The sequence below is a fragment of the Leucopleurus acutus genome (genome assembly GCF_964270905.1).
Source record: "Leucopleurus acutus genome assembly, chromosome: 3".
Classification (NCBI taxonomy): Eukaryota; Metazoa; Chordata; class Mammalia; order Artiodactyla; family Delphinidae; genus Leucopleurus; species Leucopleurus acutus.
This window is the reverse complement of record NC_139145.1, coordinates 63,120,307-63,192,395: the sequence shown is the minus strand read 5'-3', so window position 1 is coordinate 63,192,395 and position 72,089 is coordinate 63,120,307. Positions and strand designations below refer to the sequence as shown.

Below are 72,089 nucleotides of genomic sequence, written 5' to 3'. Positions count from 1 at the left end.
TTTTTCAGGTTTTGGTCAGGATTATGCTATCCTCATAAAGTGCGTTAGGAAGCTTTCCATTTTTCTCTATACTTTGTAAGAGTTTCATCAGCCTGAGAATTTTCAGTGTTCCGTCACGCCTCCATGGAAAGCAGGGGATTTTTCTTGTTCATTTCCACAAACCCAGTGACAACAGTGCCTGGGACACAGCAATTAGATTATTTGCTGTCCTTTCTGCTCTACCTAGACAGGGGTGCGTGGCATTGTTCTGGGTTCCTGTCGTAACTTAAAGGGAAACTTTCACAATGTCTGGAGCCCTTGAGGTCCTGCAAATGAAGGAGGGTATGTCCTCAAATTCCTTGCAGCAGGAACCCACTTAGGTGGCACCAACCTTGACTTCCAAATGGAACGGTACGTTTACACAAGAAAAAGTAATGGTATCTACATAATAAATCTGAAGAGAACCGGGAGAAGCTTCTGCCGGCAGCTCATGCCGTTGTTGCCTTTGAAAATCCTGCTGGTGTCGTGTCATATCCTCCAGGACTACTGGCCTGTGGGCTGTGCTGAAGTTTGTTGCAGTCAGCGCGGCCACTCCTATTGCTGGACACTTCACTCCTGGAAACTTCACTAACCAGATCCAAGCAGCCTTCTGGGACCTGCAACTTCCGGTGGTTCCTGATCCCAGGGCCTGCCCCGCATCTCTCTGGGTAAGGCACGCTCTCCTCTGTGCCGTGTGGACGTTGCCGTCTCACACATGCGCAAGGGCGCTCACTCAGTGCATCCGATGTTCTTGATGCCGGCCGGGGAAGTTCTGCGCCTGCGCGGCGCCATCTCCCGTGAGCACCCGCGGAAAGTCACACCTGATCTACGTCTACGGAGACACTGAAGAGATGGCAGAGGGAGAGCCGGCTACAGCTGAAAAGGTTGAGAGCACGGAGGAACTTCTGGGTGAACGGACTGCTCCAGCTCCCGAATTTACGGCCCCTCAACCGGAGGTGGCAGGCTGGGCTGCAGGCACAGGGGCTCTCTGCCCTCTTCGGCGACTCACCGCTGAAGACGAGTCAGCCCGCTTCCCAGGACGGCATTGCAGCCAGTGGGTAGGGACATCCGCCAAGTCACCTTAAGCTGTTCTTCCGCAGACTGTGAAACACAAAATGCAAATCAGGTTGACGGAAAACAACCGTTTCTTTTTTTAAAAAAAAGCATTGCTGAACGAATTAAGTTCTTATGAGAACTTGTCCATAAAATCTGGTACTGATGACTTTCGGAGGTTAACTCTGGCATTTTCTGTTTTTTTTTTTTTTTTTTTTATCTTTTTAGTGCTCTATTAGGTTTTCCACTTCTTGATTTTTTTTTTTTTATTGTGCATTTTCCTAGAAGATGATCCCAGATTTTTGCTAACAAAGTAATGATATTGTGCATTTTGCCCACATTTTCTCTTTGGTGAAACTTGTAGGAAAGTTTGTATAGTTGATTATTTTCAGAGAATCAAGTTATGCTTTTATTTATCAATACTGTGTATGATTTTTCTTATTCTAATTTAGCATTTTTGCTAAGTTATAAATGATTATTGCCTTTATTAATTCCTTCTTACCTGATTTAGATTATTTTATTGTTCCTCTGCTAGCTCCTTAAGTCACATGTTTGCTTCATTTTTTAAACAGATAGTAGCTCCAGTTATTGAGTACACTATCACATGTATTATCTCACTGAATCCTCATAACACCCCATAAGGCCGCATAAGAAGTCTTTAGTATAGTGGTGATGAGTGCAGACTCGAGCTGCAGTTGCTGCCATTTGTAACTTGTGCATGTGACTTCTTGGTGCTCCTATTTCTTCACCTGTAAAATGGGATAATCATATAATCTACATTATAGGCCTGTTAGGGGAGATAAATAAATTCATACACATAAAGCCCCTAGAACCGTGTCTGGCACACAGTTTGCACCATGGAAGTAGTTGATATTATTATTTAAAGGTGAGGAATTGAAGCTTTATGAAGTTAAGTAACTTGCCCGGGATCACATAGTTATTACTAGATAAGAAGCCAGTCTTTTGAACACAGCAGCCCTGTGTAGACTTTGGGGTATGGTTTGCTTGTTCTCATTAATTTCTTAATACTCTATAATTTCAGTTTTGTTTTCTTCATGAAGTTTCTTTTGGTTTCTTCCTCTGAATGAAACCTTTTTGTTTCTTCCTATCCACGTGATCTTCATCCTTGGAACTCAGAAATTTCACCAGAATTTGTGTAGTTGTGGCTATTCTTTTTGCTCCTGACCAGCAAGTAGCCCATTTGATCTTAAGATCATAATCTTTCTTCCAGTTAAAATCTTTTCTATTAGTTTTTTGATCACCAATCTTCATTTTTGTCCTCCTATAATTCCTATTGTACATATTTTGAAATGTCTTAAACTTAGTTTTCTTGCCTTTGTTTTTCCCTTAAATTTCTTACCATTGTTTTTACTCCTGATTTCTGGGGGAACTTTTGGATTGGGTCCTTTAATTCCCAATTCAATTATTTGCAGAATCCAATCTGTTGTTTAAACGCCTCTATTGAGGGTTTTTTCCCCATCAATGAATATTTTAACTTAAAATTTTCAATGTGCATTCCAAATAGTATGTAATAAGCTCATGAAGCCCATCATGCACCATTTTTATAAAAATGATTAATTAAGAATTCCACCAAAGCTTTCATTTCCATTAAAGTTCTTTGACCCTGGATACAGCCATCCAGCTTCTCTTTCTCCAAAATCTGACACCCACTGTCAGACCCTAAACCAACTTATTTGGTTCAGGCTCACTCTCCCCCATACCTTACTTCAGCATCTTTCCATCTTCTTTTTTGATCTTTAGTAAAGTTTTAATTTTAGAACAGTTTAAGCTTTACAGCAAAGTTGTGAATATAGTACAGAAAGTTCTCATATAACCCACATCTAGTTTCCCCAGCTATTAACATCTTACATTTGTTACTTATGTACATGGTACATTTGTTACAATTGATGAACCAATATTGATACATTATTATTAACTGAAGTCCTTACCTTATTCAGATTTTCTTAGTTTTTCCTTTATGTCCTTGTGCTGTTCCAGGATCCCATCCAGGACACCACATTACGTTTAGTCGTTATGTCTCTTCAGGCTCTCCTTGGCTGTGACAATTTCTCAGACTTTCCTTGTTTTTGATGACCTTGACAGTTTTGAAGAATACTGGTCAAGCATTTTGTAGAGAATGTCCCTCAGTTGAGATTTGCCTGATGGTTTTCTCACGATTAAACTGAGGTTGTGTGTTTTGGGAGGAAGACCACAGAAGTCAAGTGTTGTTTTTGTCACATCATATCAAAGGTACATACATCAACATGACTTATGCCTACTTATGTTGACCTTGATCATCTGGCTGAGGTAGCATTTGTCAGGTTTCTTACTGTTGGTTATTTTTTTCTCCTTTTTCCATACTGTACTCTGTAGAAGGAAGTCACCATACGTAGCCCACACATAAGGGGCAGGGAGCTGTGTTCCATTTTCTTGAGGGCTGAGTATCTACATAAATTATTTGGGATTCTTTTGCATGGGAGATTTGTCTCATTTATTTGTGTCAGTATGGACTCATGAATATTTATTTTACACTTTGGGTTACAATCCAGTACTGCCTCATTTATTTGGTTGCTCAAATTGCTCCAGCTTTAGCCACTTGGAGATGTTTGAATTGTCTTCTGTGTCCCTTTTGACCCTGTCACTGTGGGTTTTTTCGTTTTCTGAGCACTGTATTACTTTCTGGTACTGTAAGATATTTCAGGCTCATCTTGTCTATTTGCTTCCCCAGTCCTAGCATCAGCCATTTCTCCAAAGAGTGCAGATTCCTTTTATTGGGGAATGGTATTAGAAAGCAAGATGGAAGCTAGCTTTGTTCATTGCTGCTGGGGTTTTGTTTTTTTTTCTTTTCAGTTGTGCAGTTGTATTTTTTATCTTCAAGAATTGTTACATATTATTTGTTTTCCTAACAGCCTGCTCTTGCTTTATTGATACAATGTAAGAATAAGAATTGTTAAAAATATATACACAGGAAGTGGGGGAGGGAGAAGCTCTTTTATTAAGCGCTTTTCATTCAGTATTATTTACTCTGAATGTTCTATTTAAACCGCTGAGTATTTTTATATATTTGGTAATTTTTTGCTCTGCTGATGCATATGGACAGTTGTTCAGAAAGATAATCAGGACAGGCAGCTGAGATGGGTTCCAACAGAGACTATGTAAGCCAGTGTAATTTCTTTCAGTCCTTAACAAACATAGAAGACAAATTTAGATGTATAATTTTTCTTTAGCAGCTTACAGATTGAATAGTTTGTTCAGGACAGGGATGGTGCTGTAAGCAGTGCTAAGCTGCTTGGGTGGAATTTCATATTAGCTCAAGAGCAAGGTCTCCTTCTTGTCTTGGAAGTTGGACGTCAGCTACCACAGAGCCTCCCTCTAGGTGACATCTTGGCCATCACAGAGTCTTCCTCCACCCAGAGGACAAGCCCTGTCCTCAGCAGCCTCAAGGATGCAGATTTTAAGCAAGGTTACTGGATTCCACTCCCCTTGGTCTCTAGCACCTGCTCTAGGTACTTTAGGTAAAAGACTCAAAACGAAAAAGTATTGAACTTTGTCTCTGCTCACTCCTTTTTTTTAAACATCTTTATTGAAGTATAATTGCTGTACAATAGTGTGTTAGTTTCTGCTTTTATAACAAAGTGAATCAGCTATACATATACATATATGTATACATATATACATATACCCCCATATCTCCTCCCTCTTGCGTCTCCCTCCCACCCTCCCTATCCCACCTCTAGGTGGTCACAAAGCACTGAGCTGATCTCCCTGTGCTGTGTGGCTGCTTCCTACCAGCTATCTGTTTTACATTTGGTAGTGTGTATATGTCCGTGCCACTCTCTCACTTCATCCCAGCTTACCCTTCCCCGCCCCCCCCAGTGTCCTCAAGTCCATTCTCTACGTCTGTGTCTTTATTCCTGTCCTGCCCCTAGGTTCGTCAGAACCTTTTTTTTAGATTCCATATATATGTGTTAGCATACGGTATTTGTTTTTCTCTTTCTGACTTACTTCACTCTGTATGACAGACTCTAGGTCCATCCACCTCACTACAAATAACTCAATTTCGTTTCTTTTCTTTCTATGGTGGAGTAATATTGCATTGTATATACGTGCCACATCTTCTTTATCTATTCATCTGTCGATGGACACTTAGGTTGCTTCCATGTCCTGGCTATTGTAAATAGAGATGCAATGAACATTGCGGTACATGACTTTTTTTTTTTTTTTTTTTTTTTTGGTGGTACGCGGGCCTCTCACTGCTGCGGCCTCTCCCGTTGCGGAGCACAGGCTCTGGACGTGCAGGCCCAGCGGCCATGGCTCACGGGCCCAGCCGCTCCGCGGCATGTGGGACCCTCCCGGACCGGGGCACGAACCCGCGTCCCCCGCATCGGCAGGCGGGCCCCCAACCACTGCGCCACCAGGGAAGCCCGACTCTTTTGAATTATGGTTTTCTCAGGGTATATGCCCAGTAGGCTGATTGCTGGGTCGTATGGTAGTTCTATGTTTAGTTTTTTAAGGAACCTCCATACTGTTCTCCATAGTGGCTGTATCAATTTACATTCCCACCAACAGTCTGCTCGCTCCTTTTATAGTAACCTGCTCTATCTCTAGCTCCCTGAGGGGGTACAATGGCAATCCTTTCAGTTACCCCAGGTGAACATCCTCTCATGGTGGGATGTCTGACCAGCCCTCCCTTACTCCACTCCTACCTGGGCCATTCCAACTGAAACCTCATAAAATAACAAGGTTGGCATGTTAGTTATTTACTGCTGCGTAACAAATTACTCCAAAACTTAGCAGCTTAAAACAACACACATTTATTATCTCGCAGTTTCCGTCTGTCAGGAATCTGGGCATGGCTTAGCTGGGTCCCCTACTTCAAGGTCTCTCACAAGGTTGCAATCAGATGTCAACAAAGGCTGTGTGGTCTCATCCAAAGGCTCAGTTGGGGGAAGGATCTGCTTTCAAACCCACATGGTTTGGGCAGGAATCAGTTCCTCTGTTTGGACTGAGGACTTTGATTCCTCTCTTGTTGGAGGCTGTTGTCAGTTCCTTGTCACGTGGGTCTCTCCGGTATAGCAGCTGGCTTCACCGAAGTGACCAATAGAGAGCATCCGCTAAAAAAACAAAAGATCTTTTATAACCTAATCACAGAAATGACACCCTATCACTAGGTCCAGCTCTCACTCAAGGGGAAAGGATTATACAAGAACACAAATACCAGGAGATGGGGATCACTGGGGTCATCTTAGAAGTTGGCCTACCACATGTAAGGATGGACCCTACTCCAGTCTCCAGCTGGGATACATAATTTTTTATCTGGTATGGTTGGGTTGTTTCTGTGGGACTCTGGGAAAGAATGCACATTAAAAAAGTGGGCTTAAAACATTTATCTAAGTCCTGGTTATGATGAACTTTATTTTTTATATGCTGAGTTTGAAATATAGAAAGAGCTTCAGGTGAAATTTTTCATTCTGTTGTTCACTTAACAATAATTCTTTTACCATTTTCTGTGAGCCAGCTTTTAATTTAGATATTCTGTGTACATTATCTCACTTTAAACCTCACACCAATTGTTTGTGGAAGGCATTACCACCTGGAATTTTGGGGTGAGAAAGTTGAGGTATAGAGAATTGAGGTAACTTTCCAATGTCTGGGCATCCCAATACCCTAAGCAGCTCCCTCCCAGCCCCAGGATTGGCTGACTCATCCAGCTGCAGTCTCCATCTCAAAGGGGACAGGGCTCTGTGTATCAGCACTTGAGGATTGTGGTAGAATCCACTTCCTATGCACCCCCTCAGATCTGTTAACTCTATGTAATTGGCCCCATATGCAAACGATTGGCCTCTGTCTCAGTTTCCACCTCTGTATCCTGCTCCCTTGGATGGAATGCATCAAAATGACTGTCTCCTTATACATCTCCTTATACAAAATGACTGGTTCCTGACTCGGTCTCCTTATAATCATGGCAAGCCCTGCTCCTCCTCCACGGCTAGTGACAGGTCCCAGAAACCCAGCCCAGCTTAGAGGGCAGGTTTCTCACTACCCACCCCACAACCCACTGGATTACTTAGACCTCTAGTATCACTAAGCTAGTGAGAGGCAGAGCCAGGATTCAACCCATGCTCTTTGTAGTATCTCATTCTGTCTCTCAGGTTGACCATTAAAGTAAACGGTTCAAACTCAATCACTGTTTGTATTGTTCTTTCCGTAGTCTAGATAGTATTAACTTGATTAAAGAGGTAAAATGGAGTAGAGGAACTTAATGAAGATACAGTGACCACAGTCACAATTACAAGTGAAGGTCAGGGGAGGGGTAGCAGGCACCATGAACTAAGAGCAATGGTGGGGAGAAGCATGAGGCCACAGGCACCGTGCACATCCCAGGGGTTTATTTCACGGCTCCTTTTGGTGGAAAACAAGGCACCATCTCTGGCTACATCTCTACTGTTTCCAGAATGCCTGGGACACCAAGCATGGGAGCCAGCAGAGGCCTCACCACAAAACCATGTGCTTTAGTGTCTGCCTAAAAGAATGAAAGACTAGTGTGTTTTCCAAGTTGATTTCAGAGAAAAAGATAAGCAAAGCAAAGAAAGTCACCTGTTTATGACACTGCATAAGAGGCAGACTGGAGATGCTGTGCAGTACCTCTAAAAGTTCTCAGTAAGGGCAGGGGATCTCCAATAGCCAGTGTTCACTTCAGTCATCCTGATGGGGTTTCAGTTTGGCTCAAAGAGTGCAGAAATTGCTGAATAGAGTATCATCTTAGTTAACAATGGTTACACGATTTTATGAAGTTTTGCTACTAATGGTCCTTTTAGATAAGATATCTGTTTTATTCATTCCAACTTGTCCGTATTATCCTTCTAAGGAAGCATTGGGGGTCTGAGGTAGGGTCAGGGTCAGTATCAGAGTGTGGGTAGGGTCTTTTTGTAGGCTTGTCCCACTGGGAATGTTTGATTCAGTTGCACACTCCCTTTTTGCGGAAGCTTGCTCCCTCCTCTTGTGGCCCCAGGGACAGCACACGCTCGTAACTTTCTTCTGCCTCGTGCACTACCTCTCAGTGTCCTTTGCTGGCTCCTGGCTCCGTCCAGCCTCTCTGTACTAGATTGCCCCAGCACTCGGTTCTGGGCTCTCGGCGCTTTTCTACATGACTTAGATGCTCTCCTTCATTCCTGGCTTTACCCCATCCACATGCTGGTTTCTCTCAGTTGGATCTCCAGCACTGGCAGTTTCAGTGAGCTCTATACTTGTGTTACAAGTGTACTATATTTAAATATGTCTAGATTGCATTTCCCTCTGAATAATCATATCACCATTTCCCATAATCCCTTGGCCATAGCAATGTGACTGGAAAGAACTTTTGTACCCTTCAGTTACATTAGAATTCTGTATATAGGGAGAAGATTCTCCCTGCCCCCACCCCATCTCTGCTGTCTGGGCTGTGAGGCTTGCTCCCCAGGGCAGGAGAAGAATGGACCAGGATGAATGAAAGTTGGAAGCCCACCTCTTCTGGTACCAAGGGCTTGTTGGGAAAAGAAGGTGGGGCAGAAGAGGCAGACAATGAGAGTTTTTGTTCAGGCTACTTTGGAGGCTAAGAGAGGAGATTGTCTCCCATCTGGGCCTGATGCCAGCTTGGGTGATGGGAGGCAGATGGTGGACAAACATATCAGAGTACAATCAGTGGTATGGCATGGTCCGGCAGAGACAGGGCTGGGTGGTCACTCTCTAAAGGTATCCTCAGTTCCCATGTGATGAGGATGGGACTCAGAAATGCCCACATGTTCCGAAAGTGTCCGTGGACCGTGACTGGGTAGAGAGCTAGTAAACGTTCATAGGGCCACAGTGTGGTTTGGGTCAGGGGCTGGGTGGAGAATATGGCAGGCACCCAGAGGGCTGTACAGGGCCAGCTGACAAGAGGCTGAATCATCCAGGGGGTCCCAGAGCCTGAACCGAGCTCTCACCAGCCATAGGCTGCCTGTTTCAGCAGTGAACACCAGCAGGGCAAGCAGTGACCAGGGCCATGCAAACAAGGTGCACTGCTGCAGAAGCCAGAGGTGGTAGAGGACACCAAAAGGAACAAAGACTCCTGCCAGGCACTGCTGGGAGTGCACCATGGGCGCCCACCATCTTGGGGGAGAGAGGGGTGATGGGATGGAAAGCCGAGAGATTGAACCTGTTTAAATTCTTCCCTCAGTTGAAGAATAGCAGACTGGGCTGACTCTAGTTCTCTTCCTCCACCTGCCCCCATCCCTCAGTGGGTCAGGAATCTCGAGGAAGATGTACGAGGCTATGATCTCTTCACACTTCTGAGCTCTACTTAATAGAATAAAAAATGTCCTCAACTCATATGTCTGACTGTTTGACACCTAACATGCATCTTAGGCTAACTTTGCCAAAATTGAATTCTTGACCCCTCTCCTAAAAATAACCTAGCCCACTCCCCGATTTCCCTCCCTCAGTCAGTGACAGCACCGTACCCCATGGGTTTAAGGATCAGCATTGATTTCTCCTTTCCCCTCGCCTCTCACATCCAATCCATCAGTAAGTCCTGCCAGCTCTTCATCCACGCATATCCTAAACCCACTTCCTTTTTTCCTCCACCATAACTGTTATCCCTACAAAGATGCTTTCAATATCTTCCCCCCCTGTTCTCACTCCTGAGGCTGCTTCCTGCCCATACGGTGCATTATGTGTGATAGAAAAATATATGCCTTTCTCCAGGTGAACGTAGGCCCCTGCTGGACACAGGGCTTGGTGAGTTGTGCAAAAGCTGATTTCAAGCCCACTCACCTACTCTGCGTGCCTTCCTCGCGTAGGATCCAACCTACATAAACAGAACCAGCACCCCTCCTCACTCCTAAGCTTCTCCCTATGGTCCGTTACCCACCAGCTGCCAGAGGGATCTTTTAAAAACACGAATCAGATATCACTGCCCTGGAAGACCCTCACTGTCTTCCCCAAACCCTTAGCACAGAGTTTCAGCTCCCCCCACCACCTGCTACCCCGTGACCCACGGTGTCCTGCATGCTGGGACCCCTGCTTCCTCCTTCAGCCTCATCACGCTCACTGGTGGCCGCTCTCTCTCTTTCCCTCCTGCACAGTGCCGGTCCACTCTTTGTGCTCCTGCTGTCCCCTCATGCTGGGAAATGCAGGCTGGCTCCTTGTCATCCAGGTTCAAGCTCAAATGTCACCTCCTCAGGAAGGATTTTTCTAAACGCCCCTATTCATACCGCCCTCCTCCCACACCCTTTATCATATTACCTGTTTTGTTTTCTTGAAAGCATTTACCAACCTCTAAAATCATCTTTTTAATGAAAACATTTCCTCTCTCTCTCTCAAGAATAAAAGTTCCAAAAGCAGGGAAAGCATTTCTGGCTGGTCTGTCTTCAGAGTCTTGAACAATGAATAGCACATATTTGTTGAATGAACACTTGAATTAAAGAATGAATGGTGAAGATGCATGTGGTGCTATTGTAGGTGTTTCATAAAAGGACTGCACTGCTGACTGGCAAAGTCAAGTCTTTAGTGTTTCTCTGAGAGACAGTGATGTGGCCCTCGACACACACAGAGGGAAGAATAGCACAAGAAACCAGTGAGCAGTTTGCTGGACAGTGAACCATACACTCATGTTATAAGTTTTTCAATAAATGACATGGCAAGTTGATACCAGTGCCATTGGCGAATCTTAACAAAAGTCATGCTTATGTAAAGTTCTATCAGTATTTCAAAAGTTCAGAAATAATTATTGTGATGTACTCTACTTGGCATATAAAACCGTTGATAGAAACTATTGATGTCTAGATTACCATATGAGTTAAGGCAAAGATTTCTTACCTAAAGAAAAACTTATTTTAACAAATAATTCACGTAGTATATTCTATGTTGCCAATTTCATGAGGGTGAGAGTGAGATCTCCCCACCCCTTCCTTTTTATAATGTCTAAATTATATAATATGGTAAAAGATGCCCTTCAGTTCTGTGTTTATGATATTAAGGAATCTTTTGGGGTGTTGTTTTTCATTACTCAATTTAAAACTAGAAAAGAGCAAGTTTGAAAGTGTCTGGGTACTTTTACCATATGCAAAATATGCAAAACATATTCTCCTGATGACCATCTTATTTTCTGACTCTGAAACTTATTTTTTCACCTTTTGTCTTCATCCTGGTTGTGGTTTAAAAAGTCTGATCACAAAGAATGATAATAACACACACTAAACAATAATTCAAATAGAATAATCTTCACATCTATTCATCATCAAGTGCTCAAGTTTTCTAAAACGTTATTCATTGTGTTACTAAATCCAGGAACCGCCCATTTTCACACAGTTTATTCCACAGCCCTTGTAAATGAATATTACTACTTGTGACTGAGCCCTGTCGTAACCAGTTCATGGAACTACTACAATTAGGGCATTTATCAAGAGTCACCATCTTCTGTTACCTTATTTGTTCCTAACGTTCAATCCTCCAAAGATGGGCTTGTCGTCTGAGGCTCTGGCTTGAGGTTTCTCTTCTCACGGTTCCTTCTGTTCAATTTAGGAGAAGCAGTAGTGGCATAGCAGACTAGGTTTCATGGCATTTATTGAGATTACTGTAAGATACTAGTTACTAACTTACGCTCTGTTGAACAGTAGAAAAAACAATTGATTTTTACTTGAAACCCACTCTACTTTTCTTCTTCTTTCCTCTTTCTCCCCCTTATTGCCTGCTTTCCTCCCTCCCTCCCTCCCTCCCTCCCTCCCTCCCTATCTTCCTTCCTTCCTTCCTTCCTGTGTATACTGAGTTTCAACTATGCATTAAACCCAGTGTGAAGTAACTACACGTGAACACATTTATAAAAGACCTTATTCTGTGCCTGGAACACAGTAGATGTTCCATTGGCAAAAGAATAGAATCAAGTACATGGTTTCTACCTTTGATCCTGGCATGATCGAATCTTTTATTTGGAGTTACCTAGGCACAACTCAATTAGTTTAAATTGTCTTATCATATCACAGAATCTTTGGCAAATGATCCTTCATCTTTTGCTTAAATAAATGGATTTTGCCATGATGCAGTATGGTATGGAAAAAGACCTGTACTTCATTTAGAAAGTGTTGAATAATTCACAAGATAGAGTATATAAAGCACTGTGCAGTAGAAAATGTGTTGGAATGGAAATCAATAGATCTGATTTCAAGTCCAAATTTCGTCCCCAGTGTGCTGTATAACCTTGAGTCTACCACTCCCTGTGTGTGAACCCCACTTTCCCCATTTGAAAAATTAGAGGATGTATTACTCAGGATTCTTTTAATCAAAAGTGACAGAAATCTAGCTCAAGCTAATTCAGGCAAAAAAGAGAATTTTTCAAGTCAGACATCTTCAGGCATGGCTGAATCCGGGAATCAGACAGCATTGTTGGAACACTGTCCTTCTCTCTGCTCTGCTTATCTCTGTGTTGGCCTTACCTCTCCTCCTGCAGATGGACTTCCACGATGGGCTCAAAGGAAGGAGCCACTGTAACCTCACGTTTGCACCATCCCAACTTATTAACTCTAGAGGAAAGGACTCCTATTTCCCAAGATCTGCATACCAATCTGAGGAAATCTGAGAATGGTTTGCTTTGGTCACATGGCTATCCTTTGGCCCTATTTCTGTTGCTAAGGGGAGTAGGTACTATCCTTGTTTGCATACAGATCACATGTCTACCACTGAAATTGGTTTTGGGAGGGATCTTCTTGGTTGCCACCTGGTGTCCGTTTTCTGGCCACAGAAAAGAGCTGGAGAGACTTGGGATGGCACAAGCGTGCTCTCAGCCTTCCCAGGCAATCTGTTTCTCCAAGCCTCTGACACATGAGGAGACGCTGAACCAGAGAGACATTTCTCCTTTAAAGTAGAACTGTGGCCCATTGGCTTTGCTCATTTCTCTGCCCTGTCCTCGTGGATGGTAGTAAGTTTGTCTGCTTACTAGGAGGGTTTCTATTTCCCAAAGAGATGAGGTACTCGCCAAACGTGAAATGGCTAGACTGCGAGTAAGTCTGGGCTAAAACTCACACCTACCTTCTCCCATCCAGCGTCCTCTCCACACCACCGTGCTTTTTCTTTGCTCAGGCAGGTAATACTGATTTACCACTTGGTGCCTCAGGTCATGGGCTACCCTAGTTTGGAGGCAGTTGACAAGTTAATTCCTCCTGGGCCCAGCTTGAAGATCTTCTTATTAGTTTATATGATTTGCATTCCTAGAATACAGGCATTTTTGGAGCATTCTGGTTGACAAGCTCAATCAAATATCACTGCTTTTGGTGGTTGAGAGTCTGCCTGCCGACGCAGGGGAACGGGTTCGTGCCCCGGTCCAGGAAGATCCCACATGCCGCGGAGTGACTGGGCCCGTGAGCCGTGGCCGCTGAGCCTGCGCGTCCGGAGCCTGTGCTCCACAACGGGAGAGGCCACGTCAGTGATAGGCCCGCGTACCGCAAAAAAAAAAAAAAAAAAAATCACTGCTTTTGATTAAGAAGATGTATAGAATGAATGATTATATTGAATTACAGGACCTTTTGCAAGAAATGCAGTCAGTCATTTCCAGGCACACACAAAAGCAAGACATGGAATGTGCACTGAGGGGCTCAGAGGACAGCAGTTAACGTTTAGGAACCTCAATTTCCTCACCTATAAAACGGGAGAGTTACACTAAATGACTTCTAAGGAACTCCAGAAGTCTGTGAATATATGATTCAAGGCCTGTTGGAGTCTCTTTCAGACTTTAGACCCATGGGGCAGCGTTTATTTTAATAAGTAGAGCAGCTGTGTGCTGGAGATGCTTGGGGTGCAGGGGTTGTGAGTGTTTGGCCTACTTGACTCTCATCTCCAGGGCATTGGTAGTCAAAGTCCTGCGCCCAAACACAGAGGCCTGGCTTGTTGATTCCTGAAACGTCACTGCTGGCACTTCATTCATTTTATTTCTGGCTTTGATCTCTCCAAAAGGACCTATAACAACTTTGGAAGAGGCAGCTTATTTAAGCCATAATCAGAGGCTTTCCTGTGTGCTAGTTTTGAAAGTAAGAAGAGTGAGGGTTCCGGGCACGAGAAGAGGGGATTTAAGGTGATGAGGGGCATGCCATTAGGAGACCAGGGCACCGAAGCCACACTCTAACCATATGACAGCTTTGTAGGGGCTCAGTCTCATAAAGGACGCTTGTCTTCAGATTGTAAGTGTGGTCAACACAGAGCATACGTGTCACTCACACTTTGACCTCAGGAAAACACTTATGGTTAAGAAAAAAGTGCCGAGAGTGAACCCCTCTTCCTTCGCCAAGCCTTCTCTGAGCAATCTGCTCAACTGTGATGTGGTAAGAAGACAGGAAGAACCAAGTGAAGTTAACTGAGGTCACTGGCTGGCCCGAGGTCGCCAAGGCACTCCGTTGATAGTCAACACTTCATTTCACTTTTTTCTCATGCTGATAAGCGAGGCAACAATAGACTTTCTAAGGCTTAAATGACATATTGTAAATGTCAGCCTGCTGCTTGGGCTCCTCTTTCATTTTCTGTTCTATTGCAAAGGTGTCAAAAGCCAGTGAGATCTTGAATCCATTAAGCCTTCTACTGCTACCTGATGTTTAAAGTGATGTATAAGTACATGTAATTATGGTGCTCTTTTTTTAAAACACATTTTAAGATGTTCAAATGAAAGGTATTATTTAATACTTAATTTCTAAAACATATAAAATGTGTAATGATTATATGCTGTCCTTAGCCTAAAATGAGAAGTTCTGTCTGTAATTCTGTCTTAGTACTTCTGCTGTTTTTTCTTGGAGTAGGGGTGGGGGAGTGGTAGTGACAGGTTATACCAACCTATCTATATATAGGCTTGCTCTGTCTATCCATCCATCTATCCATCTTCTGTCTACTGGAACAGTTTTGTGAGATGACAAGACATTCATTTACTCATGCCCTTTACAATTATGCTTTGAGTACTTCCTATGTGCCAGGCGCTATTCTAAGTAGCGAGGATACAGCAGTGAATGAAACAGGCAGAAATCCCTGCCTGCCTAGAGCTTCCATTTTAGTGGGGGCAATCGATAAGCAGAACATATAGTGTATTACACAGTGGTTAGTACTAAGGAGAAAATAAAGTGGGTGACATTTGAGTAAAGCCTTGAAGGAGAAGAGGGAGTAAGCCCTGTGGATATCTATGGAAAGAGCATTCTAGATAGAGGGCAAAGTGAATAGCAAAGGCCCTGAGGCAAGAGTATACTGGGAGGGTTTGAGGAACAGAGTAGAGTGAGGGACAGACGAGGGAGGAGGTAGTAGATGAAGTCAAAGGGATGGGGTGGCAGACAGCGGACTGCAGGGAGGCTTCTTAGGTCCTTATAAGGACTGCCTTTTACTCTGAGTGGAAGGATGCCATTAGAGGGTTTCAAGCAGAGGAGTGACATGGTTGACTTGACATTCTCATAGGAGTCCTCTGGCTACCGCATTAAGAATACATCGTAGCAGCAAGAGCAGAGGCAGGGAGGCCATTAGGGGCCACCAAACACTCAGGAGAGATGGTGGTGGCTTGGATCAGGATTTTGGCAGTCAGGGTGAGGAGAGGTATTCAGATTCTGGACATGTTTTGAAGTTAGAGCTGAGATTTGCTGACATTTTACGGAAAGAAAGGAGAGAATTCTAAAGTTTTGGGCCTGAACGGAAAACATGGTGTTGCTATTTACTGAGATAGGAAAACAGCAAGAGAAGCAGGTTTTGAAGAAGAGGATCTAGAAGTCACTCTGGGCACAAATTTGAGATGACTGTCGGAAATCCAAGTCCAAGAGAGAACTGGATATAAAAGTCTGGGGTTCAAGAGAGAGGGGAGGACTGGAGATCTAGACATGGGAGTCAATAACATGTAGGTTGAGCTTAAAGTCAGGAGAAGCGGCGACGTCACCAAGAGAATCAGCATAAACAGAGAAAAAGGTGCTCCCAGAACTGAGCCAGGGCAGAGGTCGAGGAGCTGGGAGAGGGGGCAGCCAAGGAGAGGAGTGGCCATGTGAACGCAAGTTCACATGCCCCACACACAGTGAGGCCAGACAAACTGAAACGTTGGAGTTTGGAGCAGAGAAAGGCTTATCGTAAGGCCGTGCAAGGAGAGGAGGTGGCTCACGCCCTGAAAAGCCTCGAGCTCCCCGAAGGGTCGGTAAAGCATTTTTAAAAGCCAGGAGATGGGGGGTGGGGGTCACAGGGTAAGTGGTCAGCTTGTGCACAGTTCTCTCATTGGCTGATGGTGAGGCAGCAAGGTGCTGTCACAGGGGTTAACATCAGTGCGTAGGCTCCAGAAGGCCTGGGGCTATGTGCTCGTGGTCTCCGAGTAGTTCTTCCATTTGGTGGTGGTGGTGTGGGGTTTCACATCCACAAAACAACTCAGGAAATTTGCATCAAATACTGTTATCTAGGCACTTCAGAGAGGAGCTAAAGCAGAGGATATGGGGGAAGGCCTGTCCCGGGAAGGCGCCATAGGGTCCTGCTCAGTTACAGCCAGAGGAACCAAGGGAAAACCAGAGACTACATCCATAGTCTTTGCCATGGAATAGGACATAATTAAATAGTGTACTAAAAACATCATTATACGTTATTGTCCTATATTTAGAAAAGTGTCTGTGATTTGGGTTGAGAGTAGGACAAACCAAAGCTAAAAGAACAGGCAAATGTGATGTCTTCTGGTCAGAGAAAGGTGATGCCTTTCCATCATTTTTCCTGCTTTACAAGAGGCTGCATACCAAAGTATAAAATTTGAAGCATTTGTTTTAAAAACTATTTGGGGATTTTTTTTTTTTCTGCGTAATTCAGGAGTAAAGTCTTTATAATTCTCAACATATTTCTATGGAATATTAGCCAAAAATTTTAAAATTAAATTTAGGCTATTTGAAAATAGGTTTTATACAATGTCCAGAATATAGGGCAATCTGAGTCTGTGAAAATTTGAGTTTACTCAAATCCTTTACCTTTTATGGATAATGTTCTAACTCTGTGTTGAGAACATTTAGGAAAAGTGCGAGGGATGCCATGGATATTGCATAAGAAATGCTGTGATTTATTAATTAATGTTTTTAGCATAATTTTCTAGGTAGTTAATTCAAGGAAATGCAACTGAATTATACTCAGAAGTCAGTGAAGTAGTTGCACATCATCACCGTCACTTGTCAAAGGTAACCTATATATGGCATTCTACAAGCTTGAAATTTGTTATTTTTTCTGGATTCAAAATGAAAACTGTTCCAAAGGGAAATACATCAATATAATAAGAGTTTGACTCGGTTCTCCTCTGAAGTACCCATACAATTTTTCTGCTAGAAAGAACAAATCACTTTCAGGATATGACTCAACAGCAACTTGCTCTGAACGAAACACACTTCATTCAATAGTGGATGCTGTCATGATTTCCTTTCAAAGATTTGAAAAGTTCCCTAAAGGCAAGAAGGTGTGATCGATGTTGATAAAGGAATATGAGTAACAGAGTTTTCTCTGAAGAGAAAACGTCTTTTATTAAACTTAAGGGCAAAAATGCTCAACAAGGATTTGAGGATGTAAAATATACTCTTTCACTATGATTTGACCCACACTGAATACATATTCTGTGACTCACCGTCAAGGGAAGAAAATAGCTCCAATTCTCACACATGAGATCTGCTCCCCGCTTCTGGAGGAAAATCGTTCCCCCTAAGCCCAAAGCTTTGTGCCTTCTCAAAAGCCTCAGAGACCATCTTATGAGCGCACACCACTCCACGTGCTGGGTACGCATGTGGTCCGGAAAGTGGTTTCACTTAGATTTTTATTTGACATGTTTTGCACACCTCACCCCATTTTTATAAGGCTCAAATAAGAAGACTCATTTGAAAGATTTAAAGATGTAACTCTCTCTCTAAGTGTTGAGCTTTATAAGTTTACTCAACAGGGGGAGTCCACGCAGGGAAATGTAAAAACCAGACATGCTGTGTTCTGTTTGAATGTCTACTGATGCAGTAGTTTAATTAATACCACCATCTAGGAGCCTTGGTGGTAGGTGTGTGATCAGCAGTGACGTGAGCAGTAGTGAACATTGTTGTCGTGAGCATCTGGCTGTGTTGCACAGGTGACTGTGTGGTTCAGTTTGTTCTTGCTCTGTTCTCTGTCTTGCACTGGTTACCATTGGTGTTGACTGGCAAACTCTGTTGATGTCTATGAGCCTGTTTTTTCAGTGTCTCCTTATTACCTTGGTAACAAAGAGCTGCCCTGTTTCTGTTTGGGTACTTGATTGGTGTGTTCGCTGCCAGTCTACTGCTATGCTGTAGCATTTAAAATATTACTTCCCCTAAATATTATAGTATTTTTTCTATTTCCTCTGACAATTGTTCTACTTTTATGATCTAATGTAATTGACTGGCAATATAGTATATCCCTTACGATAATGAATAATAATCACTTTTTAAAAAAACCCCTACTTTGGAGCATTTTCTTTCTAAAACCAGTAAGTCAAATTAAACTATTGTGTAGTTAATTTCCAATCTTAAGATGTGTTGTTTTTCAGAGATTTTAAATTAACATAGGAAAATGTCATAAACAAGAAAATTTAATACACTGCAAGTGTTTACTGCTCTACATAAGGAAAATATTTCAGCGTTAAATTTTTCCTCTTGTTAAAAAAGCTAAGACATTTTCATTCTTGCTAATGACTACTTCTTGAAATGCTCTAGAAATGGCTGATCACCAAGACAGCTATAAAACATGACCTACTAACATACTTTTATCAAATGATTTGAACGGCTGACCCTGTTTCTCTCTATAATCCCGGATTAGTGTTGACAATCAAATTAATAATATACATTTTGCCTTTCATAAATAAAGTGACTGCAGAAAATTATCTCTAAATTAACGAAGTATTTCTATGAAATGTTTAGTTAAACATAGCAATAAATTAGTTTCTTTTTAAAACAAAGTATATTTGCAGAATCATTTACTTGAGTTACAGCTTTTAAAACCAGATAATCTGCAAAGTTGAACATAATTCCAAGTTATACTTTATTTTAAAGACTTTGCATATAAAAGCTTGACTAGAAAAGCATTAGTGAAAAGCAACAGGTTCAAAATCATTTTTCTTCTCTGTTTTAAGAAACGATAAGTTCCGATCCATGAGATGGTACAAAAAAAAACAAGGCTACCTCACACCAGGTAGAACATGGTGTTTATGAAATCTTGAGCTCCGTGCAATCCCCTTGATTTTATTCACTTTTCAAAACAGGATAGTGGCTTTGAATCAGTATTGTCGGTGAGGACTAACCCTGACCCATTTAGAAATGCTCATTTCATAATTCCCTCTTTTTACAGGGGCTTCATACTGTGTTTGAATACAGTAAAAACAGCAGCAAGTTCTTCCACATTTAGGGACACACTAACTGGCATTTTTGGTTTTAAAATTAAAAGCCTTAATTTTTACTTTACTAATTTTACCTTTACTAATTTCCTTTGGGGAAAGCTTAATCTAAAGGAATATGAAGTGAAATCAGAAAGTCTTAACCTATTTAGAATAGCTTATATATCTTTTTAAATATTAAAAACCAAGTTCTTAAAAGGAAGGTAGGATAGATCTTCAGAGCGTAATTATATGGATTTTAGGGTTCAATTGGGACAAACTGTAACAAAAACAACTTTGAGAGGGTCTTTTTATATAGGTAGTGTGTTTGGCAAATGTGACATTGTTTTTTCCCATCACACTACCAAAACTAAAGACTTTTTATTCAGTAGCAACTATTACTGATATAATTCAAATGTTTTCTTGTTTTTGTTTTTGTTTTTTTGCAGTATGCGGACCTCTCCCGTTGTGGAGCACAGGCTCCGGACGCGCAGGCTTAGCGGCCATGGCTCACGGGCCCAGCCGCTCTGCGGCATGTGGGATCCTCCCGGACCGGGGCACGAACCTGTGTCCCCTGCATCGGCAGGTGGACTCTCAACCACTGTGCCACCAGGGAAGCCCTCAAATGTATTTTTCTTTCCAGTAGGATACGGAGACAACTTAATTGTAGAGTTCTGAAATGATGTTGAATCGAATATGATTTAACCCCTGTGTAGTACAGAATTATCCTTACCTGAAGAGAGGTCTCATCTTCACCCTCAGCTCCCATAATGTGATCTCTAAGTCCTTGGAATGTTCTGCCTGATAAGAGTGTCTTTGTTTACCTGGGGCTTTGGGCCACACCAAACAGTCTAACAATGTGATTTATGGTGAGGGCTTTGGGCCATGTGGTATCATCTCTACCTCTGGTGGGGCTGGCCAGTAATCAGTCACACTGGCAGTCAACCATGTCTATGTGACCAAACCCCAATAAAAACTCTGCATACCAAGGCTCAGGTGAGCTTCCCTGGATGGCAATACTCCATGTGTATTGCCATACATTGTTGCCTGGAGAATTTAGTGTTGTCCATGACTCCACTAGGAGATGACAACTGCCGGCTTGCATGGGGAACTCTCCTGGTCTTTGCCCCATGCATCTCTTCCCTTGGCTGATTTGATCTGTATCCTATCACTGTAATTAACCATAACCATGAGTATAGCCACTTTCAATGATTTCTGTGAGTCATTATAGCAAATTATCAATCTGAGGGTAGTCTTGAGGACTACCTGAATGGTGTCAGAAGCAAGATGGTCTTGGGTATCCCTGATATCTGTAGTTGGTGTCAGAAGTGACTGCAGTCTTGGGGACGGTCCTTTCCTGAACTTGATAATTCCCCAAAGTGAGACATTCTTTTATCCTTGAAAATATTTTTGGTGACATTTTGGTTGCACAATTTTACTACTATGACAGTCCTTATGGCTGTTCCCAAATATTCCAGGTTTTTCCTTCTAGATATGTGATAGAATTGCACTTTCTCACCCACCTAAATTTGAGTGCGGCCATTTTGATGAGCTTTGACCAATGAAATGAGAATGGAATTGACGTGAGGTTAGATGCATAAGATACAATTATGCATCCCACTGCCCCTTCCCCTCTGCCACAAACTGATAACTTTCTAGATGGTAACTGTTCCATCATTCTTGGTCCCAGAATGAAGACAAGAGGGACCAGAGCTCCCAGCTGAATTATGAGAGAAACATAGCATGACTGAGAATTAAACCATTATCGTGTTAAATCCTTGTGGTTTGCAGTTATTTGTTATGCAGCATAACCTAGACTATTCTGATTCAAACCACCAAAATCACTATTTGTTCATAGCATGACAATGACATTCCCTACAAAAGGACTATACAGAGATGCTCTTTTTAAAAATTATTATTGGCATAATTCTGTGGTCCTTAGCTTGAAATGAAGTATATCACAATTGTCTGTCCAGCATTCTTTTAGATATGGCCGTATCTGTCAGAATCTAATGTAGTTGAACAAATAATTCCATATCTAGGATTATTATTCAGTAATATCCGCAGAGGTGCACTAAGACATGATTTTCATAATAGCAAAAACTAAATTTCAGCGATAGGATAATAGTTAAAGGAATTGTGATTTTTCCATATAAGGGGAACTTCTCACTCATCCACTACAAAATATGAGGGGGCGACCTCCTATTCCAACCACAATAAACAGGGACTAGACTTACCCTCTATGGAAGAAAAAAAGGTGGGGAGGAGACAAAATATTAGAAACAACAGCTTTCAAGACACAAGACATCAGAAGCCCTATGAGTGCCGCCATTTTACTGCATTGAGAGCTTCCAGACTGCTATACAGGAAGGGGGAACCTGGGCTGAGTTTAGTGGACCCCCTGAACTTAGGTATTTGTGATATGCCACTAAAGCAGTACTTAGGGGGATAGTTATAGCACTGAATGCCTATATTAGAATAGAAGGAAAGTTCAAAATTAATGAACTCCACTTCCACCTTGAGAAACTAGAAAAAGTATATCAAATTAAACTCAAAGTAAACAAAGGAAATAACTATCAGAATAGAAATGAATGAAATACAAAACAGAGAGAACAATTCAGAAAATCAATGAAACCGAAAGCTGGTTCTTGGAGAAAAACAATAAAATTGTTAATACTTTAGCCCGACTGAACCAGTAAAAGAAGAGTGTAGAGACAAATTACCAATATCAGGAATGAGAGAAGTGACATCATTACAGATACTACAGACATTAAAAGGATAATAAGAGAATATTATGAACAATATTATGCCAGTCAATTTAACAACTTAGATGAAACGGACAAATTTCTTAAAAAACGCAAACGTCCAAAGCTCACTCAAGAAGAAATAGATAACATGAGTAGCTCTATGTCTACTAAAGTAATTGAATTTGTAGATAAAAACCTTCCCACAAAATAAACTCCAGGCCCAGATGGTTTCATTGGTAAGTTCTACCAAATATTTAAGAATAAATAATCCATTTTTATACAAACTCTTCTAGAATATTGAAGAGGAGGAAGTACTTCCCAACTTGTTCTATGAGGCCAGCATTACTTGTTATCAAAATCTGAGAATACTATAAGCAAAGAAAATTACAAGTCAATATCCCCTATGAACATAGATGCAGAAATTCTAAACAAAATTTTAGCAAATTGAATTAAACAGTAGATTAAAAAGATAATAAATTATGACTAAGTCAAGTTTATCCTGGGAATGCAAGATTGGTTTAACATTTAAAAAGGAATAATGTAATTCACCATTTTAACAAACTGAAAAAGAAAACCGTAAGACCATCTCAATAGATACGTAAAAAGCATTTGACAAAATTGAATATCCCCTATTCATTAAAAAAACAAGAAGGAAGCTCTCAGCAAAGTAAGAATGGAACGGAGCTTCCTCAACCCGATGAAGGGCATCTATCAAAAGGCTATAGGTAACAACATACTTACTGATTGAAGATTGAATGCTTTCCGCCTAAGCTCAAGAACAAGCCAAGGGTGTCTGCTCTCACCAGTAATCTTCAACACTGTACTGTAGGTAAAGAGCAGTCAGGCAAGGGAAAGAAATTAAAAGCATGTATTTTGGAAAGGAAGAAGTAAAACTGTCTTTATTCACAGACAACATGATTGTCTATGTAGAAAATCCAGTGAAATGTACTAGATTCCAATGGAAGCTTCTAGAACTAAAAAGTGATTTTTTAGCAAGGTTGCAAGATATAAGATCAATGTACACAAATCAATTATATTTCTATATATTGGCAACAAATAAGTAGAAATTTAAAATATAAAAAGAAATACTATTTACAACAGCATTTTAAAAACTATAAAATACCTAGGGATATCTCTGGAAAAAAATGTGTGCAAGACCTGGATGAAAACTCAAGCATTGCTGGGAGAAATTAAAGAAGAGTTAAATAAGTGGAGTGATATATTATGTTCATCGATTTGAAAACCCAATGTTTTTAAGATATCAGTTCTCCCCAAATTGATTTCTAGATTCAAGGTTATCTCTGGCAAGATCCCAGCAAGATTTTCTGTAGATATTGACAATCTGAGTCTAAAATGCAAAGAATATAGAATAGCCAAGACAGTCTTGAAAGAGAACGAGTTGTAGGGCTAAAATTACCTGATTTTAATAATTATTATAAAGTTACAGAAATCAAGACAGTGTGATATTGGCATAAAGATGGGCAAATATATCAATTAAACAGAATAGAGGGTCTAAAAATAGACCCACACATACATGGATAAATGATTTTCCACAAAGATGCAGAGGCAATTCAGTGGAGAAAAACAATAGTCTCTTCAAAAGCTAGTAATGAAATAACTGGATATACATATACAAAAAAAGTGAACTTTGATTCATATACAAAAGTTAACTCAAATGAATCATACATCTAGATGTAAAATCTAAAATTATAAGCCATATAGGAGAAAATCTTTGTGAACTTGGCTTAGGCAAAGATTTCTTAGATTTGACATCATGATCCTTAGAAGATCAAACTGATAAACTGAACCTCAACAAAATGAATATTTCTGCCCTTTTGAAGGAGTGTAGAAAGGCAAGTCACAGACTGGAAAAAAATGGTTATAAGTCATATATCTGAGAGGGAATTTGTATGCAGAATATATGAAGAATTCTCCAAGCTCAATGAGAAAACAGACAACCCAATTAAAATTAGGCAAAAGGCTTTAACAGACACATCACCAAGGAAGTTGTACAGATGGCAAGTAAGTACGTGAAAAAATGCTCAACAGCATTTTTCACTAGGGAAATGTAAGTTAAAACTGCATTGTGATACGTCTAGACATCTATTAGATTAAAAAGTGTGGGTGAGAATGCGGAGGAAATGGAACTGTAATACGTTTCTGGTGGGAATATAAAACAGCCTCATTGGAAAAGACATTGGCAGTCTTTTTTAGAAGCTAAACATACATGTATTATATAATGCAGCTCTTCGATACTAGGTGTTCACCCAAGAGAAATGAAAGCATATGTCCATACAAAGATGTGTAATGTTCATACCAGCATTATTTATAATAACCAAAACCCAAAAACAACCCAAATATCCATCATCAGGTGAATGCATAAACAAACTGTGTTATATCCATAAAATGGAATACTACATAGCAATAAAAAGGAAAGAACTATGTATGATACATGCAACAACATGGATGAATCTCAAAACAATTATGCTGAGTGCAAATAACCAGACAAAAAAGAGTACACACTCTGATTCAATTTACAAAAAATTCTAGAAAATGTGAACTAATCTATAGTGTCAGAAAGCAGAAGGGGGAGGGGTTGAAGGAGGGATTACAGAAGGGCATAAGGAAACTTTCGGGAGAAATTCGTATGTTCATTACCTTCACTGCAGCAATGGTTTCAAGGTGTCCAAACTTATCAAATTGTACATTTTAAGCATGTGCAGTTTATCTTGTCAGTTATACCTCAATAAAGATGTTTGTAAAAACAAAAAAGAAGTAGGGGGATCTATATGTGTTGATAGAGAACTATGTCCATGGTGTAGTAAGCAAAAGAAGTTCCAGAACATTATATACAATTTGATCTCAGATTTTTTTCAAACTAACAAATGAGAATAATAAAATCCTTGCCTCTCACTGGATACTTTTGGGTGTATACCAAAGGTCTAGTAATTTACACAATGAACAGTGGTTATCCCCAGGGAATGAGATGTGGAGCAGGACAAGGAAGTGATATATACATATTTAACACTGAGCTGTTAACACTTTTGATATTTTAAGTTTCAATTATTTGTATACTAATAAAGGGTGCACTTTCCAGGGAGGTTTTAAGTTCTAGAAACTGGAATTGCAAATTCACTCCCATTCGGAGAGGCTGGTAGTCAGTTTCACGGCGCAGGTGGCTACAGCGATTTCGGTGAAGGCGGCGGGCAGAAACTTCCCACTAACCAACTAAGAAGGTGCCCTGCGGACTCCTGCGCAGGTGTGAGCTGGCGCGCACGGTCTCCCGCGAAGAGCGGAGCTGCGCGCATGCGTGAACGCCCGGGGCCGGGTCTGGGAGACGCCTGCGGGCTCAGGGGTCTTCGCCACGGGCCCAGCGCACTCCGCTCCAGTGTAGCGGCTTCGAGCTGGGATGGGGTGGGCTGGTCCCGCCGCCGCAGCCTGGCCCACGAATACCGGGGCGCGCGCGGAAACACACGGGGTTCTGTGTTGCAAGGTAGCCTTTGCTTCTGGGCGGCGCGGTGGTGTGCGGGGATTGCGCCTCCGCTGGCTTTGGGAAGAGCCGCGGGCCGGAACGCGGGTCCTGACTCGGGCGGGTTGTGGTTTGGGGACCGGGAGGCGCCCCGCCCAGCGCACTTTCTCCGGGAACGAGGAGGTGTGACCTGGCCTCCGCAGCCGGGGCGCTGCCCACCGAGGGCCGCCCGAGGCGGGGAGAGGGAGGGGGGGGCCCCTGGCTAACGACCCCACCCGGCCCCAGGCCAGGCCACCTTGCCAACCTCCACCCCCGCATTTGACTTGCGTTGAGGTCGGGTCTTACGTCTGGTTTTTACAGACACAGGTGGTTGGTTTTTTCCCGTGGTCGTTCTTCTGCAGGGCCCAGCTCGGGACCCAGGTTTCCCGAATTCAATCATTTTGTTCATCTTTGGAGGGTAAGCTCTGAAAGGATTGCATTCGTCTTAACCTCTGTCTCTGTCTCTCTCTCTGTCTCTGTCTCTCTGTCTCTCTCTGTCTCTCTCTCTGGCTCTCTCTCTGTCTCTGTCTCTGTCTCTCTCTGTCTCTGTCTCTCTCTCTCTCTCTGTCTCTCTCTCTGTCTCTCTCTCTGTCTGTCTCTCTCTCTCGCATTACATGTTTCCAGTCCATGTAGTTGATGAGAACGCTAAGTGATTGATACACGCGGTTGCTTTTGCACGACTACTTGAAGGTTTTTCCTTTTACAGGAGGATCGTGTTAAGAGTTTAAATTTACAAAGGCTTGTCTGGGAGAAAAGTAGACTCAAGCCTTTCCTGTGAGTTGGAAGAATCTATTCTCTTTTAGGTATACTGGTTTTGTTTTTAGCACCTGTGCCCAGAAAGTTTCCCCAAAGTTGAAAAATTATGATTATTTCCTCAGAAAAATGTTGCAAAATGCCTTCCTGAACTCTTTGTATTAATTGTTGGATCCCTTGGTGTACCCAGCCCTAAGATAGGGCTTTCCCCACGTCACAAGTCTTCCCCGTAGGGGGCCTGGCTTCCTGTGCTCCCTCCTTTTTCTCTTCCAGAGTTGGGAGTAGAGGTGGTGAGGGTTAAGAGAGGGGAACAGCTGGGCCTCCCTTTCAAGGATTTTTAACAGATAGCTCAGTTCAAGTTCTGTTTAACCCTCTCCTTGCATCTCAAAAGGTGTTTTGAATCCACATGTATTTTGAAAACTTCAGTTTTCATGAGTCATTTAAAAGCAAACATACCTATTTTAAAATTAAAAGTTTTCCTGAAAAATAAATATATCTTGATACAACAGAGACTATTGAGAGTGTATAGAAAATTGCTAAATCAATGAAAAAATATAACACCAAAAAGTTGGCAGTTACTGCTTTAGGAAAGATTTGTTTGACATAAATACTAATTTTTCTCCTGTTGAAACCTTGATGATATTGTAATTTGACTTTCATATTTTAAGAAATTGTAGGTTTTAGATTTAGAAGGGAACTTAGGGGTCATGTGGGCTGCAAAGAACATAAATATTTTTGAAAACATCCCTAAAAAATTGTTTGTCCTCTGTTTGGGATATGTTTAGTGGGAGGATTTTGCCCCTCAGCACAATTTGCTTCTATTAGAATGCTTTGTGTTTCAAAGCTATATTTTGGAATAAATCTTCTGCTCTCCTGCCAGGCCACGCCTCCCTGGTCATTGCACTGGTGACTGGGATTTCAGACCCCTTAGCAGAGACCATGTGCCTGTGGTGGCAGCAGCCTGATTTCTCAGTGTACCACCTTAGAAAAGTAGCTTAAATAAAGAACATTTGCTCATTATTTCTGTTCATCTTCATCTTGCTGCTTCCAACGAATTTGTCTAACCTTTTAGATAGTTTTGAATTTTTATTCTTTATCTGTAGTATTTACACAATATTTCTACTGTTGCGACTATTAAAAACTTGAAACTTTTAAAAGTGCCTTTTGTTTATTCATTTCACCAATCTGGAAGGATCTGGTGATGGTGCAGAAGATATGGCTTTGGATGTTTAGCTTTTCGTCTAACCTGTCTTTGATTATCTTTCCCTCGAGAATACTGTGGGAGATTTCTTAGATACTCTTAGAGGCTCCGATTCACAGGGTCACCTTATCTACCAAATTAATAGACGTATCTAAAAAAGGAAATTGGGTTACGGTGGATAGTGAAGCCACCAAGTGGACTTTGAGTCATCATTGCATTCTTTCCCAAGTGCTTACAAACCTGCTTTATACTCTAGAATTGTGATCAGTGTCAGGCTTGCTCATCTCTCCCTTTTCCAAATTGTGGCTTACCTCCCAATGGGATTCTGAATTCTGGGTTTGTCTTCCACCAGCCCTCACACTTTCAGATAGTGACTCTAAAACAGCAGTCAAATTCCTTCAGCCACCAGGGAAGTAATTCATCTGATCTTAAAGACTCCAGTGAACTGATCGGAGCTAGGTACTTTGGTACCACCTTATGGGTCTTAGGTAGTGATTCCCTATTTATATACCTTTACTAGATCTCTTCAGTGTTCTCTAGCATAAAGAATGGGCTGCACACACAGAATCAGCCGTATTGATAACTCAGTAGAACATTTTCTGCAGTAAATAAAGTTGTGTGTCGTCTGATTGGGGAGATATGTCACTTGACTTTTCTTTCTCTTATTTGTGGTGCTCCTCTGAAAGTGTACCTGGTGGCTCCTTTCTGCCTACTTCTGGAGTGGAATGTAAAGGAGAGAGAGATGGCCTTGCCATTATCTGGAAAATAGTGTTTTGGATGATAGTAGAACAACACTTGGCAGTGGGGAAATCAAATTGTGGATATTGACCTCTAATTCATTCTCCCCGTCTGTCCTCCAAAGTTCCATTTTAGGAGTAGGCTTCAGAGAGGAGTTGAGAGCTGGCAGGTGGTAGGCATTAGAGATTTAAGAGACGTTTTTAGTGGATCGATAGGTTGCCTCCTCCACCTCCTGTGTGTAACCGAGTTAGGCTCACAAAAATTAGCACAATGCATTTATTTATTTTTACTTACGATACTTATTCATGATGTCCAGGCAGTGAGTTTTATCCTGGTGTAGACCTGTTATTATTTTCTTCCATGTCCATAGACTGCTCCTAATTCTGATAAGTCACTGTGCCTAAAATTGATCAAGCCTCAAAGAGAGTATGAATCAATCGATTATGAACGAATCAATTATATGTCTCAATATAAGTGAAAAAATAAAAACCACAGAAGCTTATGTCAACAGCAAACTAGTCAAACAAACTACATTCATATGGGAATGATAAATAATCAAAGTCCTGTCTGCTTAATTATTTTAACTGTAGTGGCATTACGTGCTGCTAAAAACTGGAACTGAAAGATTTACACAGCTTATGAACAAATAAGTGTAATCATGGGCTACCTTAAATGTTTTGTAATACCTCTCCATATGTGTTTGTTAAAATGTGGATTTTCAGAGCCCTCCTTTGACTGTTTGATCCACACACAGCCTTTTATTTGAGCAGAACTTCACATGTAATTCCTGGCAAGTGTTGCAGTATTTCCATTTATCAGGCTAATGTGGTTTTTTTTTTGTTTGTTTGTTTCTAATGGACAGGTTTTCTTCTGAGTAGAAAATAGTTTGGGAATCAGTAATTACCTGACAAAAACTTTCAGCGTATACAATGATATTTAAATATCCTAAGCATAAAAATTATTGGGATTTTACTTATATATCCTGATAAATGTGTTTTTGTGCTGTTTTGCCAAGCTAGAAAGTGAAGTCAAATGGATGTTGGTGAGCACCCTATGGCAGCAGTCACTTCATTTCGCTTGTTCAGAGGGGACTCTAACTTGGAAGCCTTCTTTAGGTAAGACAGTTGGTAGTTTGAAAAGGAGATAGCAGTTTTGAAAAGTGATTGTATATGCTTAGGCTGGAATTTCAAGCTAATAAAGATCAACTTGTCTTGAGTTCTAATATTTTCCTGATGCTCATTGCTATAAAATTATTATATATAAAATTTATGATTTGTGGGTGGGTTTTATATTCTGAAAATTAATGTACATGAGGAAAAAGAAAACTAAGGTGTTATTTTTAATAGAATTATTGGTACCTAATATCCTTAAGTTATTTATGGTGGTTCTGTCAGTGAATTGGCAATTTAATGATTGTAATAAACAAACAGGTTTGACGTTTACTCCATGTTAATGCAGATTTAATGTGTAGCACAATCCCTTTGTTTAGAACTGCAAGGCAGTTTTCTCACTGGACATTTGGATGAAGTCTTTGTTTTATTTTTGGCTTCTCTGCTTTTTTAATGACAGATTATGTTAGGGATAACTTTTTTGTAATCCCTTAGTAAAATTTTAACTCTCCATTCTGTAGGCTACCAAATAAATCACTTACAAGCCAAATGTCAATAACTGTGCTCCACATCAGAGTTGAGAATCTAGTGTCCATTCCTCTGCCTTCCCTGGGCCATCGTATTCCATTTTAGGGAATTAGCCCTTTAAAATAGTACATGCTTTGAATTATTGATGCCAGCAGTTTCATGTATCCTACATTGTATTGCTCAGTTATGCACATGACTGGTTTAGTCAGATTAAAGTGTGTAGTAGCTCTTTTGCCTGATGATTGAGATACATGTGTTTTCCTTTTTTTCTCCAAACCCTAAAGATGACCTTTCATTTTGTTCAGTGACTTTATAGGTCATTCCTGTTTCTGGGATCCACCTCTATGTTGTGGTTAAGAAATGTTTCACATCAGACAGAGTGACTCACAGACAGAGATATTTACATATTAAATAGATATTTCATTAGAGTTGAAGGTAGGTTTCAATTATGACACCAAGTCTTCCACATATACATTCCTAACATTCAGGGGTAAAGAGAGGGTTATATAGTCAACATAAGTTCAGAACTACTCTTATCATTATTTTACCTTTTAAATTATTGTATACTTAAAATACTTTAGATTCTTATGTAAAATCTATGTACAGGTTTATATACTTGGGTATATCTAGACCTGAAATTTGTTGGAACTTAGTGGTGTCTCAAGCTGACTAATACCTGGAGAGTCATCATTTCTTTTCGTTGGGAAAGAATGCTCATTCCTTTGCTATTTTACATTGGCTGGTAAGGAGCCAGTATGCTGGTCACACACCTTCTGTCCCTGCTATATCCCACTTCTCTACAGCTCTTGTGTCCCGGGTGTCATCTGAACACTGTCACAGGTCATTTGACTTTTTGTTAGAATTGTGCTCCAACTTAAGTAATGTCATGAAATTTATTCAGGAAGATTCACTGGACAATTTAATACAGCAACAATGACTGCAGCATATATTGAGCACTTATTGTGTCCTGGCACTTAAGATACTTTAATCCTCTCAATAACCTTATGAGATTGGTACTGCAGTTCTCCCTGCTTTTCAGATGAGGAAACTGAGGCTTAAGTTAATTTGCTCAGACAAGATCCCATGGTCAGTAAATGGCAGAGCTGGGACTTACCCAGATTTATGCTTTTAATTATGTTTTACGGGCTCCCAGACCCCCTGGGAGTTCTTAGCACAATTGCAGTGTGATAGTGAGAATACAGTCATTGACGAGGAATAAACCTGGCACTTACACCGCTTCCTTGGACCTTTCCTCCTGGAAGCCTCCCCAACCACTCGCTCCCGCATGCAAACTCAAATACATGCCCTTCCCTTAATCTTCCATTGCAACTTGTCCCAACTTCAGTTGATGGCATGTATCACCGTATTTTGCCGTTTCATCATAGCTCTTTGAGAGCAGGTCCCCTCCTATTTATCTCTGTATCCCTAGCACATAGTAGTGCCTATCAACGCATGAAAGTGGAAGGTTCTTGTCAAAATTGTATTAAACTGTTTCTCATTTTCTAATGTTGTTATTCCATACAATTAAAGCAAAATATATAATGGAAATGTGGGGAAAATGGTCACTTAACATTGTTTAATGTTTACAGAATGAAGAGGAACAATTTATCTGTTGGGAATAAAGTTGTCCAGTCTTCACCAGCAGTGAAACAGCCTAAACTTGGGTTCTACTCTTCTCTCAACCAGACTCATACATACACTGTCCTTCTAGACTGGGGGAGTTTGCCTCACTATGTAGTGTTACGCATTTTTCAGTATCTTCCTTTAATGGATCGGGCCCGGGCATCTTCTGTATGTAGGAGATGGAATGAAGTTTTTCATATTCCTGACCTTTGGAGAAAGTTTGAGTTTGAACTGAACAAGTCAGCTACTTCATATTTTAACTCCACTCATCCTGATCTCATTCAGCAGATCATTAAAAAGCATGCTGCCCATCTCCAGTATGTCAGCTTTAAGGTAAGAGAAATAAACATTAAATAAAAACAATGACTTGGGTTTTCTTGACATTTGTGTATAACTAGATCATTATATTGAAGCAGTCAATGAATTTTGCAGAATTTTAATCCCAAACTATTTCCTGTTTCTCTGTAGTTACTTGCATAGATTTAGGTGTAGCACTTGAGCTATAATTGAATAATTTAAACTTCAGTTTCCTTCATGTAGATGCCATTATTAAAATTCAGGTAATTGTATTTGAAAGTATAAATACAATTTGAAAGTGTAAATAAGATTTGAAAGTTTAAAGTGCTTAGAAAATTCACTTGTCATCATTCCTGTTTTTCATTTTTTATCTGAGATAGTGTGTGTAGAGAAAAAATTCTAATTTATTTTATAGCTTGAAGGGATAAGTATGGTTTTGCAATTGAATTCTATTAAATAATTATATTGCCAATAACTTTCTGATAAGTTATATTCAGGAAATTAAGATTTTAAATTGTCTTTGTAGGTTGATAGTAGTACTGAATCAGCAGAAGCTGCCTGTGACATACTTTCTCAGCTGGTAAATTGTTCTATACAGACTTTGGGCTTGATTTCAACGGCCAAGCCAAGTTTTATGAATGTGTCAAAGGTAAAGATGCTAGACATTTTTGTGAGATCTACTAAAATTCTTAAATATTGTCGAACTAGTCAAAAATAATTCTATTCCTAAAAACAGACCATCACCCTACTTGCATTCAAATAATTATTTAGAGCCGTTTTCTGTTGACTAGCACTTATTTTTGATGAAATAGCTGATGCATGGTTTCATTCTTTAGATATATTCTGTAATTTTAGTAATTGTTTCACAATAGATGTCATTAATATAAAAGTTAGATGTTATACCTAGAACTTTCAAGTGCCAGTTTACGTAGTTACTTTGAATGTAGAGTGTGTAGGGCCAATAGTGGGTGTCTTTCCTGTAGTTCTATAGTCTCTCCATTGGAGGTGGAACAATATGTTTAACTAAATGTCCTGTACTGATTAGGATGATGATTGCATCCTTACAGTAGAAATTCTAAAACAGCAGTGGCTTGAAAACATGACTGAGGTTTATTTCTCTTACACTAAAGAAATCCATAGGTGCCACAGTCCATAGCTGGTATGAAGTTGTTTGGAACCCATGCCCCTTCTAGGCGCTCCATTCTCTCCAAGGTGTTTTCTTCATTTTCATTGCCCAAGATGGCTTTCTCAGTTCCAGCCATCACATCCTTGTTCTAGACAGCCGGAGGGAAGAAACGGGGGGAGAAGGGTGTGCCCTCTCCTTTTTCAAGCTGTAAGTACCACGGGACTAGCCCTAAGTACCTCATGGTGCTTCTGTCTGTCAGCCAGCCTAGCTCTGTGGCCACAGCACATTTCTGGGAGGCTAGGACAGTCTTTTAGCTGGGTGGCAATGTGCCCAGCTAAAAATTGGAACCAGATTACCAAAAAAGAAAGGATGGATGGTTCCTAGGAAGCAACCAGCAGTCTTTGCCACAGAAACTGATGACTGTCTTCTCTTCATTCAGTCTTCAACTTGGAGGCCATTTCCTCAGGGAGGCCTTCCTTGACCACTTTTGCTAAAACGACACCCCCTCCTGTAGTTACTCACTAATGTATTACAGTATTTTATTTTCTTTATATCCTTCATCAGGGCTTGAAATCACCTTGTTTATTTAACATGCTTACTCTCTTCTCCTCAGACAGAAAACATCAACCAACTCCTTGAAGGCAGGGATTCTATTTTGCTTATTTACTATTATAAACCCAGAATTAGAATAGTGCCTGCTATGTAATAAGCACTAAACTATGGTTGTCAGTAAAACTGGCTAATGGAAACCTTCCTATGGAAGAGGACAGAGGAATAGTAGCATCTCCTTTCTCCCTAACTGGGTCATGGCTCTCTTCTAGCAAGCATTTCTGCTAGCCTGAAAAGAATGGGTCTTTTGGGGATTCAAGTAATTTAAGTAACCAGATGAAAACTTACTACTTCTAAATAGTTATTTCCTTGTTTATGAGCTAGGGAATCAGATCAAGCTGAAATTCTGAGATTCTGGGTTGTCTCTCATGTTGCACATCAGCTTCCAGGGCTAGCTTCTGGGTTAGCTGATGCAGTCACTAGAGTGGAGGACCAGCGATTAGCAGGCTTCATTTCAGGCTCTGCCTCCACAGCAAAATGAGCTCTGTGGCTTCTGGCAAAGTTGTGGATCTCTCTGAGCCTCAGTTTTTTCATTTGTAAACTGAGGGAAAGTAATGTAAAGATACAGCATTTTGCTAGGCATAAGAAGTACTAAACTAATATATTGTTACTGTGATGAAATATGTACTCTAATGCTTAAATGTGTCCTTCAGTACTAAAAGAGTTGGGTGAGAGTTGATTAAAAGGAAAATAAACCTTATATTTCTTAAGGAAAATGTGTGATCTATTTCTATTCCTCTAATAATTTTTGGCACCATAACATTTAGTAAAGAGGTTTAGCTGTCCACCATTTAAAAATTTGTGTAAATCAGTTTACAATTAGTATAAACCAATGTTTTGTTATAAATGAATTAAGATGTATAACCACTTTGGTCATTCTGATAGGGACAATAGAGCCTTTGATAGAATCCAAGTTGATTTTGAAAAAGGAAAAATGATCATGCATGGATTTCGTTTCCATACTTTCTATCTGTGTCAAAAAATACTGGATCTGAAAACTTGTGAAATTCCATCCATTTTGAAGTCAAACTGTAAATAAGCTTTGGTTTGTCAATCTTCAAAACAGAGAAAGTTTTCAAACTGTATCTTTGTTTAGATAATCTGCTAGAAAAAAATTTGGAAGAATATGACATCATTTATTCATTTATTCATCAACAATAAATATTGACCTTTTACTATGTGCCAGATACTATTTCAGGTGCTGGACATACAGGAGTGAATAAAACAGATAAGATTTCTATTTCTTTTAGGCTAAGGGGTTGAATAGGTCCTGAAAGCACAATTTTAGGTTTTGTGGGTGATATAGTTCTGCTCACCTCTAGCACTGTAGTGTGAAAGCAGACATAGCATTACATAAATGAGGCAGCATGGCTGTATTATGGTCAGACTTTAATTATGGACACTGAAGGAGCTTCATATAATTTTCACATATCACAAAATATTACTCCTTAAAAATTTTCTTTCAACCATTTGAAAATGTAAAAACCACGCTTAACTCATGAGTCATAGCAGTAACAAGCTGTGGACTGGATTTGGCTGGTGGACCATAACTTGCCAACCTCTATTCTAGGAAATAAATATGATTATATCCTTTTAATATTGAAAAACAAATCCTTAAGATTGAAAATAATTGGAAGATGTGTTTATGAAATCTTTGAAATTTCTTCCTTTCTCACCATTCCATTTATTAATGGTAAAAGTATAAAACTATACTTTGTTATAGAAATGTCTTCTACTGGCTAATGGCACTGTAAAAAATAGTAATATGTTGATTGCTTTTATTATGTTAGTGTAAGCATGTTGATATAAGTAGTTTTAATGAATTACTTAATTGAAGCTGTAGATGTTTAAATAATGTCTTTGTAATTTTTTTCTTATTGCCATGCTAGTCTCATTTTGTGTCAGCACTTACAGTTGTTTTTGTCAACTCAAAATCATTATCATCAATCAAAATTGAAGACACACCAGTGGATGATCCTTCTTTGAAGATTCTTGTGGCCAATAATAGTGATACTCTAAGACACCTCAAAATGAGTAGCTGTCCTCATGTTTCATCTGATGGTAGGTTATATTTTTTACGCTTGCATGATTTTTTTATTATAGTAGTAGTAATAATGCAATTTCCTATTGAAAACTACATGCTTATGAGACATAATTCATTAATCTTTTTTCAAAAGACCTCTTAATGTATAAGCTACGTATAGTTTAAATTGCTTCTCCTAGGAGTATCTTAGTTATGGATATTTTTTATTACAAGTATAATTATATATATCTTGGCATCCATCTCCTCAGAAATCATTACGTCTATTTTAGCAAATAATGAATAATATCAAATTTAAATTCACAAAATGTTCTATTAGTATCCATATTCTTTGTGTTTAAGGATTTTCCCCCGTTTCCTGCAGGAATCCTTTGTGTAGCTGACCATTGTCAAGGTCTTAGAGAACTGGCATTAAATTATTACATGCTAAGTGATGAACTTCTCCTGGCACTTTCAAGTGAGACCCATGTTAACCTTGAGCATCTTCGAATAGATGTTGTGAGTGAAAATCCTGGACAAATCAAATTTCTTTCTATTAAAAGACAAAGTTGGGATGTACTCATTAAACACTCCCCTGGAGTTAATGTTGTTATGTACTTCTTTTTATATGAAGAGGAATTGGAGACGTTCTTCAAAGAAGAAACCCCTGTTACTCACCTTTATTTTGGTCGTTCCATAAGCAAAGCAGTTCTAGGACGGATAGGTCTTAACTGTCCACGACTAATAGAGTTAGTAGTATGTGCTAATGGTCTTCAGGCTCTTGATAATGAACTTATTTGTATTGCTGAACACTGTAAAAACTTAACAGCCTTGGGCCTCAGTCAATGTGAAGTTAGCTGCAGTGCATTCATTGAGTTTGTAAGACTATGTGGGAGAAGGCTAACCCAGCTCTCTATCATGGAGGAAGTTTTGATCCCTGATGATGATTATAGCCTAGATGAAATTCATGCTGAAGTCTCCAAATACCTGGGAAGAGTATGGTTCCCTGATGTCATGCCTCTCTGGTAATTGATTACCAAAGATTCTTAACTTTTTTTTTAATCTATAAGATTAGCTTCTTTCTGTCTCTGCAAATGTAAATTTTAAGATGCATTGCTGAAATGTCTTAGGTAAAATATTTTATTGTTTGCAAACTGTCTTAATGGATTACAGCAGAAACATTTGAGAAAATAAAGAGAAATTTGAAAAGACAGAAACCATATATAGGGCACAGACACTGTATTGTGTATTAGATAGTTGATAGAAACAGTTGGTTTCTAGATAAGTTCCTCAGCCTTCCTTGAAGGTATATTTTGGCTTGCTAAATAAATTTATAATATTGAGCTCTGGATCCCTTAAATTACGTCATTTACAACTTTATATTGTTAATCATTTTTGTTTCATCTTGGTATTGATATATTTTACAAAATATTCAGTACTAAAAACTAAGAGTACAATCAAAATATAGATACAGAGGCTGGCTTAATTGTACTCCATTTTTAGCACTATATAAGATCATATTATGATTCAATAAATAACTTCTAATTTTCAGTGCACTTTGAATTCTACTTTATTATTTACTTGGGAGAAAATGGGCATTAGATTAAAATTAAATAATGCTAATTCATTTTCTGAAGATACTGTGATTTGTAATTGATTAAATACACTACTGAGATAAAAAGGTAAATTTTTCAGAGTGTGCTTGGGAGGGAATCAGCATTTACTGAATATATTTACTGTGTATCTGAAACTATGCCAGATCCTTTGCAGAAGTGATCTTAGAATTTAATTAGTAACACAGCTAAAACTCTTTAACAGCTGTGTATTTGTTGCCTTTAAGGTGAACATATATCCTTAAAATGACCCACAAGACCCTACAAGGTCTGGCTTCTCCCTGCTTCTTTGACTTTGTTTTCTCCTACCAAGTGCCCTTTGCCCTTCTGCTCCCATTCTCTTTCAGTTCCTTCAGACTGCCATGAACCCTCTAGTCAGAGTGCATTTGTGCATATTCTTTCTACTTCAGTTACTCTCTTTGCTCCGTCTTTCCTTTAGATGTCATTTCCTCAGGGAAGCCTCCGTGAGTCTCAGTGTTCTGTGATTTCCCTTTGTGGCGCTTATCACTATTGTAACTTACTCTTCACTTGTATGATTATTATCTGCTTCAACCATTGTGCTGTAAGCTCCATCGTTGCAGGATCAAGGTTGGGTTTTACTCACTGTTGTGTCCCCAGCATCTAGCATAGTGTTTAGCACATAGTAGGCATGCGGCAAGTTTTACATAAGTATTTTCTTTTTCAGACTTTTTCCTCTAAGTCCTCTCCCCAATACCTTAAATTTCTAAGAAGTCAGTTAAACTAAAAAAATTGAAATACGTTCATTATTTTCCAGTTTTGAATATTTTTATAGGAAAGAATTTTTAAATATTCTCATCTATTAAGGAATTAAAATATATTGTTATTTCTAAATGGTGATTTTAAAAAGTAGCACAGTTCATATCCCTTTATTTAGAGACTGTCCTTGTGCATACGCTCTCGCCACTGTACCACGGTCTTTGTTACTGTGACTCTGAGAACAGGCATTTCATTCACCTTTGTGTTTGAAAGTCTCAGAACACATTCAATAAATGCTTGTGGGACCGATATTTCTGGTTCAAAAATAAAACCCATTTCTTAAAGATAGTTATTACTATTGCAGATCATGTAATTTATACTTTGAGATTTCAGGAAAGTGCAGAAGCAGCATATTATAGGGAGCTTAAAGTCTGATTAGAACCACAGGACAAACAACCATAAAGGAAACGGCGTGAGATGGAGAGGTCAGTCTGACTGGAGATCAGAGTAGTGGTGGAAACACTGCAGAGATGAACCTCCAGTCTCACCTGGTGTTACTTTAAGTGTATATACCTGAATGGTGAGGTGATAGAATGCCAGTGGTGTTTGCACTAGAGGATAATGAAGCAAAACAGAGAGGGGCTAGAGAAGGGAGGTGAGCCCACTAGCATGGAGGGAGAATGAGTACCAGTGGCCTCTTTCGCATTGAATGAGCAGTTGCTGCTCTAAATATTGGTCTTTGGTGGCCCAGTATTCAGACCTAGTTAGCTAAGCGCTATAGTGACTCTTAGAACAAAACTCAGAGTAAAATTGATCAGCTCAGTTAAATGACCCTGGTTGATCTGGTATACTTTTGATAAATTGAAGAGCAAAGGTTTTAGGATAGCCAAAAGCAAGATGAGGAAGTAGAGCATTTTTGTTGCTCCATCGAATGAAAATGTCGCCATTACTTTGGAAGTCCATGGAAAGTACTGCTTACCTAAGCGTAGAGGTTTCTAGATAAATGAGTGAGTTCAGTATTAGATGGATTTCAAGCATTAGCCTTTGAAAAATATTTTAGTTCTGTAAGCAAACTTGTTCTTTAAAATGTTTTTTCTGCATGTGTTAGAGGGTTCTGGAAAAGTTAGGATAATTTTCTGGGCAAATTGTAGATGGAGAGAATGGGAGAAAAGGTTCTATTGTAGGTTATATTGAAGAGACACAAAAATAGGATTCTCTTTGTTTTTTTCCCTCCTTATAAGCCTTGCTTGCCTCATTTGTATTTTACTAAATATTGGGGAGATAGGCAGATTTTAAAGTTATATGTATTGTTGTTAATATGCACTAAGTGTGATAAATGTTGCCATAAGGATGTAATAATTCTTCCCTCTCTAGCCTCGGCCTCTTAAATGGGCCACTTACCTTGTTCTTTCATTAAATTACTTTCTTTTAGAAAACTCAAAACATTTTCTAAATAAAAATGGATTTTATAGTCATTTAACCTAATATCTGACACCGAAGTTTTAAGTATATACTATAATAACCTTCAGTAAAGAAAATTAAGTTAGTCAGGGCTATCACTTCTCTGTCATGTGAACCTTTACAATACTTTAAACTGAACACTTAAACACTCAAACCTAAAGGAAAAGGAAATTAAAACAAAAAACAAACGCACAAAAAAACCTCTGATATAATGCACCAGAGGGCGCTGTACTGCAGTGATTCCTAGGAAAGAAGTCCTCTAGTCTAAAGTTTGCATTTCCATTCAACAGATATGAGAGTGCTTGTGGAAAGCTAGGCAGAAGGCAGTGTTCTTGCTCTACCTTGGAGAAGCTCTCCGTTCCAGGTAATGAGTCTGGTTTTTAAAACCGTCACTTCAGAAGGTTGATTATTTAGAAGGGTAAGCATATATTTCATTGTTCAAACATTTTAGAGCTCCTTTTAAAATTGCCTTTGAAATCTGTATGCTATTTCCTTTTTTGTGATCTCAATGGGAACACAGCCTTTGTCTGTTGAAAACAAATGTAATCTTTGGAAACAATCTAAAGTTATTTGGCACTAAGGAGATGAGTAAGGTAGATGATCAAACCAGACAGTGCTGGTGTTATAGTTTTCTTCTTTTTTTTTTTTTTTTTTTTTTTGCGGTACGCGGGCCTCACTGCTGTGGCCTCTCCCGTTGCGGAGCACAGGCTCCGGACGCGCAGGCTCAGCGGCCATGGCTCACGGGCCCAGCCGCTCCGCAGTATCTGGGATCTTCCCGGACCAGGGCACGAACCCGTGTCCCCTGCATCGGCAGGCGGACTCTCAACCACTGCGCCACCAGGGAAGCCCTAGTTTTCTTCTTTTAACCACAAATTAAAGTCTTAATTTGCTAGCCTTGTATAAGATGTTATGACACAGTAGAGAATAGTATCTAACTGGATATGAGAAAGTACTAATTGTGTTGTTATATAGACTCTAAACAGTCTGAGAGCCGTCACTGACTCTTTCTTCTTCCTGGAGACCCACCTGTAAGTCCTGTTGCCTCCATAACATCTTCTTCATAATAATAAATACTCACGAAATCACCTCCCAACCATAAGACTACAACATTGATAGTAACTTAAATTTTTCTGTGTGGTCATTCCCTATCCAGTCCTGAGATAACTAGTGTTCATTATTTGCTTGATTTCCTTTTTATATATTTTTATCACAAATGTATATGTGTTCCTAAAAATTACATTTTGGCTTTAATTGTTTTGACTTTATAAAAAGAGTATCATGCTATATGTGATCTTTTGGGCTTTTTTTTTTAATTCAGAATTATATTTCTATGATTCATCTATTTTGTTATGTTTAGCTGAGGTTCACTGCAGTATAATATTCCATCTATAACTAAACCACAATTTGTCCATCTTCCTATTGATGAGCGTTTGAGTTGTTCCAGGTTTTGCCATGACAAATAGTGATTCATGAACATTCTTATACATTACGTCCTAGTATACAAATGCAGCCACTTCTCTCCAGTAAAAAAGTTCAATTGACTGCATTTCCTATAGCATATCTCCACTAGGAATGGAGTCATTCTACTGGAGTTTTCTACATTCCAAAGAGTTGAAGCAAAAATTCATGAAGAAAGTTTCCAGAATGATGACTTCACCTTACTCATTTCTTACTGCCTAAAATCTACAGAGCCATATTGTTTCTGGTCCTTTGGACATTCATATGGTTTTATTTCTTTTTTGTACTTGTTGTCAGCATAACCAGGAAAGAATAATAAGGATATACAATGATGTGTAGGAATCAGTAGCTATGATAGGCGTATGGCTAGATGAGGTTGACTGACTTGGTTTCATGAGATACTTCAGGTTAGGATAGACCTCTTTCTCTCTCTAGTACTCCCTGTAATGCAATCTTTCTGAAATCTGGAATATTCCATATTACCTTGGACTGCTGTCATTCATTACCTGGAAGATCAACTGCTTAGATAGAGCATGGGAATGTGTGGATATAAAGACCAGCAAACTCTGTCTTATCCGTGTAAACCCCTCACCCTCCAAGCACTTTGACAAACCTAAGGCTATTGCTGAAATTCTTTACTACCTTAACTCAAAAGAAGCCTCCAGTTTATTCATCTAATATTTATCAGGTTTATGTGTCTAGCATTGTACAACACTCTATTCTTGTACCCTAAAAACACTTCAGGCTTTTTCTTATTTTCAAGCAGAAAGCTAGTGGGACCAGTTTGAATTCATATGTTTATTTATCTTATGTATTGAGGACTGAGAAATCTTTAAGAAAAAAGACACCCCAGATCCCATAGATTACAGATCAGACCTGAGAGATTAATTGACCCTCAAAACATCAAAGTGACAATGAGTTGAAACCAACGTGCTTTTTTCTTTCTTGCATTCATCATGTTTCTATTTGAACACAGGTTTCTTGAAAAGCAGAATATGCAGCCAGGTTTTAAGAAGATGGCTCTCTCTTTAGAAGATCTGGTTATTTGTCTTCCATTTATAGGTACACAGTAGGATCACTCAGGTCACAGTTTTCAATGTGTACGTGAGATTGTATGCCAGGATAAACTTTCTGCAAGGGCAATAGAGTGCCCAGTTTTTCCTCCCTTCTTGATAGAACCTTTATATTTAATTGGCTTAATGTAGAACACTTTAATACAGAAACCTAAAAGAAAAGAAGTAGTAAAATTATTCATTATCTGGGTTTTAGCAGCCTTGAATCAGAAATTGTAAAAGAAAAAAAAAAGCCAGAAATGAATAAAAAAATACAAAAAGAAAAGGTTGATTAAACTCAGTGACGGAGTAGAAGAAAATGACAGAATCATATCAGAAATGAAGATTAAAATTACAAGATGCCTAAGGAAGAATGGACTCAAATGAGTATTTTAGAAGGCATTGAAGAATAGCAGCAAAACACCAGGTAACTGAGAAAATTGACCCAGAACGATGTCAACTCCAAGACAGATTCCAATAAAACTATTAGACTTTAAAGTCTAAGAAAAATGGAAATAACAGGCACACGAATACAAATCTTTTTAAATATCAAAAGAAAAATTTAAAACAAAGAAGACCCATCAAATAGAGAAATAGAGATAATACCATTATAATGCCATAATTACAACATAAAGTAATGACAGTGTTTGGACCGAATATATGAGTTGTATCTATAAATGTTAATTCATATAGTAAAAAGATTTTCCTATTGGCTTGGAAAGCAAAATGCAATTCTGTGCTGTATACAATAAAACAGTAATTGAAAAAGGCTAAAAATTCAGGACTGGAAAAGATTTGCCATGTAAATGGAAGGAAAAAGGATTATGATCCTGTTACCAGAGAGTGAAATTCAGGCCAAAACGCATTGAAACAAGACAAAGGAGGACAATGTATAATGCTAAATCCAATGAAGATATAATTATCCATGCAGTAAATAACACAGAAACCATCTATATAAAGGAGAGAATACAGGAGGTACAAGGATATATAGATAGAAACCCAGTAGTGACAGAAGACTTCAACACACTTGCATCAGTGAAAACAGGTCAAGTGGGCAGAAAACATAAGTAAGGCTATAGAATTGTCCTGTCCAACACAGTAGCTGCTACCCACATGTGGCTAGTCAGTGCTTGAAATAGCTAATCTGAATTAGATGTGCTTTAAGTATAAGATACACACTGGGGGCTTCCCTGGTGGCGCAGTGGTTGAGAGTCCACCTGCCAATGCAGGGGACGCGGGTTCGTGCCCCGGTCCAGGAAGATCCCACATGCTGCAGAGCGGCTGGGCTCGTGAGCCATGGCCGCTGAGCCTGCGCGTCCGGAGCCTGTGCTCCGAAACAGGAGAGGCCACAACAGTGAGAGGCCCACATACCGCCAAAAAAAAAAAAAAAAAAAAAAAAAAAGATACACACTGGATTTTGTAGACAGTACTCCCCAAAAAGTAAAATATTACTAATTTTTATATTAATTGCATTTTGAAATAATAATTTGGAGGTATTAAGTTAAATATGTTAAAATTAATTTCACTGTTTCTTTTTACTTAATATGATTACTGAAAAGTTAAGATTGCATATGTGGCTTTTATTATACTTCTGTTGGACAGTACTGCTATAGAAGATCTATGGAAAATTAATAAGGGGCATTTTATGTACATATATTAAACAAAAATATGTGCAAGACCTCTACATTGATACTAATACAACTCTAATTAAGTTACTAATACAACAGTGTAAGAAGACCTAAATAAATGGAAGATTTAACAAGTTCATTGATTGGATGACTTTCATTACTTTTAAGATATCAGTTCTTCTCAGTTTGATCCTATATGATGAATGCAAACCCAAAGTCCCAGCAAGATTTTTGGTGGAAATTGACAAACTGATTCTGTAATTTATTTGGTAATGCAAATAACCCAAGAATTGCCAAGACAATCTGAAAGAAGATCAAAGTTGGAAGATTTATACTATTTATATCAAGATGTATTTTAAAGCTATGGTAATTAAGACAGTGCAGTATTTGTGGAAGATTGACAAACTGGCCAGTGAAACACAATAGAAGGACCATAAACAGACCTATGTATATTCAGACCCTGATCTATGACAAGAGATACTGCCGTGCGGTAAGGAAAAAATGGTCTTGGCAAGTTAATGGTACTGAGTCAGATGTCGATATGGGGGGAAATTTTGATCCCTGTCTCATTCCTTACACAAAAACCAATTCCAGATGGATTATAAATCTAAGTATGAATGATGAAGCAATAAAGCTTGTACACAGAAACATAGGGACAGTACCTTTATGACTAGGGTGGGCAAATGTGTCTTAAACGGGTAATAAAAATGCATCAAAGGTAAGGGAAAATATTACTAAATTGGACTGCATTAAAAATAAGAATTTTTGTTTATTAAAAAACACTAGAAAAGTGAAAAGGAACCCATAAAGTGGGAGAAGATACTTATAATACATATACTGGACAAAGGACTCATATCCAAAAGACACAAAAAGCTCCCACATACCAATAAGAAAAAGGCAAAAAAGCCAGGGCAAAATACATGAATAGGCACTTTGCGAAAGACAATATCCATGTTATCAATAAATATGAGAAGGGGCTCAGTATCATTAGCCATCATGGAAATGCAAATTAAATTTAAGTGAGATACCGTTCGTTACCTACTCATCAGAATGGCTGAAATGAGAAAGGCAGCTAGATAACACCAAGTATTGTGTATGGAGCAACTGGAACTTTCATACACTCCTGTTGGGGCTGTGAATTGGTACCACTACTTTGGGAAACTGGGTGGCAGTACCTTCTAGCACTGCAGATACATACACCAAGTAACCCAGCAACTCCACTCCTCCAGCGTTCTGCCAGTTGCTGAGTATATTGATTCCAGTTATGCATTCTGGTACCGGCGAAATCACCACAGGGTGGATATGTGGATGCACTAGGTCAACTGTAAGATGGACCCTAGGAAAAAACTATGTTGATCACCTGACCCTAGGAGCCCCTAGTCTGATTGATGGACTACAGTGTCTTGGGTCTTTAGGAATTACTGTCAGTTTTGAGCGAGTCTCTTCTTCCCCAGTATACAATCATCCTGCTAAAAGGCTGCAGGTCCTTTTGGGGATGGCTAGAAGTAAGGGTTACAGTATAAATTTTTGGCATTGTAATAGGGCCCTTCCTCAGAAGGACTCAGCCTCCCTTTCATTCAAGGGGCTCTGGGGCTGTGAACTGGCTCAAGTCTGGGAATTGGTGGGTGGTGTTGGGAGGAAGGTTTTGAGGCCCAGTATTGTCATGATTGAAGTCAGAATTTTGTTCATCAGACCTAGAGTGTTTCCATTTATACAAATCAAATAAGGCTTTAGTAGGCTGCCCATGTATTCAGTTCTAGGTCACCATGATTAACTAGACAATGCCACAGGTCTCTGCTTCTGATGTATGTGATTACTGCTTCAGCTCTGCTCCCTGTTGGATAACCATGCCAGCCTTGGCTTCTAAGTGGACTCCATTCAATGGCAGTAGTTCCTCTTGTCATTTCAGGCCTAGAGAGGATAGCCACCAGATAGCTCCTCAAGGATGTGGGCTCCCTCACAAAGTGTTTCTCACAGCCTTAGTGAGAGGAGTGTCTTCCGGATCCACTCCCAACAGGAATGCATGTTTATGTTAATGAAAAGAAATGTACAGAAAGTTCATAGCAGCATTTTCATAATCGCCTGAAACTGGATACTGCCCAGATGTCCGTTTAGAGAAGAATGATTAAATAGGTGAAGATACATGCATACAATGGAATGCTCTACATCGATAAGGATGAGGGGACTTAAACTACATGCAAAAACATGAATGAATCTCACAAACCTTCCGTGGAGTAAAAGAAGCCCCCCTCGAAAGACTGCACGCTGTTTAATTCTATTTAAATCATTTTCAGAAACAGGCAAAGCTAATGTGTGGTGGGATAGTCATCACCCTTGCTGGGAGTTATGACTAAAAGGTAGTGCAAGGGGTCTTTGAACTGTTGCTGATACTCTTTTTCTTGATCTGATGTAACCAACAGGCTTCACAGATGCGCTTACTTTGTGACAGTTCATGGAGCTGGCCATTTTTGCTTTGTGCGCTTTGCTGTGTGTATGTTCTACGTCAATCCAGTTGAAACAACCAAACAATAAGCCCAGCACCTGGAGTACCAGGAGGCCCAGCTTTACCTAGAACATAGAGCGTTTGAAAATAGTTCACATCAACTCTTGCAGAGATGCCAACATTTTCGAATTGTGGGATTTTGGTGAATGAAAGCGTCTGTTCATTACAGTTAATACCGCAATGCTGAAAGTGATTTTGCTTGTAGATTGTTAAGCAAAGCCACGTGGGCCTCAGGAAGAAAGCCCTTCAGTCTACTATAGAGTTAGGTGGGGAGTGTACGCATAAAGAAGATGACTTCAGGGAAAGTGGTGGAACATCTTTGAAAATGCAAGGGCTGCTCTAGTTTGGTACCCTTTGTCCTTTAGGTCCTAGGTTTTGTCACTTTGAAGGAAGAATGAAACGTCTTTGTATAGAATACGCATTAAATAAATAAGCATCGAACATCTACAGTATGTGCTCCAGGTATATACACCACCCCTTACCTCTTCCAGAGATCCGAACACCATTACCATTATTGATGGCATTTTTGTTTTTATAAGGTTTCTCCTGGCCCACAATCATTCCGGTGAAAGGTGCATACGCAGTAGATCCATCCGAGCACAAGACATCCACACCCTGGTGAAGCCTATGATTTCCAGGATGTAAATAAGAATGAACAGACTGAGGAACTACCCTGGGAATTTTATTGCCCAGGAACATGGTGTTAGCCCACTGTTCCCAGACCAGGGTATCAAAAGTTGAAGCTGCTGGAACGTGTTGGAATGTCCCAGGTTTCCTCACTCTGTTTACCCAATTTTCACCTCCTTCTCTGCAGGTTGTAATAACGATGTTATAAAGGTTAAAACGTTTAACATAGTAAAACACAGGAAGCCTTTAAAAATGTTAGCCATTATTATTATATGGCATTTTGGGGAAATGAGGCAATCCGTGTAAGTAAATTTTATAGATAACTGAATCTTGACCCCTGCAAGACCACTTAGAAAAGAGATGACTTTTTATGGGAACCTATGATAAAAGAATCATATGTTACCCTAGTCTTATTTTTCTCCCAGTGATCCATAAGTCATTATAAACATCATTTATTGTGTATGGTTTTAATATAGTGAGTGATACCTCCTGCATTTATTAAAGTGTGTGGAGCACAAACACAAAATGATCCCAGGGTGTGAGATTTCTTGTCGTCTCCACCAGTCCTCACGGTTGACACTATGCCAGTTCTCCACCAGCCTCTTCTCCCTTCTAATAGTCTACCTGAAAGTCAGATTCACTAGGACTGTTAGCATTATGTGTAAAGCAACACTGAGCAGATTCCAGGTGAGGAGCCAGTAAGTTATTGTATGAGTCAAGTGCGTAAAGTTTAGGGTATGAACTAATTGAGTCTTAATTTTGGCAATTCAGCGGCCATTTTCCCCTATGTCCTGTCTCTTAGCCCTATACCAGGTATGTGAGGTTGCTTTGTAAGTAGTATCTGTGTGAGTGAGAGTTGTTCTGTGATTAGGATGGAGATCAGTGATACAGTTGGACACATGGCTATTTCATCAGAAAGTGGCACTCCCAAGGTAGTGCTGTGCACTGTTGAAAGTTCACATGTGTGTCTCTCACTGTCTGGAAGAGATTACCTGCTTAGGGCCAGCCTCAGTTGTTCACCTCCCAGAGCCTGGGTCAGTAACACCATGGTTTGATGGGAAGAGGATCCAAAAGCCTGAATTCTAGTCCAGCCTTCACCACCTCCACCTGTGTTTGGCAAGTCCCTTAACCCTTGGGTGCCCCAGTTCAAGTTCCTCATCTATAAAATGGGACAGTAATGTTTGGTTTCCACCTTGGAAAAGCCAGGTGAGGTGAGTCAGTGTGTGAAAACATTGAGAGGAAACACTGCTCTCCTCTCTCTTGCCCTTGTTCAACGTTCTGTCCCTAATTCAGAGTGCAGAGTTGACGCCCTGTTCTTGGAAGTTGCTTCACACGTGGTAAGGTAACTGGTTATATCTCTGAATATTCCTGCTGTCGGAAGGGAGAAGATGGTGAGCACTTGAAGAAACTTCGGGCAAGGACACTAAGCAAAGAGGTTACGAGCCAAAAGAGGGCATGGTTATGCGTGAAACCCTGTTACCTTTGAGCCGTGTACTGGCCACAGCCGTGGCTGTCACATGTCCTGATCTCATTGGAAGACTTGCCAGCACATATAGTAGCCCATGGCCCAGCCAGTGCTAAAAAGGAGAAACAGGAGAAGCACATTTCCTGACCACATATTCCCAATCTCTACTATCCTTGTGTCTCCCAGTAGATTGAAAAATTCTGTTTTCACTATACTTTCTCTCTAATTTTTCTGTAGTTTAAGGGGTGGGCTTCCTTTAACTCCTGATTCAGCTGTAAAATGGGCTTTTCCCCTGGTCACGGAAGTCTGTTTTATGACATGTGGAGTATTTGTGTGTTTCTTTATAAGCATTTACCTTTATCATTATAGTTTGTTTCAGATTATTCATTAAACAGTGGTATAGATTGCACTTTTCAAATTTTTTTTCGCTCATGACTTGGTATGGGGACCACTATGTTTAGGTTAAACAAAATAAACAGCATGGCTCAAACAAATAATTCTAGAAATTCTTTAGTTACTTTAGTAACTTTGAAATGTTCTTTATTGCTAGTCTTCATAATCAAATCCAAGAAAATGTTTGAATTAAAGCAGAAGCAAACTCTGCACTATAGCAAAGTTTATTTAACAGGAAATAAATCTCTTTCATATTTGCAAACATAGAAGAGGAGATTCTTAGAAATAAGAACATGTCAAACTAATTTAGCCTAGAGTGGAGTGAGAATAGAAAGTAGGGAAGGGAGTAAAACAATTATTTAAAAAATTATGAAGCAGTAAAACATGGAGGAGCGCGCTGGCTCTCTTTGTGTATTTTGTGCAAACTTCGTTTTTAGTGCGACTTCTCTTTAATAGAGTAGGCACTTGATAAATGTTTATTTGAATTAAATTTCCTGGATTTCCAGTTGTTAACGTTCACAGAGAGATGCGTTAAGAGACCCGTCCTTTTACTTCAGGACAGACTAACAAAAGTAAGAGCAAGAATCTGCTAATTTGGTTGTCGATTTTATTTAAAGATATTTTGCTATTCATTAATATATGTGCTGTGAAGAGAAGCTACAGAATATGGCCATTAAGCATATTCTTGACTATATCTCTAAAAGGTGGGTTTCATAAGTCTTATACCTTGGAGCCAAGCTTCAGATCTTTGGCAACTAATATTTAACCTTCAGAATTGAGACATATATTAGACAGTTTATTAACTTATTCATTTTCTCTTGTGCTGTGGCAGTTCCCCTTGTCCTAATCCGTACTAGTCTCTGTATCAGGAGTTTTATAAATCAGATTCTTATACAAACTTTATTTTCTAATTTTGTTCCGATTAAGTCCTAGACTAAGACGGAAAGACTTTTCTATTTCTCTCATGAAAGAAACAGAACATTCAGGTGGAAATCATTGAGGACCACCCCTCTCCCCCGTGTATCCTTCCTGTTCCACTTTTAATAACCAAATAGACAAGTTTCTGTTGTGATTATGATGTTAATGACTTTTAAATCTATCCTTGAAATTAGTTTTCAAAAGTCAGCCAAGATTGTAAAATTGTAATTTTGACTTACCAGGTGAAATCAAAACAGCCAGAAGGAGGACTCCTGTGGAAAACATTTGGCTTTGGTCTCCCTTAGGATGCTTCTTCCTCTGATACTTAGGATTGCCCCTATGCTCTCTTGGAAGAATACTCAAGTTTGAATTAGTATTTTCTAGCTATTTAGCCTTAGAATGCTGCATCTCTCATATCTTTGTTATGAGACACACAAAACAAATATGAGAACGGGGGGAATCAGATTCTGATATTCCATGGATAGCTGTTTGGCTCACATACAGGACCTATGTAAAAGCTTTTGTTCTGAGGGAGTTAACCTTATTGGAAATGCTGACTAAATATTAACAGAAAGTGATAAGGCTGGGTGAAGAGTGACTCTTTCCTGGGCTGTGACTGGTGGGAGAATATCCTGTGAAAAATTGAATGCTTAGTACTATCTTCTAGCTACCTTTCATTTCCTGGGTAGGACATATTTCAGAAAAGACCATTAATAATGTATGACCCTCTATAACATATTCTTTAGTATATATCCCTTGGGTTTTTTTGGATCATCAGTTCAGTTTCATCTGTGTAATGTTTGCAAATAATTTTACTATTTTGATAAAATTATATTTTTTTCCTTTAAATATACGATTTTAAATGTTTGCTTGTTTGTAACAATGTTACAAAATTAACAACATCCAAAGTATCCATAAGTAGAGGAAAAGATGACTTAGGATATCATCATACAATGGAGTATAATAATAACATTTGGAATATAATTTAACAGTTCAAATGAAGGCAGTCTGTATGTTTTAAAACAGCTAGATCTACTGTTGAACACTTTTGAATAAAAAAGCTACTTTTAAAATGTTATACACAGAATTAAACTTAACCACTTACTAAATTTTGAAAGCAAGTGTATTATCTTTGTGAATAGCTGCATGTATAGTAAAAATACAAAAATGTGCACAAACTAACTCTAGGATAATAGCTGCCTCTGAGGAGGGAGGGAAATAGAATTGTGCAAGGATACGCAAAGTGCTTAAACTCTAAAATACTTTATAAAAAAGAAAAAGATCAGAAGCAACTATGTTAAAACGTTAATTTATTAATTACTGAAGGTCAATACATGGGTATTTGTTATATTATTCTCTTTACTTTTCTGTATATTCCAAACATGTATTAGCACCTCCGCCTTTTTATGCTTAATATTAATTGAGGCCCTGGAATTTTCTATGGAAGCATCCCTATTTAAGTAATTTGTCAGGGTCTGCAGGAGACTGAGATTGTGGCCCTGGTTCTTCACCCCTCCCTGCATCAGTGCCCTTGCTGTGTCTCACTGGGGGCAGAGGAGCTTTCCCGACCTTCGATTTGTAGTTCAGTGATATGACTTGCTTTGACCAATAAAACGAAGCAGAAGTGGCAATGTGTCCGTAGAGCCTGAGTCCTACAGGGTCTGTGTCTTTCCATTTGCCTTCTTGTGTTCTGCCATTGCTGTGAAGAGAGCGTTCCCAGACTCACCTGCTGGCCTCAGGAAGAGAATGCAGGTCACGTTGGAGCAGTCACCCTAGCCAAGTCAGCCCCCTGAAGCCAGCCTAGCACGCCCCACAAATGTGTGAGCAAGAATAACTGGTTGTCATTTGAAGCGGGTGAGTTCGGGGATGGTATGTTAAGTAGCAGTAACTAAACAATACCAGTTAGAGTATATTCCACTGTTTACTTCACACACAGTCTCTCAAGGAGGCATCTCATGTGTAAAGTGCGGACTGCCTATGCATTTACTATATCAAAGAACTTGAGTCTCTGTACTAGAGGAAAAACAGTGCCAGCAAATCCAAATTGTTTTTTTTCCTTTGGGTTGCGTTCTATTTGGTTTAAACATGTATGTATTTTAATCCATCAAAATGTAAAATCAAACACATATTCACATAAAATGTATAAATGTGTAGATTTGTGGGACGGTGTCTGGCAACAGTATCACAAACCATAAGGTGATACTGTTAAATCCAAATATGCTTTTTCTTTCTTGGGATCTCTAAGAACAAAAGTGAGGAATTAACATACGGAATTGGGCTGGTGTTTTTAACTCTAGTGCCGTGCACTGTGTAGTGCAGCGTATGTGTCAGGCACTCTGCTCACTGCTTATCTTACTTCATTCTCACTAGAGGACAGAGGAGGGCTGTGTCTCCCTGGAACGGGCCTACCTTAGTATCCTCCCTCCGATGCAGTCATTGGTAGGGAGCAGCCAGGTGGAGGCATGGTCTTTGGTGCAAATGAGGTGTTGATTTCAAAGCACAGAAGCTGGGGACCTTGGTCAATTACGCTCCCTAGGGGAGGCCCTGGGAGCAGCATTTTCACGGCCACCAGCTCCACGTTGCAGTAATTTTCAGAGCAGTTTTAAAAATACAGGCTTCGTCATTAATTTTCACACACGGTGTTGATGATGTTACTACCAGCCCTATTTTGAGGATAATGTTCGTGAAGGTGGGAAGTGTGAGATTTGAAAATCCCAAGGAAATGAGAATTAGATCCCAGTGTTCTCCAAAATCCATATTTTACCACCTGCATCATATTGCTTGTTCCAAAGAGCAACTGTCCCTCAGTCAGAATCTTAATTTCCAGCTGAATATCCTAAGAGCCCTAGCTCACTGACTGCAGAGTGGGGACCTCGAAAAGCTGAAATTGGGATGGAAATATTAACAGTAGCAATAACGGCAGCCCGCAGTTACTGAGTGCTTGCTGTTTGCTAAGTGGATCATTTTATTCACGCCTTTGAGTTGTAGGTACTATTGTAATTCCCATTTTCCAGAGGAGAAAACAAAGGCACAGCTTGGGTAGGTAAATTCACTCAAGATCATACAGGGAGGAAGTAGCAGATCTGGGATTCAAACCTATGGGGAAGTGGGGAAGTTTTGCTGTGTTAGAATCGTCTAAAGACATTCTCTCTGAGGCATCTCTCATTTATCCAGAGCATTGAGTCTCACCCGGGATGGTTTTGTCCCTTAGGGAATTTGGCAATGTCTAGAGATATGTTTGGTTGTCACAGCTACAGGGGTGTTGTTGGAACATAGTGGATAGAGGCCAGGGGTACTGCTAAACATCCTACCAGGCACAGAACAGACCCCACGACAAAGAATTATCTGGCCCCAAATGTTAATTGTGCCAAGGTTGCAAAACTGTGATCTGAGGTATACCCAATATTTTGTTTGTAACTAGAATTTAGAACATGTTGAACTAAATTTGTCTAGGTGATTACTGACAGGTTTAAAAACATCACGATGGGCATTAGTATATTAAACCCGGACTATATTCCTTAATTTACATTAGAAAATCACCAGCTCTCAGTATTTTTGAACACAATAATTAAACTCCATTGTGTCTAAGGAAATAGTAAGGGAGTTAAAGCAGATATAAGCTAGCTAACAGAACATTTGTTCTGAATAAGGCTGGCAGATGTCCATTTTGGAGTAGGATCCCAGGGCCAGAAAGCACTGCCATTGTTCTTTGTGTATAATCAGTGATTGTGAGGAATGATCAGATGGTTGCTATATATTAGAGATCTTTTGACTAGAAACAGTTATCTGTTAATAGACAGCTTTTTAAATTAATTTATTTATTTTTGGCTGCGTTGGGTCTTCGTTGCTGCGTGCAGGCTTTCTCTAGTTGCGGCGAGCGGGGGCTACTCTTTGTTGCGGTGCACAGGCTTCTCATTGAGGTGGCTTCTCATTGCAGAGCACAGGCTCAGTAGTTGTGGCGCATGGGCTTAGTTGCTCCGCGGCATGTGGGCTCTTCCCGGACCAGGGCTCGAACCCGCGTCCCCTGCATTGGCAGGAGGATTCTTAACCACTGCGCCACCAGGGAAGCCCAGTAGGCAACTTTGAAGGAGACCTTTATCTTCTCTGAGCTATACTTCATAAAGAAATACATGTGGAAGTACACATTCTTACTGGGCTACAATTACTGACGGGCATTTAACTCTTGGCAAGAAGTAGTCAACTCTCAGCATTGTAAGTTGATCTCACATTTCTCTCCTACCCACCCCCACCTCCTGCCACCTCCACTGCCCCACCCCAGGCCTCATGCCTTGACCATTTTACTTTTCTTAGCACTTTCACCAAAGGAAGGGAGGCTCAGGATGAGGAGAAATTCAAAACTGGCTATAATTCAAATTTGAAGGCAGTGGTGATAAGACTATTTTTCCTATATTGAGATTTACTAAAAGTTACTTTCGGCACATCATTCTCATCTTTTGTTAGAAAAGCTTGAGATAAAGGAATGTAAGAGCTCACCCAGTTGCAAGGCTCAGTTGTTTCCTCCTGTCTTGTCTCTGCTTCTCTGTAACTGTCTTCTGCTTCTGACGAGGTAGGTAGTGAACTTGTGCTGAAATATCAAAGTGATAATACTGGCCAAATTGCGGGAGTTTATGAACAAATTGATTCTGATATGTTAATATTTTGTGTTCGTCTTGGTCTGTTCAGGCTGCTGTACAGATCCCCATAGACGGGGTTGCTCATAAACAGCAGAAATTTCTCTTACAGTTCTAGAGTCTGGAAGTCCAAGATCATGGTGCCAGCCCGGTCAGTTAGCATATAGATTAAGATCTATTTATCCCTTGATTGAGGTGAATTTACCTTAATCCAGAGTCTGGCCCTTAGTTTTTTCATTGTCTAAGACTTAGATGCAGGGAGAGTGATTCAAGTTCCTCAAGTTACAGGAAGCCAAATGCACACAGAGATAGATAGATAGATAGATAAATGATAGCTAGACAGACAGACAAATAGATGATTTTCAATGGAGATGATTCCTCTCTAATGGGAGGATATGCTCCCTTCTTGGTGTTAAAACCCTTGGGAAAGTGGTTTGATGAATGTAGAATGAGAGCAAAAAGAGGTAAAGAATTTTAAGGGCTTTTCCAACCAACTTTGTGGTCCGTCTGAAGTCTCTTTCCTTTTCTGTGATAAAATGGACTAGAAAATGTTTCTGCCTTCAGTGACACCAAATGGGCCCATAAACATCTTGCTCCTTGATTGCCTTTCTGGCTCCCTCGGCCCATGTTTTTCAACCAGGAGTATCTGGAGGTGGGCCAGGTAACACAGAAACGCACAGGATAAACATGGTGACACAGGTTGTCAATATTTCTTTAGGATTTGGAAATGGGGCAAAAGGAAGAGGCATAACAACAGTATACTTTTGTATATATTTATATACATATAAATATAATGTGTTTTTATATCTGCTAACATACTTGATCATTTTTAAATTGAGATTTCATTCACATATCTTAACATTCACCCTTTTAAAATATATAATTCAGTGGTTTCTAGCATATTCCCAAAATCATACACTCATTACCACTAATTCTAGAACATTTTCATCGCCCCAGACTGAAAAACCTGACACATTAGCAGTCACTCCTCATTCCCTACTTTCCGCAGCCCCTGGCAACTCTTAGTCTACTTTTTCGCTCTATGGTCATGCCTGTTTTGGACATTTCGTGTAAATGAAATCATAGAATATGTGATCTTTCATGTCTGGCTTCTTTCACTTAGCATAATGTTTTCAAGGTTCGTCCATGTTTTGCCATATGTGAGTGCTATATTTCTTTTTATGACTGGATGATATTTCATTGAATGAATATACTACATTTTGTTTATCCATTCATCAGTTGATGGACAGTTGGATTGTCTCCACTTTGGGCTATTATGAATAATGCTGCTATGAACATTCATGTACCAGTGTTTGTGTGGACATATATTTTCAGTTCTCTTGGGTGTATACCTAGGAGTGGGATTGCTGGGTCGTATGGTATCTCTGTGTTTAACTTTTAGAGGAACTGTTCAATGGTTTTCCAAAGTGGCTACATCAGTTTGCATTCCCACCAGCAATGTGTAAAAGTTCCAGTTTCTCTACATCCTCACCAACACTTGTTATCGGCTGCCTTTTGAATTATGGCTATTCTAGTGGGTGTAAAGTAGTATCTAATAGTGGTTTTGACTTGCATTTCTCTCATAACCAAGGAAGTTGGACATCTTTTCATGTGCTTATTACCCTTTTGTATATTTTCTTCGTCTGTTAAATGTCTATTTAAATCCTTTGCCCAGTTTTATTTATTTGCTTTTTTGCGGTACGCGGGCCTCTCACCGCTGTGGCCTCTCCCGCTGCGGAGCACAGGCTCCGGACGCGCAGGCTCAGCGGCCATGGCTCACGGGCCCAGCCGCTCCGCGGCATGTGGGATCTTCCCGGACCGGGGCACGAACCCGCGTCCCCTGCATCGGCAGGCGGACTCTCAACCCCTGTGCCACCAGGGAAGCCCCTTTGCCCAGCTTTTAATTGGATTATTTGTCTTTCTTTTCTTGAGTTGTAAGAGTTCTTTATATATTCTGGACACAAGATCTTTGTGAGATAGATGATTTGCAAATATTTTTTCCCATGTGTGTTGTCTTTTCATTTTCTTGATAGTGCTTTGAAGCATAGAAGTTTTTAGTTTTAATGAAGTTAAATGTATCTTTTTTTTCCCCTTTGGCTGCTTGTACTTTAGATATCATATCTAAGAAACCATTATCTAATCCAAGGTCATGAAGATTTATGCCTATGTTTTATTCTAAGAATGTTATAATTTTATTGCTTGCATTTAGGTTTATCTATTTCGAGTTAATTTTTTATATGGTATGAAGTAGAGGGTCCAAATTCATTTTTCTTTTGTATGTAGATAGTTCTCTCAGCATTATTTATTAAAAAGACAGTTATTTCCCCCGTTTAATTTTCTTGGAACCCTTGTCAGAATTCATTTGGCCATTCTGGACTCTCAGTTCTATTTCGTTGATCTATATGCATATCCTATGGAAGTATCACACAGACTTGATTTGTAGCTTTATAGTAAATATTGAAATCTGGAAGTATGAGTCTTCCAGCTTTTTCTTCTTTTTCCACCTTGTTTTGGTTACTCTGGATCCTTTGCATTTCCATATTAATTTTAGAATCATCTTGTCAGTTTCTGAAAAAAATTGAAATGCAGTTGAAATTTTGAGAGATTGAGTTGAATCTGTAGATCAGTTTGGGGATTATTGCCGTTTTAGCATTATAAAGTCTTACAGTCCTTGAACATGGGATGTCTTTCCATTTATTTAGGTCCTCCTTAATTTCTTTGAATAAGTTTTATGGTTTCAGGGTACCTGTCTTGCCACCTTCATTTGTTAAATTGTATCACTAAGTATTTTATTCTTTTTGACGCTATTGTAAATGAAATTGCTTTCTTAATTTCATTTTCAGATTGTTCATTCCTAATGTATAGAAACACAACTGCTTTTTGTATATATATCTTGTATCCTGTGATCTTGCCAAATAAGTTTATTAGCTCTTACACGTTTTTTTTGATGAAGTCCTTAGAATTTTCTATATACAAGGTCATTTAATCTGAAAATAGTCTTTTTATTCATCTATTTACTGCCTTTTGCGTTCAGTAAATATTTTCTATTGTACTGTATAATTTCCTTGTCATTTCTTTTACTATATATTTTTGAGTTATTTCCTTAGTGGTTCCCCTGGTGATTATAAATTAATTTACAACAATCTAGTTCAGATTAATACCAAATTAACTGCAATAGTGTACAGAAACTTTGTCCCTATATGGCTTCATTCTTTCCCTCCTCCTTCGTGCTTTGTCATATAAATTATACCTTTATACATTGTATGTCATCAACATACAGATTTGTAATTATTGCTTTCTTTACCTATGTATTGATAGTTACTTTTACCAGTACTCTTTATTTTTTCATGGAGATTCAAGTTACTCTCAGGTGTCCTTTGATTTCAGCCTGAAGGAGTTCCTTTGCATTTCCTGTAGAGCAGATCTGCTAGCAACAAATTCTCTCAGTTTTTGTTTACCTAGGAATGTCTTAACTTCTCCTTCATTTTTTGAAGGATAATTTTGCCAGATACAGATACAGAATTCTTGGTTGGCAGTTTTTGTCTTTCAGTACTTGGCAGTATTTTTCTTATATGTCATACCACTGCCTCTGGCTGCCATGATTTCTGATGATAAAATCAGCTGTTAACCTCTTTGAGAATTCCTTGTATGTGAAGAATTCCTTCTTTCTTATTGCTTTCAAGAATCTATTTTTGGCTTTGTCTTTTGAAAGTTTGGTTATGATGTGTCCAATCTTTGAGTTTTTCAGTTTATCTTACCTGGATTTTGCTGAGCTTCTTGGTTGTGTAGATTAATGTTTTTCATCAAATTTGAGAAGTTTTCAGTTATTATTTCTTTTTTTTAAATTAATTAATTAATTTTTAGTTTTTAGTTTTTGGCTGTGCTGGGTCTTTGTTGCTGCGTGCAGGCTTCCTCTAGTTGCGGTGAGCGGGGGCTGCTCTTTGTTGTGATGCACAGGCTTCTCATTGTGGTGGCTTCTCTTGTTGCAGAGCATGGGCTCTATGCACATGGGCTTCAGTAGTTCTGGCATGAGGGCTCAGTGGTTGTGGTTCCTGGGCTCTAGAGCACAGGCTCAGTAGTTGTGGCGCACTGGCTTAGTTGCTCCTCAGCATGTGGGATATTCCTGGACCAGGACTCGAACCTGTATCTCCTGCATTGGCAGGCGGATTCTTAACCACTGCACCACCAGGGAAGTCCCTCAGTTATTATTTCTTTAAATATTCTTTCTGCCCCTTTCTCTCTCTCTCCTGTCCTTCTGGGACTTCCATTATGCATATATTTGTATTCTTGGGGGTTCCCCACAGGTCTCTAAGCCTCTGTTCATTTTTCTTCATTCTTTTTTCTTTCTGTTTCTTAGATTGGATCATCTCAATTGACATATCTTCAAGTTTCCTGATTCTTTCTTCTCCCTGATCAAATCTTCCGTTGAGCGGAAGAGAATGTTTTATTTTAGTAATTGTGTTTTCCAACTCTAGAATTCTTATTTGGTTCTTTTACGTATAATATCTGTTCTTTATTGAAATTCTCTATTTGGTGAAACATTGTTCTCATACTTTACTTTTTTATACATGATTTCCCTTAGTTCTCTGAATGTTTAAAGTAGCTGATTTATAGTCTTTGTCTAGTATGTGCAATGTCTGGTTTTCCTAAGGGACTGTATGTACTGGCTATTCTCTGTGCGTAGTCCCTGCATGAAATCGTGTGCCTGTATCTGGCCATCAGAGCCATGACCCCAGGGGAAATGCTTGTACCTATGTAGGATGTAAACATCCTCCCTCTTTCTATCTACTGTGTGCTAAGGGCAGAGGATCAAAAATGAGGAGGCTACTCCTCACAACTCATTAAATTACAGTGTCTGCCTTCTCTGCTTACAACCACTAGTATTTACCTAAGGTGGCTCTCAAGAACACTTGTGAACCAATTGATTCTCTATCTCTTGCATACCTTTGTAGCTAAAAGAGAGTGGTAGTCATCTATACAAAATAAAATAAGATCATTCTAGCCTGTGAGATTTTTTTTTTTTTTTTTTTTTTGCGGTACGCGGGCCTCCCACTGCTGTGGCCTCTCCCGTTGCGGAGCACAGGCTCCGGACGCGCAGGCTCAGCGGCCATGGCTCACGGGCCCAGCCGCTCCGCGGCATGTGGGATCCTCCCGGACCGGGGCACGAACCCACGTCCCCTGCATCAGCAGGCGGACTGTCAACCACTGCACCACCAGGGAAGCCCTAGCCTGTGAGATTTAAATTAGACTTGAACTTTTACTGAAAAAACTGTTCTTTATCTCACTGGGTACAGATATGTAATCAAGGAAGATCTGTTCTTTATTTAAATCCATTCTTTTCGAATGAGAGTCTCTTGGTTTTAAAATCCTGCCAGAGAATTTTTTTGTCAGAACTGACCATTTGAGTTTAAGGTTTCAGAATGTACTAAGCCCAGTCAATAGACAGTCCTCACTCTATCAGATACTTACAGACCCACGGTGGGCATATTTCCTCACCCAGTTTCACCATCTGCTAGTACTTTGACCAACAGAAAGCAAACATCCCGGGGCCACCTAGGGAAACAAAGACTTAGATTACCCCAAGCCGTGGTAAACAGATGTGATTGGCCCACTGAGCTCTGAACCCTGAAATTGCACCACACACAGACATGGTCAGAACATTGCCAGAGGTTATAACACACACATTCTTGGCGCCATTGTTCGGATTGACTCAGACCAGCTGAACATCTTAAACTGAGTAACAAGTGGATTATGATAATGGAAGAAATGATGCTCTCCTGTTAGGGGACTAAATTGTCTCTCTAGCTACTGATACCTCCTAAAAAAAGGAACTGTCAACATGAGTGACTGTCAAAGTTACAGTACTGCTTCACTGTTCAGTGACTCAAGTTCATGTTCAGTGAGTAGTTTGTGCAAGGCACTCAACTAAGCGCTGTGAGAATGTGAAGATGAGTAGGGAGGCAAGCAAGCCAGGAAAGACTGAGAACATGGCAGGGGTCAACCCTGGATGTGAGAATGAGGGTGAGTGCAGGCCCAGGAGGAGTGAAACTGGTGTGGGGAGTGTTGATGGTCTTGAAGTTGGCCGAGCCCATGAAGCATTTCAGACGGCCTTGGAAATCAAGACTGTGTGTGTTGATTTCCCACTGTTTGCTTGTTTCTAACAATAAAGATGGAATTTAAAAATTTCATTTGACCCTAGGGAGATCTGGAACTGCTCCAGGAATACTCATGTTGGATGCTGTGAGAGAGGACAGGGAAGTCATTGTTGGATGTTTAGATATTTGTGCAAAGACTAAATATACTTGTGTTTTTATCTGTTTTCAACGTTTATTTTTAAATTGTTTCATCAGAAGGTATCTCGGAGATATAAAACTTTTTTTTTTCTGTTATTTCTAAATAGGAACTATCAAAGAAAGGAACTGGGTTGGACCTGATGTTGGTTGGACATAAAAGACAGAGAGCATGACCTTCAGAGGAGATGACTCTAAGGAAACCTTTGCCAGACAACAGGGTAAACAGAACTTTTCAGGGAAAGTGTAACAGTGCTAGCCTAGAAGTATCTTTTGTAATTATGAATTCAGAAAATTTGTTTCTGCTGGAGATGTTTTCTCTCTGCAATTAACAAAAGGGTATCCATTTGTATTAGGGTTCTCCAGAGAAACAGCACTGGTAGGGTGTGTGTGTGTGTGTGTGTGTGTGTGTGTGTGTGTGTGTGTGTGTGTATACACAAAATAACAGAACATATTTTTTCTATATAGAATATATATATATACACAAAATAACCCTCTGTATACTATATTCTAAAGAGAGAGAGTATGTTTTATTTTAAGGAATTGGCTTATACAGTTGTGGAGGCTGGCAACTCCAAAATCTGCAGGTCAGGTGGGCAGGATGGAGACCTAGGGAAGAGTTGATGTTACAGCTTGGAGTCCAAAGGCAGTCTGGGGGCAGAATTCCCTCTTCCTTGGGGGACCTCCCTCTTTTGTCTCTCAAGACCTTCAACTGATTGACTAAGGCTTTCCTACGTTATAGAGAGTAATTTGCTTTACTCAAAGTCTACTGATTTAAGCGTTAATCTAAAAAGTACCTTCACAGAGACATTTAGATGGTCTCTGACCAAATACCTGGGTACCATGGCCTATGCAAGTTGATACATAAAATTAACTATCGCAACATTGTAGCACCTTTGCTTCAGGAGTAAAAATTTAACTCTGTGCTTTGACTTCAAGAGTTGAACCAGAACAGAAGCAAAGCTTGGCATGCCATGGGGGCTTTCGTGGGACTTCAGGAAATTTCGTTTTGTTGGTTTAATTTATGGACGCTTTATATACCCAAGTACAATCTCATTGAAAACGTTCCTTACGGTCTGTTCAATTTAAAACCTTTGATGAGGAGTTAGAGGAGAAATAAGACATAATGAAAATGATGGAGCCCTAATTCTCACATTTCATTAGCATGTTTTGCATTTTGTGAGCGCTCTGCACATCTCTTTGTGTTTTACCAGTGCCAAACCATACAGAAACAGAAGGGCTGTGAGAGAAGAGCAAAGAGTGGGTGCTGTAGAGAGCAAATGGAGAATCCTGCAAGGGAAAGTGCATTGAGGTTAGCCTGCAGCCCCCCACGTGTTCAATAACAAATAGCAAATGATAAGCTGTTCCAATGTATCATTTAAGAGCAATGTTAGAAGAATTTCTGGCCCATATTTTTTGAAACAAAAACCTGCTAAATGAAAAACAAGTCACCTGCTAAATGACTTCGTGTTTTTGTTGATCATTATCAAATATTCTGAAACATCTTTTTGTTAGTTAGTTTGTTCCTTTCTTCCCAAAACCTTGTTGTAAAAAAAGAAAGAAAGAAAGAAAAGAAAAAACGCTACTGTGCCAAAATTAGAAGGCTTACGCATCGATCTTCGTTTCATGATTGAGGGGACTTCATTCCTTGTTGTGTTTCTTTAAAAGAAAACAAAGCACCTTTTTGTTTTCAAGTTTACTGCCTCATTTGTCCCTGCTCCTTGTTTGTGCCAAAACTGAAGCTCAGACACGTGAAGCGATGCCTGTCTGACTCCTGAGAAGCTGTCCTGCGTCCATTCTCCTATCTCCAAGGACGGTCTCCCTGGGCAATTACTAATCCCGGGTCTCTTGGAATCACAGGAGCTCCAGGACTGAATATGTAGGGTAAATGTTTTCCCTTGTAAGTCTCACATTCACCTAATTCATGGAACGCCCCAAAGGAGAGAGAGTGCTCTTCTCTGCAAGAGACAGAAAATATTGGGGAGTTGGGGGACCTAATTACAGTCTTACTTGAGGATGTGATGTGTGAAGGTGAGGGGATGGTCTGGAACACGGAAGGAGAATAAGTGGCAATAAAGAAACATTTTCAAGTGGGGACAAGGTATGTTGGAGCCCATGTAGAAGAGCCTCAATCTTCTGAGATGAGATGGGGAGAAAATGTGAGAGTTGTGTGAGAGAAATGACCTGGAGCTTGAGATTAAGCATGGTTTGTACTGGCCATGGGAGCTGATAAATGGGAAATGAAGGAAGGGCTTGCCAGGCAGCCGGGACTCAGGAGGCCAGTCTCTGTGATGCTCCAGGAGTGTCCAGCTGCGCAGGAGCGGGAGAAGAGGACGCGACGAGCAGAGGGAGGCCCCAAGGTAGCTACAGCATAGAGTCGACAAGCTTGATCGGAAGGGCTGACCATGACATCTAGGCTGGACGAGAGGCAAGAAAGAAGGCAGCTGGGAACTGGGAGAGGTTTGAGAAACTAAAGTCATGATGAGATGAGCCATGACAGGACATGTCCACGGAACGCCTTCCCACCTCAGCCACCACCACCCTGTGTCCTTGTGCGTTTGCCTTTTCTGATCACTTGCCTTTCTTTCTACTTCAGTGCCCTTCCCATTCTTTAAGGTTCAGTTCAAGTCCTGTCTGCTTCATGAAGTTCTCCTAGCTCTTTCTAGGTTTGTCAGTGCCCCTTCTTGAGACTCCCTCCCAACTTTTTTTCTGGGGCATTTAAGTTATTTCAGAATTATAGTCATATATTGTATCCATTGTATACATCTTACTTCCTTGTGAAGATGTGCCGCCTCTCGGGATAAGAACTGTCACACGCTGCTTTTGTTTTCCTAACGTGGTTAAACACTGTTTGAACACAAATATGCTTAATGTTTCAAGTATAGGTTGATTTCCAGTAAATAAATGGCATTACTACCATATACTTGAGACTACTTGGTGGATTTTGTCAGATTTTTTATACTGGAGAGTTTGCAATATGCTGTGCTGGTCACTCATGAGAAGTTCAAAATATCTGTCAAATAATTCTTACTTCCAATATAATTTATCTCTCTGAACCATTTTGATTCCAATAAAATATTCATGGGAGAGGGGATCCCAAGAATATTTGCACAGCTATTAAGTTATGACAAAATCAGAAGACCTGACTTTGTCCAGACATTTTATATTTCCTTGGACGAAAGATAGAGCGAGTTTGCTCTTTCTTTTAATATAGTGACCAGGATCTTGCAACAAATGAATATTAAATGATAGGTTATGATAGAGAACCATTGGTGTGTTGTACAGAAGACAACTTCTCTGTGTGGACCAAATGGTCACCTCTGTCTCTAGCTAGCTGATGGGCTTGGACAAGACACTTCCTCTTTCTCCTGTTTCCCTAGTCAGGAGTTGCATGGGTGGACTTTGGGCTTAAACAGTGTAGAGCTGTTGGAACCCCTGCAATCAGCAGGTCTGCATCGCTACAATGTGGTCTTCCACTAGTGGACGCCATGGAGCAGACTTCAGAGCCTCTGCCTCTGCCCCTGGGAGCAGCCTGCGTGCCTTTCCCATCTGGAGGCATTTGGGTCTGAAATGGAGCAGGATTATGAAAGTCCCTGGTATTAATTCGATTCCGTCAGCTCTTCTAAAGGTCTTCCTTGGCCCTCTGGTTTTGAGTCATGCCCATTCTGGAAGCTTTGCAGTTTTGCCACCACAGCCTGTTGCCATTGAAACAGAGTTTATCCTTTCCTTTGTGGAAAATGCTGATCCTCCTAAAGCCTTGCTCTCTTTCTTCATAGGGCAATCAATCTTTTTCTACATAGTAAAGCTAGGTTTCAGCCTCCCTGGGCTCCTGGATTGATTCTCACAGGCAAAATCTTAGAAGTGACTTAAATTGTAGAAGTTCAGAGCAGAGGAAAACCTTAAGAATCATTCCAGCCAGATCCTCTTGTTTTACAGAAGAATGTCCAGTCCAGAGAGGAGAAGTGATTAGTCCAAAGCCACACAGCCTCTCAGGGAGTGATTCAGGGCTGGAGCCCGGGGATAATTGTGAAGCAGAAGTGGACCCGAAAAGGGACCCTCAACCAGGTGGTTCCCCTTATCTTTCATTAACTGTCCTCTCAAGTGCCTTCAGTGATGTGGAAGGTATGTGATTTGCAGCTTGCTTTAGTCTGTTTTTGTGTAAATATCCTTCATTTTACCTTTATTGGCAGCTCATTATGTGCCAGGTGCTGGGCTAAACTCCCAAAATGCAGTACGTCTCATTTAATCTCAGGCTTATAAGGATGGGTTCTGGAGCTAGCAACCTGGGCTCAAGTCCCAGCTGCACTTCTCAAGGGCCATGTGGGTTGGGACAAGTGATATACCCTGCTTGCACCTCACTTTCCTCTGCTGAACTTGGAGGATAATTATAGAACCTGTTTCTATTTGGTAAGATAATGCAAACAAGCCACTCAGCACCGGACCTGTCCCATAGGAAGTACCCCCAGAAATGGGAGCTATCGTTTTTATCAGTCTTAGGCATTAGTTGTCTTCATATTGACATTCAACCTAAGAACCATCTAAATGTTCTATTTCTCATTTATAATGTGAATGAACTATTGAGTGTGTATAACTACCAATGTGTTCATAACCGTATTGTTTTCACTTCATCGTACCAATAATGTTTTTGTGAGATGAATACATAAAACCAAAACGATATAATTATCCTTAAAAAAAATCTGTTCTTCAAAAACAGCTTATTTTCTCACAATGCCTTTCTTTACCCTCAAATTCTAAAAGAGAAAAACAAAAAGAAGAAAATATTCCAGGTAACGGGCATCTTCACACTTCTTTCTGATAGTTGCTTTTGTTTTTTCTTTTAAGGATTGGCACTCTGTTTATGGCTCTGACCAAATAACCCTTTTGGCTTTGGGGTTATGTACTTTCTAATCTGTAGGAGATAATCGCAGCTAACTTTTTTCTTCATAGAAGAGGACAGCAAAGACTTGAATCCCCCATATTGGTTAATGTGGCAGTGTTGCCCAGAACCATGCGTAACGATAGACCCACGTGTTTACAAGTTACGTAAGGTTTTGCCTTGTTGACAGCCATCGAAGTTAACACCTCACAGCTCGAGGATTCTGCTTGATTTCCCCGTGTCAGGCTCGGCATTGGAAGCAATAGCTGTTTGCAGCTTGATGCATTTTAAACCTGAAAACTGAGGTTCTAGATATAAATAGTATGAACAGTTGGACAACAGCGTTACCATCACGGTGAGATCACTTCCAGGAAAACACTGCAGTGTAGCAATGGGAATAACATCTGGCCTTTCAACAGTTGCATTTGATTTAGACTTGGACATCCTACATGAAATAGAGGCTGTATTTATTAATGACTTCAGTTTCCGTGCAATCACTCACTTTAACTTGCAAAGCAAGACCTCCACAGCCTATTCGTTAAACCTACTATGTGAGGGCATGGATGCAAAGCTCGCTTGACTTAGTAATTGCTGGCTTGCCTGTTCCTCCCTGCCCCATCCAGTCCCCCTTCATACCACGACAAAGGAATACAGACAGAGGGGATCCTAGGGAGCAAAGTTTGTTTGTTTTTTGTTGGTGGTGATAGGCTGGGGCTGGGGCTGGAGAAAATGTCCATTAAATAAGATAAAATGTGAATCTTTTTTTTCCTCTCTTTATTTCAGCATCTGGATATCATTATAGTTTTCCCTGTGTAACAATGAAACCCTCAATTTTTTTTTGCTGGGTACTTGGCCAACCAAAATAAAAACTTTATTCCCAGCCTTCTGTGGAACTAGATGTGAAAGTAACTAAGTTCTGGCCAATGAGATATAAGCAGAAATAGTACTTGCAAATTCTAGAAAGTGTTTTTACGAGGACGTTATGAAATCCCTCTTCTTCTCCTTCCTGCATTTGGAATGTGATCCTAATAGCTGGAGTTTCAGCAGCCATTTTGGACTGAGGCAGCTTCAAAATGGAAAATATATATAGTGGAACAACAAGGTAGAGCAAGGCTGGGTTTCTGGCACCATGGAGAGTCTTAATCCTAGGTGGAGAACCTCCAGATTATTGTGGAAAGTAGTAAAAAGGAGTAATGTGAATAAAATTTTCAATACAGCTCAATGATTTATCAATAAAAAAGCTCTATATAATACCACTTGAGGAAAACATGTATCTTGCAGTTTGAAGTGTAGAAAGTTTGTCCTCTGTGTCAGTTTGCTGATCATGTTGTTTACCTTTCCCGTATTTCTACCGGCTTTTTGTCTGCTGCTTCTTTCAGTTACTGAAATTGGTGTGCAATAATTTCCACTACGACTGCACATTTCTCTTTCTCTTAGCGTTTGAAGCTTGATTTGTGTGCTAATGTTTTGAGGCTATTTTATTAGAGGCCTACAGTTTTAGAATACTTACATTGTTCTCTGAATTAAACTATTTTTAAAAGTGTTCCTCTTTATGTCTGGTAATGCATTCTATTTTGCAGTCTACTTTATCTTTAGATATTAATATAGCAAAACCAAATCTATTTAGTGACTTCCATATTATCTTTTTCAACCCTTTCAATCTTTCTGTATCCGTCTGTTTTAGATATAGCTCTTGTAAATGGCGTCTGTTTGGGTTTGTAGTTTTAATCGTCTTGTAATCTTGGTCTTTTAATTAGGGCGTGTAAAACTGTTTTAACCACCCTGAAGAAGCAAGATAGACCCTTACCCAAATTTTGGTTTGGATGTTGAGACGATGACAACATACATACACACCAAGAGGGTATGAAAAGATTTATTACTTACGTAACAGGCTGTCTGGGAGAACAGGTGTGAGACCTCTCAGGCAGGCCTGAAATGGCTTGAGAGCAAGGAAAACAGACTGTAGTTAGGAGACTGGGCTGGGATTGGGATGCCTTCAGACAACGGGGCTTGTGTGGCTTGAATCTCCCACTGGTGCCTTGGGAGGAAGTACCCATGTTTTTCTTAGCAGATGTAGCACAGAAGGGAAGAGGGAAGGCAGAGACTGAAGAACTGTCAGCAGTCAAACATCCCCAAACGGAGGCAGACTTTTTACTACCTAGACCAATTCACTTAATGTAAAAACTGATCCCTTTTCAATTAAATCTACCATCTTACTCAGTGTGTTCTATTTTCCTTGCCTATTCTATATTATTTCTTCCCATTCTTGACCTCCTTTTGACTAATTATTTCTATATGGCATTTACCCCTCCATAAACTTGAAAGTTGTATGATTTGTAGTCATTCTTTTAATACTTATTCTAGAGATTACAGCGTGCATTATCCAAATCCAGCTTTAATTGGTGTTTTTGTTGCTTTCTGGACGCTCCAGTGGTTTTATTTAATACTTTAACTCTCTGCTATTGTTTGTATTTTAATGTTTTATCTTGTAAACACACAATACATCATATTATATGCAGTTGAACGTCATTTAGATTTATTCACATATTTTCCATTTTCATTGTTCTTTGTTTCTTTCCGCATCTCCAGACTCCCATCTGGGATCATTATCCTTCTACCTGAAAGAGACTTTTTAATATTTCTTATAGTGCAAAGTAGTTGGAGAAAAACTTACCTCATTTTTTATTTGTCTGAATTTTATCATGTCACAATTTCTGAAGAATGTTTTTCCTGGGTATAGAATTCTAAGTTACCATTGTATTTTTCAGCCCTCTGAAGGTACCACCCCAGTGTCTTTTGACTCCCATTATTTCTCTTTAGCTTTAAGTCCAGTAGGGACTCCATTGAAGGTCATCTGATTTTATTTGTTTTTGTCTTTGGTTTTCAACAGGTTTATTATGATGTATCTGTGTGTGGATTTTCCTTTTTTTTTTAACATCTTTATTGGAGTATAATTGCTTTACAATGTCATATTAGTTTCTGCTATATAACAAAGTGAATCAGCTATATGTATACATATATCCCCAAATCCCCTCCCTCTTGCGTCTCCCTCCCACCCTCCCTATCCCACACCTCTAGGTGGTCACAAAGCACTGAGCTGATCCCCCTGTGAGATGCAGCTGCTTCCCACTATCTATCTATTTAATATCTATCTATTTCATATTTGGTAGTATATATATGTCAATGCTACTGTCTCATTTTGTCACAGCTTACCCTTCCCCCTCCCCATGTCCTCAAGTCCGTTCTCTACGTCTGTGTCTTTATTCCAGTCCTGGCCCTAGGTTCGTGGGAACCTTTTTTTTTTTTTTTAGATTCCATATATATGTGTTAGCATATGGTATTTGTTTTTCTCTTTCTGACTTACTTCACTCTGTATGACAGACTCTAGGTCCATCCACCTCACTACAATAACTCAATTTCGTTTCTTTTTATGGCTGAGTAATATTCCATTGTATATATGTGCCACATCTTCTTTATCCATTCATCCGATGATGGACACTTAGGTTGCTTCCATGTCCTGGCTATTGTGAATAGTGCTGCAGTGAACCTTGTGGTACATGACTCTTTTTGAATCGTGGTTTCTTCAGGGTATATGCCCAGTACTGGGATTGCTGGGTCATATGGTAGTTCTATTTTTAGTTTTTTAACGAACCTCCGTAGTGGTTGTATCAATTTACACTCCCACCAACAGTGCAAGAGGGTTCCCTTTTCTCCACACCCTCCACAGCATTTATTGTTTGTAGATTTTTTGATGATGGCCATTCTGACTGGTGTGAGGTGATAACTCATTGTAGTTTTGATTTGCATTTCTCTAATGACTAGTGATGTTGAGCATCATTTCATGTGTTTGTTGGCAATCCGTATATGTTCTTTGGAGAAATGTCTATTTAGGTCTTCTGCCCATTTTTGGATTGGGTTGTTTGTGTTTTTGATCTTGAGCTGCATGAGCTGCTTGTATATTTTGGAGATTAATCCTTTGTCAGTTGCTTCATTTGCAAATATTTTCTCCCATTCTGAGGGTTGTCTTTTGGTCTTGTTTATGGTTTTCTTTGCTGGGCAAAAGCTTCTAAGTTTCATTAGGTCCCATTTGTTTATTTTTGTTTTTATTTCCCTTTCTGTAGGAGATGGGTCAAAAAGGATCTTGCTGTGATTTATGTCATAGAATGTTCTGCCTATGTTTTCCTATAAGAGTTTGATAGTTTCTGACCTTACATTTAGGTCTTTAATCCATTTTGAGTTTATTTTTGTGTATGGTGTTAGGGAGTGTTCTAATTTCATTCTTTTACATGTAGCTGTTCAGTTTTCCCAGCACCACTTGTTGGAGAGGCTGTCTTTTCTCCATTGTATAGTCTTGCTTCCTATATCAACGATAAGGTGACCATATGTGCGTGGGTTTGTCTCCGGGTTTCTATCCTGTTCCGTTGATCTGTATTTCTGTTTTTGTGCCAGTACCATACTGTCTTGATCACTGTAGCTTTGTAGTATAGTCTGAAGTCAGGGAGCCTGATTCCTCCAGCTCTCTTTTTCTTTCTCAAATTGCTTTGGCTATTCAGGGTCTTTTGTGTTTCCATACAAATTGTGAAATTTTTTGTTCTAGTTCTGTGAAAAATGCCATTGGTAGTTTAATAGGGATTGCATTGAATCTGTAGATTGCTTTGGGTAGTAGAGTCATTTTCACAATGTTGATTCTTCCAATCCAAGAACATAGAATATCTCTCCATCTGTTGGTATCATCTTTAATTTCTTTCATCAGTGTCTTATAATTTTCTGCATACAGGTCTTTTGTCTCCTTGGGTAGGTTTATTCCTAGGTATTTTAGTCTTTTTGTTGCAGTGGTAAATGGGAGTGTTTCCTTAATTTCTCTTTGAGATTTTTCATCATTAGTGTATAGGAATGCAAGAGACTTCTGTGCATTAATTTTGTATCCTGCTACTTTACCAAATTCATTGATTAGCTCTAGTAGCTTTCTGGTAGCATCTTTAGGATTCTCTATGTATAGTATCATGTCATCTGCAAACAGTGACAGTTTTACTTCTTTTCCGATTTGGATTCCTTTTATTTCTTTTTCTTCTCTGATTGCTATGGCTAAAACTTCCAAACTCTGTTGAATAGTAGTGGTGAGAGTGGACATCCTTGTCTTGTTCCTGATCTTAGAGGAAATGGTTTCAGCTTTTCACCATTGAGAACGATGTTGGCTGTGGGTTTGTCATATGTGGCCTTTATTATGTTGAGGTAAGTTCCTTCTATGCCTACTTTCTGGAGGGTTTTTACCATAAATGGGTGTTGAATCTTGTCGAAACCTTTTCCTGCGTCTATTGAGATGATCATATGGTTTTTATCCTTCAATTTGTTAATATGGTGTATCACATTGATTGATTTGCGTATATTGAAGAATCCTTGCATTCCTGGAATAAACCCCACTTGAGCATGGTGTATGTTCCTTTTAATGTGCTGTTGGGTTCTGTTTGCTAGGATTTTGTTGAGCATCTTTGCATCTATGTTTATCAGTGATATTGGCCTGTAGTTTTCTTTTTTTGTGACATGTTTGTCTGGTTTTGGTATCAGGGTGATGGTGCCCTAGTAGAGTGAGTTTGGGAGTGTTCCTCCCTCTGGTATATTTTGGAAGAGTTTGAGAAGGATAGGTGTTAGCTCTTGTCTAAATGTGTGATAGAATTCGCCTGTGAAGCCATCTGGTCCTGAGCTTTTGTTTGTTGGAAGATTTTTAATCACAGTTTCCATTTCAGTGCTTGTGATTGGTCTGTTTGTATTTTCTGCCTCTTCCTGGTTCAGTCTTGGAAGGTTGTGCTTTTCTAAGAATTTGTCCATTTCTTCCAGGTTGTCCATTTTATTGGCATATGGTTGCTTGTAGGAATCCCTCATGATTCTTTATATTTCTGCAGTGTCAGTTGTTACTTCTCCTATTTCATTTCTAATTCTGTTGATTTTAGTCTTTTCCCTTTTTTCTTGATGTGTCTGGCTAGTGGTTTATCAATTTTGTTTATCTTCTCAAAGAACCAGCTTTTAGTTTTATTGATCTTTGCTATCATTTTCTTCATTTCTTTTTCATTTATTTCTGATCTGATCATTATGATTTCTTTCCTTCTGCTAACTTTAGGGTATTTTTTTTCTTCTTTCTCTAATTGCTTTAGGTGTAAGGTTAGGTTGTTTATTTGAGATGTTTCCTGTTTCTTAAGGTAGGATTGTATTGCTATTAAACTTCCCTCTTAGAACTGCTTTTGCGCATCCCATAGGTTTTGCGTCGTCGTGTCTCCATTGTCATTTGTTTCTAGGTATTTTCTGATTTCCATTTTGATTTCTTCAGTGATCACTTGGTTATTAAGTAGTGTATTGTTTAGCCTCCATGTGTTTGTATTTTTTACAGTTTTTTTCCTGTAATTGATATCTAGTCTCATAGCATTGTGGTCCGGAAAGATACATGATATGATTTCAGTTTTCTTAAATTTACCAAGGTTTGTTTTGTGACCCAAGATATGATCTACCCTGGAGAATGTTACATGAGCACTTGAGAGGAAAGTGTATTCTGTTGGTTTTGGATGGAATGTCCTATAAATATCAATTACGTCCATCTTATTTAATGTATTATTTAAAGCTTGTGTTTCCTTATTTATTTCCATTTTGGATGATCTGTCCAACGGTGAAAGTGGGGTGTTAACGTCCCTTACTATGATTGTGTTACTGTCGATTTCCCCTTTCGTGGCTGTTAGCATTTGCCTTATGTATTGATGTGCTCCTATGTTGGGTGCATAAATATTTACAGTTGTTATAT

The 72,089-nt window shown here is 39.7% G+C and overlaps 2 protein-coding genes across 2 annotated transcripts; one reads left to right on the top strand and one right to left on the bottom strand.

Moving 5' to 3' along the window:
- Positions 1-31,584: 31,584 nt before the first annotated feature.
- On the top strand, positions 31,585-36,699 carry LOC309959007 (F-box/LRR-repeat protein 21; the record flags this gene model as incomplete). Its single annotated transcript, XM_082835127.1, has 4 exons — positions 31,585-31,951; positions 32,442-32,564; positions 35,540-35,711; positions 36,056-36,699. The coding sequence occupies exons 1-4, from the start codon at positions 31,586-31,588 to the stop codon at positions 36,697-36,699; spliced, it is 1,305 nt and encodes a 434-aa protein (XP_082691253.1). The 5' UTR covers position 31,585.
- A 4,967-nt stretch (positions 36,700-41,666) lies between these two features.
- LECT2 (leukocyte cell derived chemotaxin 2) lies at positions 41,667-50,003 on the bottom strand. Its single transcript, XM_082836762.1, is given in 5 exon segments — positions 41,667-42,080; positions 42,082-42,143; positions 46,585-46,727; positions 48,210-48,306; positions 49,745-50,003. Coding segments are annotated over 5 exon segments (453 nt in total). The 5' UTR covers positions 49,791-50,003; the 3' UTR covers positions 41,667-41,975.
- Positions 50,004-72,089: the final 22,086 nt, after the last annotated feature.